Source organism: Prunus dulcis, chromosome 2 (genome assembly GCF_902201215.1).
Source record: "Prunus dulcis chromosome 2, ALMONDv2, whole genome shotgun sequence".
In the NCBI taxonomy this organism is placed as follows: domain Eukaryota; kingdom Viridiplantae; phylum Streptophyta; class Magnoliopsida; order Rosales; family Rosaceae; genus Prunus; species Prunus dulcis.
This window is the reverse complement of record NC_047651.1, coordinates 18962464-19014722: the sequence shown is the minus strand read 5'-3', so window position 1 is coordinate 19014722 and position 52259 is coordinate 18962464. Positions and strand designations below refer to the sequence as shown.

Genomic DNA, 52259 nt, shown 5'->3' with positions numbered 1-52259 from the left:
GCAATAAAGTTTTTACTTTTATGTTTGCAAAGGTCAAAAAGATTCAATTTCCCAAAAGGAACTTTTGTATATTAACAACAATGAATTAAAGAAGGGTTAAAGAAGAGAAGGACAAAAGCACAAGGTAAAAACAAAAAACATGAGTGCCCACAACTTCCAATTTAAACAAGGAAATTAGATTTAATTACCACATTAGTGAAAACATCAAAGCACAAAGGGGAAGAGTTTGATTGCTAGCAAATGGGATTTCTTCCTTGATTCCAAACCAGCTGCTTTTCATACATTGACTTTTCTTGCAATCAGGGTTATGTGACATGGAAAATAATAGTGTGAAAAAACTAGAAAGAGACAAGAAGACCACTTGCATGTATATAATAGCAAGCAATATCTGAAGATGAATGTGCTGATCTAAATGTGTGTGTGTGTGGGCTTGAGAGAGACAGAAAGAGAGCTTACATGAATTAGAATAAGGAATGTTAATTACTATAAGTTCTTAGAGGCCAAGACAACACATGTTCCAAAACCTTGTTATCAAAACTAAGAAGGAAATTAAAGAATGTAGATAACAAAAAACACTAGAATAATTAAGAAGAAATTGAACTCTGGGATTAATCAGTAGCCTTGAAGAATACATGTATAGTTTCTAAAGAAGGGAGATAACGCCAATGGGTTCCCACTATAGTGGTGGTGGCATGATGGCACCCAGTTCGAACTCCAATGTAACCAAAATAAGTAAATAAATAAGGGAGACAACAAAACACTGGATTACATTGACCAACAAAACACTAGATTACATTGACTTCAAGAAGAAATTGAACTCTGGGATTGTACAAAGGGAATTCTTAAACTCTTAAGCTTAAGAAAGTTCTAAGAAGAACTTGATCAAATTAGTAGTTTGTAATTTGTTTGGGGCATCTAGATTACCTCCACAGTGCTCCTTGTTCTTGTCTAGCATATGCATTTTCAATACCTTTAGTTTTCAGCAATGGCTGTATTCTAAGCCCCTTGACTCTGAGTTAGCTAGCACAGTCAGTCAAATAAAACCATAATGAAAGACAAAAAGTCAGGAGGGGAAAAGACAATGTGAGTGACTAAAAGCTTTGAGAATCACAAAGCTTTTCACTGCAAATCCAAGATGAACAAGATTAGGGTTTCAATAGGTATATCCACTAAGAAGATACTAAAGGAAAGGCAAGTGACCAGGCTTTCTTTTGGACTTGCTTTCTTTTGGACAACCAGACACACACACACTTACCCAAAGTTATAGTTGTCCTTTGTGCTGCAATGTACATGTCATATGCTCATCACATTTTGAAAGAAGCAAAGTTCAAGTTATAAAGAGATGTCCAGCAAGGACATTATCATCAAGACCAAAAGAAAGATAGCTCTGAAGCATCATGGCATATAAATAAAAGTAACAAGAATATAATTAACTGATCTGCAAAATGATGAAATACAGCAATCATATATATATATATATATATATATATATGTATCTTTAAACATTATTATTAATCAACACTCTGAGAAAAGGATAAATGACTGAGAGCAATAGAAAACTGTTGACAAATGAAAATAGGCATTTCAAACAATGTCAGAAAGGGTGTCACTTCCTTGCTTGCTCTCCTAAGCAAAGGCTTATGCTATTTTCTAAAAGATTCATTTAGATAATAGCCTAAATCTAGACCTACGAAACCCTAAGAGAGAGAGAGAGAGAGAGAGAGAGAGAGAGAGAGAGAGAGAGAGAGAGAGTTAGAACGTGAGAAAGAAGAGAGAATGTTTACCAAAGTTTAAATAGAAAGCCAAAAAAGCCAGATCTGAAAAATGGCAGAAACAGACAGATCAGATACTGGAAGGCATCATGAGGTAAATCTGGATAATGATGAAGCGGAAAAAGCGCTTAGAGCCTTAGACTGACAAAAACAACATCATCATAATTTTATGATCATGAACAACGAAACAAATAAATGAAAAGGGAGAGCAATGATGAAACTTTTTATGCAGTCTATGAAACTGAAAAAGGAGCAATAGTAGTCAAATACTCCATCATTACTCCAATCTGCATAAAACTAACAACCTTAATTGATCTAAAAACAAAAACCCATGATTTTAAACTGCCAATAAATAACCCCAGAAAAGAAACAAAACAAAACAAAAAAAAGAACCCAAAATAGCAAATCATCTGAAACATAAAAAGAAAACAGAAGGCAAACCTCTAAGACTGAAGAATTAAGCCCTCTGCCGTGGAAAAAGAACAGGTCAATGGAAGCCATAAATTGGGGGGAATGAAGCCTGGTCCGACGACACTAATTCACCAAAAGCCATATATATGTATACCTAGATATAAATATACAGGTTGATCTATAAGAAATACAGATCAAGGAAAAGTGTCCTCGAGCCAGACAACATTCCCCTCAAAAGCTAAAGCTTCACATATCTATCTATCCTCTTCTTCAAAATCCATGATTTTGACGATCATGTGTGTCTCTATATATATGTGGACTATGTGTGCTTTCTCTGATCTCTTTTATCTCTCTGTCCCCCAAGAGTCTCGCCTATCTTCAAGGGGGGTTAGAGAGAGAGAGAGAGAAAGAGAGAGAGAGAGAGAGAGAGAGAGAGGAGGAGGATGAGAATGAAGAATGAGAAAGAATAATGATCATGGGGGGTGTATGGTAACTATGGTATGGGGTTGAGGGGTGAGAGAGTTATAAACTTATAAATTTATAATAGCAAGAGTCATAAAGGCGATATAAAAAGACAAAAACATTGGTGCAGACTCGACCCTACCAGCTGTGTTCTCTCTCACTTCCAGAAATGACCACGACCCCATGCACCCTCTCTCTCTCTCTCTCTGTCTTTACTGTGTCTAGCCAGAGTCACACACAGTCACAAATATTTAATTACATGAAAAAGAAAACATATATATATATATATATTTGAGTATATATTATTAGGGTTAGATTAGATGGATGAAACTGATATCATGTATATCGACCGTCGGATTTGGCAGATGACCGTTGATCGATGTAAACACCTCGTACAACCCTTGACCATAAGAATTAGTACCCCAAAAAGTAAAAAACTCTCTCACACCATTTGATTTTGAGCATGATGCTTTGATTGTGTCATCGAACATAATAATAGTGAATAGTCTACTTAGACTTATAACAATTCTGTGTGTACCCTAGAGATCAAAGACCCATCTTGGACCGTAGGATCCTATCATTGCACAATGATCAAAAAGTACACCAAAATAATAATAAAATAATTTATTTATTTATATATAGGAAAAAAGGAATCAAAACAAAGAGAGGGGCTATGAAGGGAGTCAGAGGAGTGGTTGAGTGATTGAGCTGCCCGATAATGGAAACCCCATTTAATACTTTGGTCACTTTTATGTGAAATCCATTAAATCTTTTATTTTGATGAAGTGAAAAATAAAGAAATATGAGGGGCCCTCGGCTGGCGTGTCACTTTAGAGCTCAGGCTCAGGGCGAGGAATTCGAGGCGATGACCGACAGATGGGGCAGAGGCGTCCCCTTCTCTCATTTTCACTTTGCCTTTCGGGCATTTTTAGCCTTTTACCTTCCCAACCCCCAATTCCTCGGCGACTTTTCTGGGTCCCTTCTATTCTCTTTCCCTTCCCCTTTCCCTTGCGCGTCAAAATGTAAACGATCCCGTTTCAGCTTTCACCCCATCTGTCTAGCTAACATTTTTTTACCTTTCTACTGTCACAATCAAAACCATTCAAACATTCAAGAGGAATTGAGAAGAGGGGTAATTAACAAGTTGTCAAACGAGTATATTTTTACCTAGGGTTTTGAGGGGGTGGTAAATCAGAAGCATATATATATATATATATGTATTTGTATTGATGAGATGGAATGATGGGTAGCTAGGTTAATTTATGAACCTTTTCTTCTGTCTTACTTGAGGCTGCCAAAAAGTACTGCGTGTTTGCAGCCAATAGACCATACACTGTGGCACATTTGACATTGCTGCTAGCTATGGGAAAAGAAAACAAAAACTTGGGTTTGCAGAAGTAAGACTTGTAATAAAAACAAGTAAATTTTCATGTCACAAATAGTTGAAGAGCTTTGTGTTGTAATAATTGCATTAATAATATGTAATTGGGGGACAACTACTTGACTCACAGGATGAGTTTTCAACAGTAAAATGCAGCCTTGTTGGGGTAAAAGTTTTGAATTAAACACACGTGTTCATCTTCAAGCCATGTATTATGGCTTTTTCTCATAATTTTAGGTGGACAATTACTTTCAATCATAAACCTATAGCTAAAGAAACAATTGCATATAATATAAGGAGGCTTTTAATGTAAGTCAATGGAAACCCTACCTACCCCATTAGTGTATTAGATTAGGTCATAGGTCTATGCCCAAATTTCAGTTTTATTATTCTTGCAAGTTTCAAGTGATAATGTCATTCGCAAAATAATTCAATGGTAAAAACACAAGTACAGGACATTGCTTTCAGCTTTGTTAATCAATTACATTATTTTTATGTAGTTAATTAGTAAAATCGAGAATTGGAATCCTGATGATCTCCTTGTTTTATCTAAAAGAGGGTGCCCGGAAGATGTGCTGCCATGCCTACTATGCACAACTTCACCACCAAATTAAGCTCAACCGTAAACCCTAAGCCTCCTTTATTTTCTAGCTCTTATTCTTATTTGGATCTCTCTCTCCTCTCTCTCTCTCTCCTCTCTCTCTCTCTCTATTTGTTTCAATGTTGAATGTGGTTGTGTATTTGTTGTACATACATATCTATATCAGAGTGACAAACGGAGAGGACGATACTGGCTCCAGATTTCAACGCTCTTACAAGCCTTGAAAGTTGTGTAAATTAAGAAGCAGCTGTGACTGTGAGAGAGAGAGAGAAGAAAAGGCTCAGCAAGAAAGAAACAACACGTAAATGTCAAATCCCCCTATCTCAAGCCAGGTTGTCCATTTCCATTTCAAAATTCTATATAAAACCCTAAACCCTATACTAATACTAATATTCCCCCTCACCATATTGTTAATTTCGATTATAATATAAAAACTTGAACATGTACATATTTTGTATATGTATATGTAAAAAGGACAGGTGATCACACAACCCACCTGGAGCTGGGTTTACTACGCTCACTTCCCTCCATAGACAAGCCATATGCTTGTCACGTGCTGTGTCTGTGGCACACTGTAACTCTGTGTGGCTCTGTGCGACTCAGTGTGACTGTGTGAAAGAGCAAAGGTAGGGGGGGAAGTAGGAGTGGTTGAAAAGGAGGAAAAGGTTGAGAGAACTTTTGAGAAAGCTTTTTGGCACTTAAGTCAATTTGGTGGCTGGATCGAGAAAAAATTTTTATATATATATATACTCGTACTTTGTACTAATCACTAATATATATATATATATATATTAATAAATCGCTAAAGACTAGAGATCAAACAACAAACTGACTGCATGCTCTTCATCTTTTGAATTCCTTTGGCATGCAAAAAAAAAAAAGTAAATTAAGATTTTGAATTCCTTGAATTAATGGCCACAGAGCTATCACTGTGGACCATGATGGTGACTGCAGAGAGTAGCTGGTAGCCTGGTATTGATGTTGAAGAGAGTCAATGAAAAATTCATATCCAAAACTACATTTACCATAATTTAATTTGATGGTGGAAAACCTTCTCAGTGCATGCAAGGATGTATTTGGGCTTGGTTCCATTTTGTATAAAAGTTTATGGGCTTGGTGGTTCATACAAGTCTTCATGCCCAACTATCATCTTCAGGTCTTCAGGCCCAGTAGTTCATTTTGGGGCTTTTCAACATTGACTTGGGAAGAACTTCCATGTTCTGGGTACAAACAATCACTACTAGAAATCTGTGAAGTGAATTTTGAAGCATATTGTCACACCGAGTTGTGTTTGGAATCTCGTTCAGGTTTGGCACTTATAACAAAGAATGAAGCTCGGCTTTGGACTGATGGTCGCTACTTTCTGCAGGAGACACATCAACTTAGCGAGCAGCGGCAGATTATGCGAATGGAGGAAGACCCTGCTGTATATAACTGGATGGCAGATGTGAGTCACTAGTTCTTTGAGGAACCCTTGTAATTATTTTCAATGTTGTAGATTCACTAATCATTATATTTTCTCATATATAGCTTTCAACCCTTTCTGATCTGCACAACAGTGATTTGTTTCCTTTAGTCACCCCCATCATGTATCTGTCCTAGTGCTACTTCATGAGTTGCTTCTAAATGATGATTCTCGTTATTTTTATTTACAACTTCTTTGTTTCCTTTAGTGGGTCTAAGTATTGTAATGGGTATGATACTATGGGGCATCTGAATAGATATGAATGTGTATTAAATAAAAGGAATGATCATTAGGGACTGATATACCTTCAGTTCCTAGGGAATACATTAGGCATGGATGTAGTTCTTTAATAGAATACATGAACGTGTATTGGGTATTACAAAAATGTGGGATTCATTACAAATATTAGGCACTGATTTTTATATTCAGTGACATATTATCAAAAGAGGACTGCCTTAAAAGACACTGATATATAACAGTCTCTAATAATAGGCTTATTATCATAAAACGTCCCTAAGGTTTACGAAACTATCAGATTGCATCCTTAATGTTTTTTTTTGTCATTCGTGGTCCTCAAAGTTAGCATGCATGATCACAAATGGTCCCTGTCGTTAGATTCCGTTAAAAACTCCGTTAGTTTGCTGACGTGGCATATATGTATATCACAAAACATCCTTGAGGTTCACACACCTATCACAAATGGTCCTTACGAAATTTTTTAATTTTTTTAATTTTTAATTTTCGTTTTCTTTTTAAAATTTTATGAATTATAATTATTTTAAAATATATATTAAATTTTAAATACATGAGACACTATATTATTGTAGATGTGGGCTTCATATATATGCCACATCAACAAACTAATGAAGTTTTTAAAAAATAATTTAAAATTCATAAAATTTAAAAATAAAAAAAAAACTAAAGGTTTAGGGTTCATAAATGGTCCTCAAGATTAAAATCCTTCTATAAATTGTTTTTTCATTTATAAATAATTTTAAAAAGAAAAACAAAATTTTATGAATTTTATATTTAAAAAAAAATAAATTCGTAAGGACCATTTGTGATAAGTGTGTAAACCTCAGGGATGTTTTGTAATATACATGTATGCCACGTCAGCAAACTAACAGAGTTTTTGACAGAACCTAACGTCAGGGACCATTTGTGATTGCATATACTAACCTTGAGGACCATAAGTGACACAAAAAAACATTAAGAATGCAATCTGATAGTTTCGTAAACCTTAGGGACGTTTTGTGATAATAAACCCTAATAATACTACAATAGGCATCTGTTTTCAGTCCCTAAAGAAGGCAAAAGAGACTGATACCACTCAGTGCCTTTTGAGCTCTTTTTTAATAATTAATGAATGCACATTTGTACACTTACATGAAAAGTGAAATAGACACAAGAATTCCTTGACACGGGTGCAATGCACTTTGTGACTATCTTACTCCTCTCGTATGACCAACCATGTAAAGAGAGAGAGAGAGAGAGAGAGAGAGAGAGAGAGAGAGAGAGAGAGAGAGAGAAATTGCGTGACACCGAAATTCCTCTCCGAATTGAAACTTCCATGTCAATGAGTATAGTGCACCATTATCTCCAATTATGCAAACAACAGAGTTGTGCATCAAAAGTTACTTGACCTAATGAGAATCACCGATGTCTTTTAGTCTCAAACTATCTCCTGACTCTACTTATATTTTGATTCCATTCCTTCATGTTACTTTAGATCAATGTTTAGTTCAAAGTTCCAGAGAGCCAAATTACTTTCCAAGGTCATATCCAATGCTAATAACAACTTTGCCCCTAACTTACATATATATATGGTCTACTATATATTCGTCTTTCCGTTGGCTACAAATTGTCATAAAACAGAACCACTCATTTCTAGGTCCATTTAATTTCATGGCTTCCAGAAATTAACCAACTCCATCCGCCTTCTTTGGAATTTGACATGCATTCACAGTACTGTTCCACCAACCTTCGTTCCCATATGCGACAGACACAATGACTGTGACTGCAATTCAATCCCTTCATGCTCCAACCTCTTGATGCCAACATACCAAAATAAAATAGACCTGCTTGATCCAACAAGCTGCACCGTGTTGCGCTCTTTTGACGCCACGTTGCTTTGCAAGTACTGGATCATTATTCTGCTAATGTGGCATGAAGAAAAAGTCCTAGCTTCTTCACACCATTGTCCTTTCGTATAACATGAGGACCAGCTAAATGTCTTGGTCTCCTCTGCTCGTATTCCTTTGCTCTAAACTTACCCAAGGGAAAGAATGCTACGTGTTGAGAGCATTAATCCGCATCAGAAAATACAAGCATTGCATTATTGGTTTAAACGATGATCATGAATCTTTCCATTCATTGTTAATTAATTTGAGTTGGACATTCACATTCTAGTATAATATCACAACATACTCTCAATACGAGAGTATTATATATTACACATGAGAAATAAAAATTAATCATCACCATTCGTTATCAGTCGATTTTTAAGTAAAATGCTCACATTCTAATGCTAAGCAAGCAACAAGGACCATGAGTATGCCTAATACAAATAAAACAACAACGTGCGTCATTTTCACACACTATCTTCATCACTTACCATCTCTCTTTTTCTTTCCGATTAATTTCATGACTTCATGGTGACGAGTCTCTGTCTTTGCACAAAGTAAAGTGTTCATACTTTTCTTTCCTCTGATATGATAAGGAGTAAGATCCTCCTGCCTAGCTATGACAATATTGTAATTTAAAAAATTCAGCATCCAATCTCCGTCCTCCAATTGTTGCCTAAACACAATTCAATAAGGGAAAACATAGTCAACAAAACATTTTAAATATTAAAAATAATAATAACTCTAAAGATAAACAACACCATGGAAGAAACGTGGGGACATTCCCTTTACCCTACATCAAGGCAAGGCCCACACAGTATTTTAATGAATTCCTCCAACTTATACAATTTTGTAATTATCGGTATGAATTTCGAAGTCTCCACCATGTACAAATGAATTATTTAACATAAAAAAATAATACAAACGATATTATATTATGTTGTTAAATTGTCGATTTCATTCATATATCAAAATAAGCACCGACATCATCACATAAAATGCTAGAACATTTGTAAGAAATTATTTTCATAGTATTCTCTCTTAAGAAATCTTAATAATCTTGTTAAAAAAGGAACCAAGATTTCTTTTGCTAATTAAAAAGGACCAATATTATGTTGTGGTCTTGGAAGAGTTACTAGGAGGAAGGGCAAAATGACCACGTGGCAAGCCAGACTGCACGACAGACACGACAGACAACCTGAAATAGTTGTCCCCACATACACGACTCTAAGTTGGCTTGAAATCAGTACAAAGACAAGGGCACGTGTCGATTTTAACAATTGAGCTTTCTGCATACAACCGTCAGATCTCTGCCACGTCAACGAGCCATCACCGAAACTCCAGAGAAAATGGGATACCGAAGTTTTGACCGGGAGCAGGTGGCGAGAGATGATTGGGTCACGGAAGACAGGTGACAGGTACCTGTCGAGATGCAACTAAGTTCATTGGTTTAAAATAATATCCTCTGCCATTTTTTTAATGTTAAGATGGGGTCTGTAAATTGATCGTATGGGAAGGAGAATCAAAATTGGACACGTTCCGAAAGTGACTTTATCAAAACATTTTCATGGCTTGAGTCGAATTTGTTAATGGCTTTGCTCTTGCTTGAGCCGAAGCCTTGGAGCAATTAGGGTTTATTGAATCATTAAGTAGGAACTTGGTTTTAATGATGGAGACCCTATTGCTCATTAATTTTTTGATCGCATAAACTTGGCGTGATAAACGTGATGACGGTATTTTTTTTTTTTATAAGGCGGCTTAATAATTTATATGGTTTGATAGTAAACAAAATCGTAAATTAAGTGCATAATTGAATCTAATCTTATTGATAGTCTAATAATATAATAATATATTAAAATGTCCAATTAAAGTAGGCATTACTACCACTATATTTTCCGTGTTTTTTTTTTCTTTCTCCCTAAGAGATTTGAGCACAAGTTGAAGTTGTGTATGAAAATGTTGGTGTCCCTACTCTTTAGAAATTAAGTAGCCGATGTTATAAGAACTTGTGTCTAGCCACTAATACATACACTAGAGTGAGGCGCATATACAAATTACACCAACCCAATATTATTGTTACAATTAAATTGCCAAATGCTCTTTTATGTTTTTATTTATTTATCATGAACGTCACATGGGCAAGATGTTCAATAAAATACCTAAAAGAGACCGAAACAAAATACAAAGTCAAAAATAACCTACTAAGGTGACGTGCAGACTTCATCTTACCTGAAGAAGAAGAAAAACACATGAATTCACTATTGTGTCCCACACCTCATAGTATTGGTATATCTCCATGTACATATAAGCTATCGATTACTCCTAGGACTAGAAGTATAAGACACCAAAACCAACACATGGAAGAATTTATGTAACATCATAAAATCAACAAAGAAGGATGGTTCAATGAATTAGAACGTGATTCACGTTCATATTGCCGACGGTCTACATAGCTAATAAGGAGAAGACTCAAGATGTATGATAGTTTACACAATGACAAAGACGTAGGCATTTTAAAATTATATCTTAAAAGAATATACAAATCACCAAAAAATGTGCTGCATTAAACCACACAAGATGAAGATAATAAATAAACAAGTTAGCTCGGCTATAATCCTAAGCTAGCTAGAGCCTAATTCACAAATAATATATGGATTATGAATAAGTTAAAAGAAGAAGAAAAAAAAGGGTAAAATTATTTAATTATTAATGCACTGAGAAAAATCACTATACGCTATGAGAAGGCCCATAGATTTTGGATATAAAGAAGCAATCAGAAGTCACACACAGAGACCAAAAACCATGACATAAACACACATAAGCTAAGCTTTTGAGCCAAATCCGTTCATGCATATCAAGAAGAAGGCACACACTCCCAAAACATTCCCTCCCCGAACAACCATCACCAAATTTGCAGACCCAATTAGTACTTATGCTGATTAATCTTTGAAGATCCTATCAAAGATGATGTTAGACCAAATTGAATATTCTAGCCCCACAGCAGAAGATGATCATGAGGGTTTTAGCTGCATGAGCTCACTTGAAGCTGCTGGCAGTGTGAAGAGGAAGAACAGCAAAAACAAGAAGAGATTCAGTGATGAACAGATTAGATCATTGGAGTCTTTATTTGAGTCTGAGTCAAGGCTTGAGCCAAGGAAGAAGATGCAATTGGCCAAGGAGCTGGGTTTGCAGCCAAGACAGGTTGCAATTTGGTTTCAGAACAAGAGAGCTAGGTGGAAGTCCAAGCAGCTTGAAAGAGACTACAGCATACTCAGAGCCAATTACAACAACTTGGCATCAAAGTTTGAAGCTTTGAAGAAAGAAAAGCAGGCCTTGGTTATTCAGGTAATTAATTAACCAATTGATTGTTCATTCTGTTTTGTTAATAGGGTTAAATACAATATTAGTATTAATTAACAGAACCAATATATCTGATTAGATATGTCTTGTGTTTTTGTCACAGTTGCAGAAGCTGAATGATCTGATGAGGGAAAGGCCAGAGGAGGAGAGGCAGAGCTGTGGTGAATCAGACAATGGAGATGCAGCTAGGTCTGAATCTGATCAGGTAAAGCTTAATCATCTGTCACTTGAAAAATCAGAGCAAGGAGGTCGTGGGGTTTTGTCAGATGATGACAGCAGCATAAAGGCAGAGTATTTTGGTCTTGAAGATGAACCAAACCTTGTGAGCTTGGTTGAATCTGCAGATGGGTCCTTGACATCAACTGAGGACTGGGGTAGATTGAATTCTGAGGGTTTCTTTGATGAGTCAATTAGCAGTGATTATCAGTGGTGGGACTTCTGGTCTTGAAAAACAGAAAAATTAATGTGTTCATCTTAACTGGAGTCAAGAGAGCGAGAGAGAGAGAGAGAGGGCATGCGTGTCAATTCATCACCAATCACATTAGATTTTGAGAAACCCTACAAATGCATCTGAATGAGGACTGAGACCAAAAAAATTATGGGGATCATGTGGGAGAGGTAGAGCCACAGCAGCAAAGGCAAGGCTTTCTAGGATTTGAATGAGCAATGTGTGCCTATGTATAGGCCCAAAAGCCAAACACACACGGACATATTTATGCATTCAAATCTCAACTAGAGTTTTGTAGGTGTTGGTATATATGCTAGCTGCTCGACATTGAACCCTGAACACTTTGATGTAGCCTCTAACATATGTGAATTTGTTCTATTTCTGTTGCCAATTTGCCCATTTACACACACACTCACAAGTTTTACACTCCACTTGAGCAAACATCAACTTCTAATGTTAATTAACTGTTAAAGCCAATTGGCAAAATCAAATAAATAAATACATTAACATATAATTTAACTTATTGAGGGGTGGCATCAAAGTATCCAAAGTGCAACACAATCAAGAATTGCATAAATCATGATACTTTATACTACTTTTTTCTCATACCATAACGACATAATTAAAGACTATATTGAAACAAAGCAAAACCCAAAATTGATCTCAAAATTTTCCGGACAGATGAAACCAATTTAAGTTGGGATACCCAAAATCTCGAGTGCAAAATTTAAATGCTTTTAAACAGTCGAGTTAGAGAAACCCCTAATTCTTATTACCCCTTTTTGGCTTGTTAGAAACACGACATCCGAACACGTACCAGGAGGCGTCGTTCCGCGTGAAAGTCATTTAAGTCAACACAGGACTGGCCAATAGGCTCTTCGATCTGAAACGGCACCGTACGCGTGCGAAGTGTCCAAACGGCATTGCGTTTCAACGCTCAGGCACTTGGCCACACTCACTCCTTCCCCATCACGCTCCGTGCTGTTGTTGCTGCTACTGGTTCAGTAAAGGTGGGTGCTTTAGCGAAAGAGCACACGCCATAGCAGGCAGCCCATAGTCGTAATGAACGACCTCTCAAATGCAGCTCTGAGAGACCACCAAAGCAGCGCCTTCAAGCCCATACCTTCTCTGGTCCTCTACATTCTTGCACCCATCTTCTTCTTGGGCCTCTCGGTCTCCATCTTCATCCTCATTGTGGTCCGCAACGCCCTCTTCTTCGTCTCCTTCCTCGTGCTCTCTGCTCTTGTTTTTGCTTTCGTTGTCTGGAACAAGCGTCACTGGGCGAAGAAAGCTGCATTCTTTTTGTTCCTCGACTCTCTTCCTGAGTCTGACCTTCGTCTCGCTCAGCACGGGCAGCTTGTTAAGATCACTGGGGTACTGTTTTTCTAGCTCTTTTAGCTATTTTTATGTTCTGGGTTTGTTTTGATTTGTATTTTTGTTTATTTTTGTTTTTGGGTATTTGGAAGTGATTTGTTTTCGTGTGGGAATGTGTTATTGGAGTGTTATGTAGATTTAGTTTGGGCTATTTATGTTTGGTTGCTGAGAAATTGGAGGAAAACGAAGGAAATTTTGGGAGCCTTGTTGTTTTTACCTTTTTTCTGTCATCTGATTCTTTGTGCAACTAAGCAGGGCACTGAAAAATGATAGCTTGAGTATTTCTGTTTCAGTGCTATGATGTACTATTTACTTCAATTGGTTTAATATCAATGCATATACGGTAGATTATGTGAAATTTAAAAATTAAGCCCTGTGTTGGGTTTCTGGCATTGGTAAACAAAGAGAATATCAATAGCAGTTATTGTTCTGAAATTCAAATGAAGCCCATTAACTTACTTCAGAATACTTTATAGCGGTGGAAATCAGAAAACGTGTTTGGTCTCATTGAACTAAATTCAAGGCTTGGCAAGCAATCAAAAAGCTTAGATTATTCAAACTTCGTGCAATTATATGTTAATAACGGATGGCGCAATTTCATCTTTTAGTTTCTACATGTGAACTAATTGAGAATGTTGTGTGAAATCTTGAATGACATTAATAATGCATATGAACTAATTCCGCAACGTTCTAACAAGCTGATAATGCATGTGATACACGGTGGTCTCTAAACTTGTAGACTACTGCATTATGGTTAACCTTTCCTGTTTTTTCTTGCTTATTTCCTCCAGTTTCTCATCCATCAGTCAATATGTGATTTATTCTGTTGGTAGGTTATAATTTCCATCAACATGTTGGGGGGCTGATCCTAATTTATTATTCTGATGATTTCAGATTGCTTCATGTGAGAGTCTCTCCCTGGAATCTTCATATGAAAAGGCTACTGGATGTATCTATGCGTCTACTCTTTTATATGAATATAGGGGATTAACTCGACAGCCAGTGAATATCAATAGATCATGCTTCCAGTGGCATTTAGCATATTGTGAGGTATTATGTTCTTCTGTAGCCTTTCAAACAAATGTTCTTCAGTAGCCGTGTAGATCAGTGAAAAGACTGTTTCTTGTCCTTCTAACTAGATGAAATATGTTGGTTGCATTCACGAGATAGATAGATGATGTTCTGTTTCCATATTTATTCGTACTTTGAGTCCATTTTGTGCATTTAATTAACTTTAGTAGGATTGGAATGCTTTCTTGGTACTCAAAATGATGATCCAATTTTTTGCTTTGTTGATGGTTTTGTTTTCTGCCACATCCTTCTGATTATCTTGAACTTCAACTCTGGACTTCCTTTTGCCCTTGTAGCACGTACAACTTTATCCAAATTACTTCTTTTCGCTGTGCATTTAGCTCTTCTCATAGCCCCTGTGGCTAAAGATCTTAGCTCATAGTTGCTCATTGTTCTCAAGTAGAGCTGCCTATCATCTATCTAGTAGCTTTGTCTGATTTTCATTTGTCCTGTCTCGTGGTTCTTTTATATGGACATGCTTAATATTTTTGTTTGTGCTCTAAAACATTCTGTGGTTAGAAGGCCTCAGGCTCTGCTCCTTTTGTTAGCTTGGATTTGCTTTTCCTGTTTTTTTTTTTTTTAGCATCACCTGGTACCTGCAATAGTCTGATAATTGGAAAAACAAAAATGAGGATGGTAGAAAAAGTTGAAAGATAGAAGTGTGTGGCTTATAATTACTTCAGGCTTCTTATCAGTTTCAATATTTAATTTCTAAGTAGTATCAATAATACACATTTTGCTATCAAACTTTTCATGTATATTATGCTTTTAGATATCTCAACTAAACTAGCCAAATGCATCTTACTACTTTTTTCTTTCACCAGATATATACTATTGTCTGTGCAGATCTCTTTCCCCAGAAATCTGGTTTTTTGCTTCTCAATGCTATTATTTGAACCATGAAAAATAGAAAATATCTGTCTATTTGGAATTATAATTTTTTTTCTTCTGCTTCGGCCTTCCACCTGACAGAGATTCTCCACAGACTTTTACTTAACCGATCAGAAGTCTGGTCTTAGAGCTAATGTCAAAGCTGGTTCTGGTTGTAAAGTTATTCCACTGGTCGTTGAGAGCAAACTTGTCAACACTAAAAGATGTAGACTCCTCTCCCCTCACTTGAGGAAATGGTTAAGTGAGAGAAATCTCTCGTCTGAATCCCGTCTACTACGTCTGGAGGAAGGGTAACCTAATTATACATTAGAATGTTAAATTTCTTTGTTTCTTAGCCCTGAGCTTCTTAAGAGCTTATGTACTGCAGATTTGCATGAGTTTTGGCAGGTATGTACAAGAAGGCAGCTCTGTGACAGTATTTGGAATGTTGCATAGAAACAATGAGATAACTACGATTGTTCAACCACCAGAAGTAATCTCCACTGGGTGTCTATGGCGAAAACTGCTTCTCCCAGTCGACATTGATGGGCTGATCCTAAGGGTCTCTCATCTGGCTCAGCATTCTGCCAACCCAAATTCTATACAATAGCCAGAAAGATAGTAGGTAGGACAAGATTTTTGGATGATAACCCTTTTTTCATTTCAAAACAAAACAGTCTGTTTTACTCTGAATCTTGATGTCTCACTAACCATTATGTACACCTTCAGCTGTAAAACATTAATTTGCTCTTGATGTCTCTTTTCTATAGCACTTTGATTGCTTCTGTATGTGGGGATGTCCTTATCTTCTTAGTGCAAGAAACCATCTGGCAATAGTGACATTAAAAAATATTCCAGAGGGCCAACGGCAAAACCAGGAAGACAATGAAAAGCCCATTAGCATGAAGAGAACAGAAAGAAGAGCATCATTTTAAAATGGGCCTTTGCATTTTGTCCCTCTCAACAATTGACTAAGAAAAACAAAAACAATGTATCAACTTTCTTTTCAGGGTTTTCCTCTCTGTTTCTTAAGCCAAAAAAAAAAAAATCAAATAATAACTGGTTCAATCTTCTAACATTACAGCACCTTTGAAGGTATATACTGAACTCCTCTTGATTAAAAAATATATATATATAATCTATTATGACAGGTGTTTGGGGGATGATTTACTAAATATAAGGTCAAGGGTTGACAAGTTGAAACTGGCAAAGGATATGCTCTCACCATACAATTTTGATTTATGATTAAAAAAGTGTCAATCACTTGCCTAATTGCAGATTAGTACACTTCGCTTTCACTTTGTATGATTTTAATGGGGTAGTGTAAGTAGAAGATGTGACTGCCCTTTTAGCAAAAGGCTTTTACCTACCTCCTAGGCTTGAACGTGCTAACAAACTTTCATTACCAAAGTTAAGCACAAATGACATTCGATATTGACCTTGTTTGTTTTTATTTGGATTTGACTTCGTAGTCAACTCAGCTCTTTCTAGCTAATTTCCAGCTAATAAAGGTTTAAACTTGTTTAATTATAATCCAATTGGTGTACACTTTTCATTGTGGACGGCATGAAGGTATTCTCTGAATAGTAAAATAGACTAGCGCACCACCTGGGCCACAAACTAGTTTAGTGCTAATTTAAGACAAAAAACTGGATCTTAGAGGTCTCTTCTCTTTTATTTATTTTATAAAAATATAATAATAAGGATGATTCGAACATCTTGCAATATTGGGAAGTGAAGTACCACTAAATTTAGACGTCTTTGTGATAAAATTTTAAATAAAAAAAATCACTTATGTTCGTAATGTATATGTTTCCAAGGAGGGTCGTCTTGGTTCATTTTGATATTGATACAAATTATCTACAAGCTAGAAATTTGTATATTTTGTGTGTGGAAATTGATGGGAAATTTCATTGGATTATACTGCCAGTGGGTGTTTTTTAAACAGCAGCAAGATGCCAAGAAGGTTGGTGAATCGTCGTATCATATTCGTATGAACTCTACAAATGGAAGACTGGATTTTCTTTCTTTATTTGTTCAGGCCATAGTCTAAGAATAGATAGAAATCTTAAAACCTATCTTCAATATATAAATCAAGATTCCACTAGGCGTGGTCTTTACTCTTTACCCCTTCATCTAGTCCACCCCTACCTCCACAACCAGAAATTGGTGTTTTTAAGCACCAGATATTACACCTAATTATTTGTGTCATCAAGCATCATAAACAAACAAAAAAAGCTTTGCGCTGCCAAAGGGCACCTTACAAAGTCGTTGGGGAATGTTATTTGATAAAATAATATAAAAATTATTGTTTACAAATGAAATCATTAATCTTTAAAAAAATAAATTACAGTTTTTGTCATTGACATGCATAAACGACTAATCTGTTATCGACATGCATAAACGACTGACAACTCTTATTTAGTGTAAACCTCGTAATTGGCGCTTTGTGAAACAATGATTTACAATCACCACACAAGACAAAACTGTTGAACCTATAATTCACCTTTCATTGCATGGTTGGCCTCCACTTCAACTAAGATTCATGATCAGAAAAATCTTGGGTATTTTCTTCTTTTCTGGGGGGTGGGGGCTGAAAATGAGATTTCATTTCATAGTAACCTCAAAAGGAGAGGAAGAGGAGAAGAAAGTAAATACAAATGTTTGGGTTTAGTTGTTAAACAATAAGCATCATTACACATGTTGGACAATGTTGATCTGGGTATCTTAGTAAAAAAACAAAAAAAAAGCATAATATCCCCTTCATGATTAGTTTTGATAATCCAAGCCAAGATATGATTCTAATGCAGCCAAACACAACTCCTGTAATCATCATCTATGATGATCATGATATATATATAAAAATCCAAACCCTCAAATCGTTCCTGTTGATTCATGCAATGTCTCGATTAAAGTTGATATGCCATATATTTTTTTTTGTAAGTATGCGTACGTGGGCGGCATATGCATGCAGTTTGGTGTTAGATATTTGAGACTGCACTTTTCGGTTGTGTGGCACCAACCAGACTTTAAGAAGTGAAAAAAATTGGAAAAGGAAACAGTAGAGAGAAGGACTACTATTGGATTTTGGAAAATAAAGTTTGTGAATATTGAGTGTGTGCAAGTTGTGTAAGCCTATGAGGTGCTTGAAATTATAAACAAGTATTTGCACATCACGAATCTAATCTGGACAAAGGAAATCGAGAATATGAGGTCAAGATTATGCTTTGTTGTTTATCTGATTAGTTGCACTTTGGTTATGCCTTAGAATTTCATAAAGTTGGTCCTCCATTAAAGTAAGCATCCTCCATAAACATTTCTCTGTGTTGCCTGCTGGGCTAAGCTATCTGTATTGATCATTTTAATCCTAAGAAATTGTGTTAATTAGTGTGTTTTGTTTAATTAAATAAATATAACATTCCAATATTTCCAATCCCATCGTTTGGTCCACTCTCTCCCTCGTTTTACTTATTTATTCAACAAGTGTCGTGTGTGTGAAATTTGAAGTCAAGATATTATGTTGTTTACATATCGCTCGTTATCAACTCTAGGGGACACCAAACAAATGAATTTGTGCAACATAGGCAATTCTCATTGATCCATCGTGCAAAAAACTTTGGCATGCATGTTGAAGTTCAAATTTATGGCCTGAAAACATAAATATGGTTCGTTTATGGGAAGTATAATTGACATTTGGCAACATAATTTTTGCCATCTTTGTAGACAAATTCAAAAGAGGATATATAGATCAATGAAGATAGGCAACACAAGCACAGTGAGTCAGTGAGTTGGAATATTTTCATGTGATATTTGATGAGAACAAGCAAATCTACATGTAGGACCCAACTCAACTTCTCAGTTACCTCTGTTCAACTTTTTGCAGTCAAAAGAAAGTGGAGTTTGCAAGAGTCATATATCATCAATTTATGCCTCAAGAGAACCCCACGAGAAAGAAGGGCTCCTTGAAGGACCACGGATCAAAGTTGAACATATTCTCCATTATTCAAAGATTCAAGTTTCTGAAAGGAAAAAAATAATAATGAAAATATAAAAGTCAAGAATCTTGAGACCTCCCCCACCCCACCCAAGCCGGTCAAAATGGAGCTTCACCCAGTTAGATTATAGCATCGAATCCAATCGTCGTGGGAGTTGTTTAAAACCAAGTGGGTTAGGTCCTCACCATCGCAGCTAGCCCACTAACTTACTTCTTTGTTCATTTGACCTTGCTTTCTAAGATTAGGGTAATCAAATCATCCAAATCCTAAAACTGAGGTTTTTTTCTTCACTCTTTAATGATTTGTTTTTAAGGAATAGAAAGTAATTTTCATTTGTCAACAACTTTTAAGATTTTCAAAAGCAAAGTTGGAGTGTCTAAGCCTCAACTACCCTTGATGCGAATGAATTATACTGGACTGAAAATAACGGAACACCTGACAACATATTTTTACATACCAAGAATTACGAGATCACTCTTTTTATTCTGGGTTGACGGAGGGATCATACCATTTGAGCTTTTTTTTAAATCGGTTACAAAGTTTCAAACACAGTATTTGTTATGTTAGAATATTGTATATGTCTCTCTTACACTTGATTAGCGATTGATAACGTATTATTGGAAGATGATTTTTCTTTTTCTTTCTAAATGAAGCATGGGTCATTATGGTACGTAATATATTGCACGACTTGTGAAACTGATTCAGCCAAAGTATAAACTCCATGTGCTCAAACTTCCATGTAGGTTCGTGCAGAAAGGTTAAATGAAGAGAAGACTTCCAACAAAGTTGGACTCAGCTAATTGCTTTTGGATATATTAACACACAAGTTAATGTAAAACACTAACATATGTGCTCAATCCTTAACCATATTCTCGTGACGACCTAAGATAAAGGCATATATAGGTTTCATCGAAATGCCATGGATTTGCATTTGCTTCAAATATAAAACCATGCAATAGGGTTGTACAAATTCCCAGCATATATATATCTTAATCACTTAGCAATCTCCGCTTGATTAGACCACTACCAATTCCTTTCTCTAGCTACAAATTTGTTTTAGTCGACTACGTAAATAATCATATGGTATGAACTTGTTTAAGAAAAATAATGCGATTATAGTATTATATTGTCAAATTCTTTCTTCTTTGCATATGGCGTTCAATTAATTTCGTGTCCGTCTCTCGTTTTCGAAACATAAAAATATGTACAAGTTGCAAGTTGCATGGGATATCTTGATTACATAGTAATCATCGGCATCCGACCGGAACATTAAGAAAATATTAAGTGTTTGTATTATGAGCTGGTTTGCTCTACAAATAGTAATCCCCATTAATATTGTATTCTTTCACTGCAATTTCGTCTCTGGTCATTGCATGCCACGTCAGCTTCTGGTTATATTATCAAATTCAAACATATATATATATATATATATATATATATATATATATATAGATGGTAAGGTTTGAATGCCATGGGAAATTTCCTTGAAGTTTGCCGGTGACATACACAAGATGCGTATACGCATATTTGATTTGCTGTTATAGTCTTCACACTTTTTAATATTCAAACCCTAATTATAGTCACGCTTAGATTACATATCCCCTTTTCGAAATTAAAATATTATTTTGCAATTTTTAAGGTTTTTTTTGTCCTTGTTTTCTTCTTGCTTAACTCCCAAGAATTGTGGTGTAGTGTTTGACAGAGATCAACCAACTCCCCGATAAGCTTACCTAAGCACATTCATTAAGTATGGAGATTAAAATAAAAATTATCCAGCCAGTATTTGAATGTTATTAAAAAAATTATGAAATCTTTTCTTTCTTTTTATTTTTTATTTTTTTTATTTTAAAGATTAGCTTAGTGGGTGAGTGAGTCCATGGCTTTACTTTAGTGGCACACGTGCAAATCTTTAAATTGTAATGATGGTCTTGGATTCAGGGTGAGTCCATCGTATCATCACCAAACCATGGGCAAATTTACATTAAACTAATTGATGTCTCCATATACCAGTTAACCAAAAATAAAATAAAATAAAAAATAACGACAAAAGGAAAATACGCTACCTATTGTGTATTGACTTGAATCTAGTCAGGGTCTGCGTCCCTCGCAAGTCTTTCTTTTGACTGCATGCTTGCTTACAATTTTTAACTTTCGAGACAAAAGGAAATCACATTGTTGGTCCCTACAATACATAATCAACTCGTATTCAATACAAACATTTGAAAATCACATTGTTGGTCCCTACAATACATAAGCAACTCGTATTCAATACAAACATTTGAAGATGTAATTTTCTTCTCTTTTATTTTGTTTATATATACATATCAAAGAAACATATATCAATATTATGTCTTTTTTTGTTGTGCGTAGCGATTTCCAAGTTCCAAAATACGCAGAGGAGCTTTGGAACGTGGGTAGGAGCTGTCGTCGTCAAGGTGATTCATGGATATCGCATGCAACAGCCACGTGTCAATAAAAACAGCTGAGAACCATAACTCGAGGAACCTCTGAGATATCAACAGGCCATTCTCTTTTTGCATACACGCCTAAAGACAGTGCATCGGATCAGATCCCACCAGTTTCGCTGCATGCGCCCGTCGCACCAAAAGATTTTCCCTCCTATGCATGCATGGGCCTTCATGTGCATCCAAACGCCCTCGCCGAACAACGTACCGCCAAAAGCCGCCACGTGTCCGACCGCGCAACCTGAAAATAACGGCTGCCATGCTTCCCTTGTCGAGGCCTCCCGGCCAAAGTGTCTGCCTCACCTGCGCTGCTGCGCATGTCATGTCTAGTTCTTATCACGCTCTATTTATTTGCCTTTTTTATTTCAGTTTTCTAAATCTATACAATTGACGCCAATATGTAATTTGAATTCTTTTTACAATTCTGTTACATTTGTTTAATTATTTACAAGCGGAGGGGTCAAAATATTAAACCGCCAAAAATGGGATGAAAAGGGTTGACGTGGGAGCGTAGAGCACACGAATATTTTAATTAAAACACATTTTAAAACATTTTAAATGGTAAAATATAATCGTAATTAGTGAAAAAATTTGATAACCGGGTAAAATTAGATCGAAGTCTCAAAACGAGGAATATCTAGACAAAGGCTATCACCAATTGCATCCATTGAATTGAACAACAATTTTACTTGCAATGGTACAGTTCAATAACTTTAATTTATTGTAATTGTATTGCATAGAGTACCGTATATAAATTCTATTACGTAGTTTTTCATTCCCATGTTTGTACTTGTACTGCCCGAAGAAATTGAAAGGGACAAAAACAAGGAAATGAGTGCATAATGAAAACATGGAAGTTCTTATAATATCAAATTGGCCGTTTAAAACACCATTATGGATGAATTTTCAAATAAATCAAAATTATATTGTGAGAGGATAATGATATGTTACTAATTTATGGTGAAATGGGTTTTAAAACAGTGGTTAGGGTCGACTTTAGCACATAACTACTTGGTACATTCGGACACATCTCTTCCCAACCCAATCAATCTAGGATTCCTGTACATTTTTAAACATTTTCAATTTATTTTCAATTTAGCATATAGTTAAATTTACTCCGAAGACCCACTTCAATTTGCAAATTCTGCCAATCGTATTCCACTATACAGAACTAAAATGACAATCATACCCGCGCCCCCACCCCCAATCCACACTTCGTGCACATCTGGCGGCGCATCTATAAAAAAATTATAAAAAAAAGGTTAAAAGAAAATGAAAAATACAAAGTTGTTTCAGTTATACGCCCCAACCATTGAGAGTCTTGAGTATAACGGTTTTCTTTTCCAATTTTCCCAATTTCTTTTGTATTTTTCTTTTTCTTTTTTATATATATTTTTTGTTTGGGTTTGTTTTGTAGCGCAAGCTGCCAAAAATCTATGCACCGTATCTCATATCTTCCCCTATATATTGCCCCATTCTTCAGCTTATTTTTGGTTCAAACTCAAAACCCACCCCTCTCTCTCTCTCTCACTCTCATTTCCAAACCAAAACCCACTCTCTCTCTCTACTCTCCACCATGAAAACAGACATTGAAAACCTCTGGGTTTTTGCCCTAGCCTCCAAATCATTCCGAGCCTTCTCTGCAGAAAGCATTGCATGCACGCTTCTGCTCGTAGCTCTGACATGCCTTGCCATGACCTTCATCTACTGGTCTCACCCTGGCGGCCCAGCTTGGGGTCGCAACTTCAAAAACATCATTCCATTGCTGCTAAAATCTTCAAAAACCAAGCCCGTAATTCCCGGCCCCAGAGGCCTGCCTCTCATCGGCAGCATGGCCCTCATGACCTCCCTGGCCCACCGCAAAATCGCCGCCATGGCCCGCTCCTGCAACGCCAAACGCCTCATGGCCTTCTCCCTCGGCCAAACCAGAGTAGTCGTCACGTGCCAGCCCGACGTGGCACGTGAGATTCTCAACAGCTCCGTCTTCGCCGACCGCCCTGTCAAAGAGTCCGCCTACAGCCTGATGTTCAACCGGGCCATCGGGTTCGCTCCGTACGGCGTCTACTGGCGCACCCTGCGTCGAATCTCCGCCGCCCATCTCTTCTCCCCTAAGCAAATCAAGAACTCTGAGGTCCAGCGGCGCGAGATAGCTTCTCAAATGGTGGCAATGTTTGGGACCCACAAGGAGAAACTGGCCATTCGTGAAGTGGTCAAGAGGGCTTCGCTCAACAACATGATGTGCTCTGTTTTTGGGCGAAAATACGAGCTTGAATTTGGGGCCTCCATGAACAATGAGGTCGAAGAGCTCAAAGGGTTGGTCGATGAAGGGTACGATTTGTTGGGTATGTTAAATTGGTCCGATCATCTTCCTTGGTTGGCTGATTTTGATGCCCAAAAAATCCGGTTCAGATGCTCCAATCTCGTCCCCAGAGTGAACCGGTTCGTCTCCCGAATCATTTCTGAACACCGAACCGGCGTCGAAGCCGGAAAAGACGAAAAGGCCCCTGACTTTGTTGACGTCTTGCTTTCGCTCCAAGGACCCGATAAATTGTCCGACTCCGATATGATTGCCGTCCTCTGGGTAAGCATTTAAATCAGTCTCTTGCTGCTGTTACTCAGATTTTTTATTAAAATCTTCTTCTTGTTAGCAATCAAAAGGCTGTCGTTTTATATGTGCAGGAAATGATATTTAGAGGGACGGACACCGTGGCGGTTCTGATCGAGTGGATCATGGCGAGGATGGTGCTTCATCCTGATGTTCAATCGACGGTCCACGACGAGCTTGACAAAGTGGTGGGAAGGTCGCGAGCCGTCAACGAGTCTGATATCTCTGAGTTGGTGTATCTGACGGCTGTGGTGAAAGAGGTCCTGAGGCTACACCCTCCTGGCCCACTTTTATCCTGGTCTCGCCTCGCCATCACTGATACAACAATTGATGGGTATCATGTGCCTATAGGGACCACAGCCATGGTAAACATGTGGGCCATCTCAAGGGACCCGGAGGTCTGGGTGGACCCACTAGAGTTCAAGCCCGACAGATTCGTGGCCCGTGATGGGGAGCTGGAGTTTTCGGTTTTCGGGTCGGATCTGAGGCTCGCGCCGTTCGGTTCTGGTAGGCGGACTTGCCCGGGGAAGGCTCTGGGGTTGACAACTGTCACGTACTGGGTGGCTTCGCTTTTACACGAGTATGAATGGCTACCGTTGGATGAGAATGCCGTGGACTTGTCTGAGGTGCTAAGGCTGTCGTGTGAGATGGCAAAGCCATTGGTTGCTAAAGTGCTCCCGAGGCGCAGTGGGGTTAAGCCCAGCTCAGCTCAGTGAAGTTTAATAGTAGTAGGGATAAAAAAAAACAAGAAAAGGTTCGTGCAGGGGTTGGTTAATGGTTTAGTAAAAAAAGCGTATACCCTTTTACTTTGTTGGTCATGTAATCTTGCTCTGTCACTGTATCTTGTATGTCAAGGTATGGTTCAAAGTGTCTTTTATTAATGTATGTATATGGTTAAAATTAATACAAGTTTTATTTTCCTTAAACCTGCATTTTCATGCATGCATTTATGGACCTTAATTTGCAACCAAGAAGATGTCATAGGAGTTGATTAATTAACTAATTTTGTGGTGTAATTCCATAAGCGCCCCAAATTCAAACCAAACTAGCAATAATGGATCATGGATATGTGAGGTATCTTCCAACGTTATAAGCCGGTCTCGTATTATGTGAGAGAGTTCGAAGCGAATTAAAAATATTTTTCTTTTTAAATTGTTGTGGCAAATTAAAAATATTTTAAACAACAACTAATACCAAAACTTGGTATCTAGGAGGGAACCATTTGTACGTAAATGATATTTCTCAAAGATAGGACGTTAAATTTTGACATTAATTCATTATCCGATTCATTAAAAAGATAATAGATTTAACTCTACACTTGTATATTCTAAGCAACTTAAAACCATATGGTTAGAGGTTGAGGTCCTCCCCCCCCCCCCCCCCCCACAAAATGGCACCCGTTTGAACCCCATGATGGTAATTGAGCCCCCCTCTTATCCTATAATGTAGATAGTTGAATTTTCAAAATTAAAAAAAATCATATAGTTAGAATATCGTTTATATATATATATAATTATATGATTTTCTTTCAACCATCATTGGCGGCTACAATTTGGTGTTAGATCTCCACTTGCGTTTCAGTGTCGGATCTTCACCACCATCATTTTTGCAGTTTCTTTATGTTCGAAATAAGTCACTGAGACTCTTTGGGTTCTCTGTCTAGTTTTCACCTGTAATAACCCAAACCAAAATATCTAAAAATTAGGATTTCTTTATTCTACCCAAAAGACGATTTTGCCCTCGCATATTTTAATAGGGAAAAAATTGACTTTTTGATCGAGAAAGAATTTGGCAATTCCACTTACGCCGTTGCGTAGAGCACAGCGAAACGAGTCCGTAGACACAGAGTAGACTCGAATCGGAGTTGTAACGAAGAAAATACGATCAAAATACAGCGAAGGGCAAAATGATAATTTGGACAAAAAGTCAGATTTTATCCCATTCCTCTCTTCTCTCTCGTCATTTCTCTCTCCTCTCTCTCTTTCCTCCCGATTCGCACCAGCAGCCGACCTCCCTCCCTTCTCGACGTCGCCCCGGTCGCCACAGGTCGAACCGATCTCCGTCGTTAGTACCAAACTGACCACCACTCACCCGCCGTCCTTCCCCGACCCATCGCCGCCCTTGCCGTGGCCGGAGTTCGCCGGAATCCGCCATTTTCTGCCGTTTTCCAGTTTGAACTTCCAGCTCTTCGTTCTCCCTCAATTCTCCACAAATCGTTCGAGTAAGGTATGGTTTCTCAGCTATTTTTCGTGTTCTAACTGATGGATGTATGGGTTCGGATCGATTTTGGCTCTAGAACACTCGATTTTCAACTTGAAAATCGATCGAAACTTCGGCCGTCGTGATCGGCCATTTCCGGCCACTTTTTGGGGTATGCCCAAGAACAAAAGTGACTCCAAATGGGGTGTTTTACCTAGGATAGAAGTTTGGAGTCTTGATTACGAGATTTTCCTGCAACCCATAATCGCTTTGGACGCCCAATCTGCCCGCGCGTGTGGCGGCGCGTGGGCGAGGGTGGTGAAGTGACTCTATGTAGTTTTGTGATCCTCGTGCTGTCATGAGCGCGTAGGATTTTGCGGATCTCGATTCGGAGTCCGTTTGAGCCCCGAACGGATTTTCCATATTGCACGACCCTTGGGTGCAGTGTCGTCGAATCTTTGGATCGCACTCAATTTTGGATATGTCGTACTACATGATTTCAGGATCATGTAGGATTCGACGGATTGCGAATCGAAGTCCCGAATACTCCGAAATCGCGAACCCTGGGGCTAGGGTTTGGATTTTAAGCGATAACGCGATTTTGGCTAATCCGACCGTCCGTTTCAGACCAAACTCGTGGAACATGGTTCCTTCTCTATGAGGAACCTTCAAAGAAGTCCAGATTGGCCATCGGAGATTGTGGACCCCACGGGTTCCAGATCGGCCGATCTGGCAGCTTATCGCTTAGTTAAGCGTCGGGTCTTCCAAGACCGTTCTATTTTTCTGAAAGGCTAATGTGGGCGTAGGAGTGACTTGAAATAAGTGCACGCACTTCTAGGAGCCAGGGACAGGGTGTTTAATTTAATTCTTTTATTCAGCAGTTTATTAATTTATTATTTATGGTTTATCAGGCACTAGAGGTCCGGTCGACCCACAGGAAGGACCTTCGAAGGGCCCATCTAACTCGGACCATCAGTGAGTGGACCTTTCTTTTCTAAAAGATTTTATAATTATATTTTATATTTGATCTTGAATAAGTGTTATAGCATGAATGATATTGTGAAATATCTTTATTTTTATAAAACTTAGCCGAGCAATAGATTTGAGATTTTTAATATAGAAATAGTAACTTAGCTCAGATTTACCAGAATACAGAGGATTATCAGATTTTATCAAAGACAGTTATTTCAGAACCACCGTGTACCCATTTATTTTGGTGATTACCCACAGTCGGACCGATGTCTACGGACATCCAGTCTGATTTCAGTTACGTCAGTGCACTTGACTTTGCCTCACGAGTTTCGGGGACGCTCGGACCGTGAGTGCCAGGATTTGCGGCTCGGCAGACTTGGTGTCCCGAGACTTGCCAGGATTTGCGGCTCGGCTGACTCTGTGTCCCCGAGACCTGCCAGGATTGCGGATCAGGCTGACTACGGTCCCCTGTATCCTGCTAGAGCGGCTCGAGTCGACTTGGTGTCATCGGGACCTGCCGGCGGATCAGGCTGGCCATAGTCCCCTTATTCCGCCAGTTTGCGGCTCGGTTAGACTTTGTGTCGCCGAGACCTGCCAGGGGATTTGACGGATGTTACAGGGTATAATTAGGTGGTAGTTTTTAAAGGATTTTGAGCACTTTTATACAGCTGTTTCTTTCAGTTATTTTATACCAGTTTCCTCAATATTCATGCATTTATATCTCTATATATTTGTTCAGTGATACGAGTATATTCATCAATATATTTCTCTAAGTTTATTTGAATATCTTGTATTGAAATATAGTCAAACCATAGATTTACATCCCTATTTATTTTAAACGGGGGTTATTATATTTCTAAATTGTTTTAAGAACATTATCTTTTGTCCACTCACAACTTTAAACTTGTTTTTCGCCCCCAGGCCGTAGAAGTACGAAGGAAACCACTCGGCCCATCCTCCCAGCTTCCGCACCACCATAAAGTGTAGGATTTCATTATAAATTTCTTAAAGTTCTGTAAAGTTGTAGAAAAAGGCTCTGATATCTGGTTGAAACTGAAAACCGGAGTTGAGATCTGTTTATTTGAGATATTCTGGCAGTTGGTGTGGTATTTGTGCTTGTTTGACAGGTGGAAGGTTTTGGGTTTGGTCAGAATACATGGGAAACTCTGCCGAATTTTCGGCAGAAGTTTAAGGGAAATTTTAAAAGAATTTGAAACGAGAAGGGTAAAAAGGTCATTTGTGCCCGACATTTGCCAGGTGTCTGACACGCACAGGACTTGGCTCGAATTCCAAAGCGAAATTTGGTTCGGGTCCTGTCATCACCTCTCCGTTATTGTAATGGCAATTTGTGGCTAGTTTGTATTGATCTTTTTTTGTTGACTTATAAATGCAATCCTAGAATTTCTATAAATAAATAAAAACTTAATTATTATATTTAAAAAAGAATTTGAATTTTTGTGGCTAATTACTTTTTAAACTGAATTATGAATGTAATGCATAGAGGACTGGCTTGTTGAATATGTTGTAGTCATATTAGGATTGATGACTTCTTCTCGTTAATGAGTCAATAGACTTAATACCATAATTAAATCACACAGTATTATTATTCAATGAATGATAATAACCCTTAATTTAATTTCTTTTCAATGTAAAAAAAAAATGTGAGAGATGGGCACTCCCCTAGGCTATATGAATTTGTGTCCTTAATTGATGTTGATTTTGTCCACCAGGAACACAACCCTTTAAGCGATTTTGACCCCTTACAAATTGTCGATATGTATTTCAATGGATGGACATTTATACACACATATATGTATGAATGATATTCTAAATTATATGTATTTTAAAGATCATTTCTACAAAAAAAATCACTTAAATTCGATATCATTTTATCACTAAATTAAATTATTAAAATTTTAGTACTTTCTTGAATAATCGTGTTCATTGATTTTATAAAACACAATTAGATGTCTAAATGGTTTTCGATTTGTCTAATTTTTTGCAAAGATGATCTATGAATAAAGACCTAAAAAATAAATTGTTTGGATCATTGAAAAAAAATTCGTAGCATACCCTAAATGGCGTCCCTCAAATAAAATTATTTAAAAAATCCATCATATATATAGATTACATTTTGGTTTTCTTCCACATGCATGTGGAACTGTGACCTATTAATTAGTGTGACATGTTAGGACTCTCATGGGGTTAGAAATTATTCAGACCATGTAATCTATAAAGACCAGATCGTACAGAGTACCAGACCTTGCTCTATCTCTACCACAAGCAGCAAGCTTTACCCGTTATGAGCAAACAATTTCTCTCCCTGGCCTGAAATTATGTGTGCCCCTTGAAAATTAATGCATTTCGTGATCTCATAAATGAGATTTGCTTTCGATCATAAACACAATCTTCAGCCCTCTATTGGAAGGAGACAAGTTGATTGTTCGCCTTTGTCCAAACCAGCATGTTCATCAAAATCGTGGTGTGTGGAATAGGGCCCACCCATGGTTGCTACACTCACACAAGACTCCGAACCTCCCTTGAATCTAATTGTTCCCACTTATTTGGAAAAAACCCATCAACACTTATTGGACTAAGGATAGTGAATGATGATCTATTATTGTGGAGATAAATTGTTAAGTGAGACCGCCTTAAGCTGTGACTGAAAGTGAGATTCACATACGAATTCCAACGTCGATTAAAGACAATCCTACACAAAACTCTCTCGAATTATATGATAATTTAATGACTGATTTAATAAGAATATAGTAGTTGAATTGAATCCAACTATCGTAATTTGCCGGGCACATCGATGGTGAACAAATATCACTCCCTTGAATAATATCATACATGCATTTTCACACTTGACCTAGACCTTTAGACCTATCAATTTGGCATAATTTGAGCAACATAGTCCGGTTCATCACATATTAACATTTTAAATTTTAATAACAAGGTATTGACCTTGAGATTACTACCCTAATGTTATATTGAAATCAATCATGGACCGGAGACTAATCAAAAGCCGTGGCCTAATGTGAAACGGACAAGTTTATTGATCACGTCAACTATGTGTCAAATTGATTTAATAAAGTCTGATTAATTAGTATTATTATTGAAAATGTGGCTAAACTAGTAGATTATTTATTCACATAGAGCATCTGCTGCTGGACAGTCATAGGTTAAGTAGGCGTCACTATTAAATTGACTGCAAATTAATGTTGATAACTTGATATGCAAAATGAAACTGGTCACTTTCCGACATTGTTACGCTGAAATTTCTTTGAAAAGAGAATCTTAATAAAATAATTATTTTAATATAGCGAATTAGTTAGTTTTCCTGCGTCAAACCATTCTACAGTCTTTACACACACACACAATATGTTGCTTGATGCTTAAAATATCCCCATTAAAAAAGTTTTTAAGTTAATTAATTCACACATATCACAATTGCTAGCACTCAACCACATAGCTAAAAAGGTATATGCGCCGATAAATTTTTGTACGTGCTGGTTATATACGATAAATTTTTCTCGTTAGGTGCATGTATATTCTACCGATTATATATGACTCATTATATAACGATGAGATCATACATATTGTGAGAGAGCGAGGATATATGATCGGAGCGTCAAAAAGTTTTGAGTATTTGATTATATTAGGGATTTTAAAGGATTCAAAGTAAATTATAATGTTCAAATTATTATAGCATTGATCCAAAAAGTGGGCGTCATGATATATGCTAGACAAATGGAGCAAGATCTACCCCATATATAAAAAGATATCAATCACGCAGCTGTATGCTTTGATGCCAAAGATATGCTATCAACAGTTTGGGAAGCAATTCGCCTTTGCCTAATCAACCTAAATTTTAAAGCTGGTTGGGGCCTTAAACCCAGGAAAATGTCGAGAGCAAAAGAAAATTAAACAGTGACACCTTACGTTTGCGATGATGATGAGTTGTTGTCGTTCATTTGGCTCGTGCAATTAAGACAGTTGATGAGAACATATAGAGCCAACGACAATGATCTATCAAACAGTGTTTGAAGCCTTTCTTTTCCACATAAATTGATAAGGACCACCCTAACCACTGCATTAACTAATTATAATCAACAGATAATTAGGCTAATTAATTGGTTTAAGCATAGCCGCAAGAATCGCCCACTAATGTTTGCTTTGAATTCCCAGACAGAGATATTGACTGGAAAAGAAAGATAAACATATGAAACAAAATGGCTTGGATTGCGCGAAAAAAAAAAACAAACACAAAACAACTTGGATGCCTTCTAAGTTTGGATGAGGAAGAACAATCATATGTGCAAATTAAATAAAATGCGTGTGATGTGTTTTCTTGGCTTAATGCATGTTTTAATCCAATCACTGTTTTGGATGGGATGGGATGGAAGGATGCTTGTTTGACTTGTCACTTCTCCTGGGTACTTATAAATTACCATTCCTTAATTAATAATTAATGCCCCACTTGCCAATAATTGAGAGATAAAACAGAAAAAAATGTAGGTTTATGTGCACATTATTATGTCCAAATTTTAATTTATAAGTTAACGAGTCGGGTTTAAATTAATCATCGTTGTTAATTAGTTTTGAGTTTTTAGGGTTTTTAGGGTGGGTATGGACCACATTTAGGTAGATGAGAATATGTGTGTTCCAACCCGACTGAGATGTTTGTGATATAATCTCGCAAGTACTTTTTGGTGTGTCACTTTATACCATACTCAAATAGAAAGCTTATATCAAAAGGAAGGAGAAAACTTGTGTCACGAGGATTTTCCAAATAATTTAAACTTTGCTTTCTGTTAAAATCAAATCAACTCATAATGCACATGATTAGTTGCATGAGGTTCAAAACATTGGATAATAAATATGTGATGGTCCTCCTCATGTGCTTTGCAAAGCAATGCGTAAGACAAATGTAAAGGGTAGTACTAGTACTAGCATGCATGTGATTAATTTGATCTATGAGCTGAATTATGATTAGGACTTGTGATCAGTACCTAAATCAATCGATAATCTGTACGAACTAATATAATTGTGAGTTCAACTTCTATGTTTTCTTGCTTAATTATTGAGTAGGGCACCGTTTTGGATTTAGGGTTGAGAGGCTTTAGTCACTAACCGCCATGCTAATTAGGATGCAGGACAATGTTAGACGCGGTGATGAATAATTTGTTGGCTAAATGCTCAGTTGGTGAACTTGCTTATTCATGATATCAAATCCACCCTGATCATGAAGCATATCCCACAAATCTTGCATACAAATCATACGGAAAAGTGCTTGTAATTTTCCAGTGTTGGCATTGTACAATTTGAACAGAAAGATTCTTACTCCTTTTATCCATTGATTTGATAATATATGGCTGGGCTGTCTTATTGCGATGGTGAAGGTTGATAGATAGGCATGTTTTTTTTAGTTTTATGAATATAATCATTCAATTATGCTTTAGATTGTCTTTAAAAAAACAGTCAGCAGTAAAAAAAAAAATCTTTTCTGAGAAAAAAAATCTTTGTTCCCTGTTACTATACACACAAAATATCCCTGGCATTGTTAAAGTTAAAGGCATGATCTGCTGACCAACTAGCTCTGAGCTAGTGGTAATTCTGCTCTCAAGTTAATGCCTCTCCCACGAGTCGCGACTAATGAAAACTAAAAAGGCAGAATCTGTGAAACTTATTTGAACAAGAACTTCCCATATAAGAGGCATCCAAGCCACCTATGCCAGACAAATGTGTAGTGAATGCGCACTATGTAATCTTTGAACTTTGATAAGCCCATTTTCAATTTATTTTTGTTCTTAATTGGTACACCAAGAGGGGCTGCTGAGGCCCAAAGCCCTAAAGAAAACTTAGGACTGGAAATTCCTAAACAGTCTGAAAGCCCATACATGTTCAGTTCATCAGTCTCTTTTCTTGGTGAGAAGCAAACAATTCCAAGATCCAAGGCCATTTAACATTCCAGATATAACTCAAATCTTGAGTTCTGATTTTATGGTTGTTTCCATATGGTTGCAAAGATCAGAGATGGAAGGCAAAAGGAGAGGTAAAATTAGAATTACCAAGGCCATTTAACATTTTTATTAGTACTTTGGCTATTTTACCATAGCCTTGCTATCTAAGAATAGCTAAAAAAAATTTGAGGGAAAAAAAGTATCAGAAATTTAAACTGTGGACACAAGAACAAGAATGAGGCAAATTATTCCATTGATCCAAATGACCATACCTAAGATCTATTTGTTTAATCAAAGTATAGGAAACAACAACTAAATTAAAGGTGAAGAGGTAAATGCTTTGACAAAGGTCACTGCAATAGGATGAAGCAATGCTTTGGCAAGTCAATAAATTCCAAGCACACACAAGAAATACAGATACGTAAAAAGGGTAGTACAACATATTCAAAAAAGCAAAGTAATAACTTAAATTCCATTATTACCACTTGAGTGATAGAATGTCTAGGTCTCAGTTTAAAGTTCCATACGTATGGATGATTGAACTACTTCTTCTTCCCGTAGTATTGCAGAGCAAATGCAGCCCCCAAGATCAACAAGGGCAGCAGAAACTGTAACAGCTTTACCACAAATCCAGAAGATTGCCCGGATGGAGGAGTTGTTTGAGCAGGAAGCTTGTAACTTGGCTGTTCTGGTATGGTGGATGTGTCAACCTTGCCTACATAAAATTTTTCCATCTGCTCCTTCGCAGAATCACTGTGGCCCACATCATTAAAATCATCTGTTGCATCTTTCTCTGCAAGATGTTCAACCAAAGTTCTATTCACCGCACATAATGTTCTCGTACTCTAGAACCAGTAACAATCACAAAGATACCAGATAGATTGCTAAGCTGAAGTGCACAATCTTACCGACTGCTAATAGCAACACTTCGTCGCCCCCAGGGTGATCCTCCAAAAAAGGGGTGACATCGTAAACCTGTGGAAAATTGTTCAAGATGCATTAGTCAGCAATGCTGCTAAATAAATGTGGTAGATGAATGGATCTGAGTAAAAAAGGAACCATTTAAGTTACCAGATAGAAGACTTTACTAAAATATCTGTCGAATTTGTGTAGGACCAACAGAGCAATAAAGAGAGGGGCCTTCTAGGTAGGAAGCAAATTAATAGGCTTATATAACATAGGTCAGTAGATTCACTACCAGGAACAGGTTTCCTTATCCTTTTATAATCTTTTTTGGTGTAAAACAAATTTAGGAAAGAGAACAGAGAAATTCAACAGAAATCCCAATGACCTGCGGCCTGGTTTACTGTTCTCTGAATACAGTTGTGATGGCACATACTATTTTATTTCATTGTTCTGCAGTCGTGAAAGTTGCTTTGTAGTGTTAACAATTATTTATATACCATTGGAGATTACAATTGTCTGCTTTAATTAGCGAGTCAATGGTTATTTCAAATAGAAAAAAACCTTCATAATTAAACGCCTTAAGCCCAACTACTTTCCCCAATGGCACATTGAGCACCATGCTAAAGTAAACAACATATTTAAACACTTGCTTAGTCTCCACTACCTTAGGACCAGCAGACATAGAGAAACCCCAATTAACAAACTTAAGCACTTTTCAAAATGTTTCGTGTTCATAAGTCGAAGAAACTAATTGATTCTGCATTTATCTGTGGTCAGGCATTGAACATGTCTATCACATACAACACTTAATCGGTACAAATTAATATTGTAGCCCTTCTCCTCCATTCCATCATACTTATGTTGCCGATGATTAAATTATATTAACACCAAAAAATAGAGCAACAATCATACACACACAAACTACACAGAAAACGCAAGGTGCAACTCAATCCTTCAAACAACATTACCATTTAACAACCTATGATTAAAGTTAAACCTATCAAACATAACAGCATATTGCAAGTGTTCAGCAGCAGGCATCCTTTGCACTGATATGTTAATTCACTGTAGCTTTTAAAGATATGTCTGCCCTTTTCCTCCCTCCTTTTTGTTTCAATTCCCCTTTATACTTTGAATTAGATCTATAAACTCCTCTACTCAATGCTAAAGTAACTCTCACACATAGCAAAACGGGTGGCAGCAAAAGACTTTGCCTTTAACCAACAGATAAATCATAAATCATATATCACAAATCAACCCAGAAACTGAATTAATTCAGATACATACACAGGTATTAATACATTTACAATAAAACGAGAATCAAAGGGGAAAAGAAAACAAAGAAAAAGACTACAAATCTGACCTTTCCAGAGATTATGATCCAGCAATCTTTCTTGTGGTTGTGCTTGGCCACCTCATCGAAATGATAAACTTGAGAATCTGAAGCCATTCCTGCAGCTGCCTCTGTTCATCACGAAGTCAACCCCATCAACACCAAACCAAAAAATGGAGAAAACCCAACAAAAATAATTTAAAAGACAGAAACTTTAAAGCTAGATTTGATCCATAAGTTACCAAAGTAAAAAGCTTGATGAGGAAATCAACAAAAAAGTGATATAGAAGTCATGCTTCTTTTCTTACATAGGAGAGAAGAAGAAGAAGAGGTTGGGCTTTGAAGCACAGCTCCTCTTTGAGTAACTTGTCTTACTCTTTACCTGTCCTCAATATGCTGACCTTTTATTTTATGAGTAACTAGTTGAGTAACTATATATAATATTTTCTGTACCTAAAAAAAAAAAAAACTATATATAATATTTTGCCTCAACCCAGATTCATACATAGTATTAAATTGACCCACCAACCAAGTTCTTTAATTGACTCTCTAATTCCCTATGTTGTTGTATTGCTATTGTCAAACTTTCACACCCCTCTCTCTCTCTCTCTGTGGTCCAAGTTGGCTCCTAATTTTAAAATGTTTTTTTCCCCAAACTTTTTCATATCATTCATAAAAATACACTCATGGAATTATATTTCCTTGCAATATAGATTAATCAGCTGTTTGTCCACCACAGGCATAATTCTTTGATTTTAGTATAAATCTAGTGTGAGCCTGCCAATTTTTCTGCTTTTTTTTTTTTTTTGGGGTCAAAGAGCTTGCCTTTATGATTGGGGGCTGCTATGCTATATATGCAGCTAAAATCAATTGATCAAAAGAGTAATTTTTTGTTTTTTGTTTGTTTGAAAATTGGTGTATTAATTAGTCAATCTTTGGATGCACTTTAATTCAAACCCCCATCCCCATATTCTTGGAGGAAAAAGAAGGCTCCCCCCCTCATATTATTTTTGGATTCACTATTTTCTTAAAAGGATTGTCAGTTGAACAGAATCTAATGGTTACTTTTCTTTTAATTTAAACTGCTTGTTTTCTCCAAAAAAAAAAAAAAAAAATCCTTGATGAAGCAGTAGAAAATGATAGCTGATAGTGGGGTTTTTCTAAATTTTCTAGGACTACGAGCTTTCGGTGGAATTAATCCCTTGGGATGGGCCAAACTGGTCTGCCTCATCCTAGATCCAACTAGAGGGTGCTTAGAGTGAAAATTAATGCTGATTTTGTAGGTACTCAGATATGAAAATTAATCCTTTCAATTATCCACATCAAAGCGTTTGATGTGAAACAAAACCAAACCATTAATTCATGCCGCGAAAGGAGGAAAAAAAATTGGGAAAGTAGATAATCAGATATGATTGATGAGACAAGAAATTAAAAAAAAATTAAAATTAAAAAAGAGAAAAAAACATAACATGATTATTAATAATTGTTACAACAACAAAAAAAGTGGTTTATTCTAAACAAATTGAGCCAAAGTTTATTGTTGCAAAGTACGTGCTAATGTTGGGATAATTTTGGTAATTAAATAGATAATGCATCAAAATGCCAAGACACAATCATAGCCTATATATCCGACAAAATAACTTTGCATCATATTGATTAAAACTAAAGCCAAAAACAATTAACAAAATTACAGATGATCAAAGCCAGAATCACATGGTTCAACAACAGTTACATACACGTAAAAAGACCCTAATTAATCAACATATTGTCCTTGAAATAGTTATTTTTATAGCAATCACAAAAACCCTTTAATTCCCAGGAGACCTCCAGGCCATAATTCAGTGCACACAAGGGGCACCTGCAAAAAGATGAGAGCAAACAAATACTTGTGAGGTTGTGTTCACATTCCCATACATGAGAAAACCCAAGACATATGGTTTTGACTTGATCGAACTACAACCGTTGGATGACCACCTTATGAAAAAAAGTGATCGGGAACATGTGATGTAAAATGAACACTTTCCTAATTGGACTTATCCTTGATGTAATTTTGCACAAGAGGACCCATTACCAGTACGAAATGATTACATGGAAAGTGCATGACACTGGGTGTAGCTTACTTGCTGTGTGCGAAACCTGACCGGACCATGCACATCTCGGAGTAAAGTTCTCTTATGAGACCTTTGTTGTTTTCATATATATGTTTATATTATCAGACTGTGAATTCAGATTACGAATTTAAGCAACCTAATCAATAGTTCATATTCAAAATTTAGCAACGTATGATCTTGATAGAGTGTTCCTTTTCTTTCTTGGGCAATGAAGCTTTCAAAATGCACAAATCCAAGTTTAGTAAGTGCATCTAGGAGTGTATATCTCTAAAATATATCTCATATGGCATTGCAGGTATGCACATAAAAAAAACACAGGTGGGGCACATGAAGAGAACTTGACATACTACTGTTAAGTGCATTATTTGGCCATGCACAGTTTGTTATGAGGTCGCACATCAAAGGACATGCAATATGTAGTGCTGGAAGATCAAAGTACTATTGGGTCCAAAATGTTAAAGCACTCTGAAACAATATTTTACATGCATGGTCATGCCGATGGGTTAGGATAATTGCCCAATGATTGGATCAAGATTTGACAAATTAGCTCCACTATGGCATTTGAGCTTTATAATGAAAAAGATAATTAGACCCTTTTATAGTATCCACTATTCCTTCTCTTTTCAATATTCCACTCTCTTAACATCTCTTGTGCTTTTCGACTTTGATATTAATTCAAATTATAAGATAAAAGGTTAAAACATAAAATTTAACCCACAAAAAAGTATATATCTTTACTAGTTTTAGTATTAATGCTGGATTTTATTAGTGTGGAAACATATGCTGTCTTTGAATGATAAATAGTGGTATGTACCTTGAATTGGAAGCAAAGAAACCGATTCATAAGCATCATTTTCGACATTGGAGATGAGCTCTACCGCACTGGGCTGCTTCTGGCCATCTGATTTGTGAATCTTGACTTCAAGCTCAGCTGGATGGATCTTCCTCTTCAACATCCTCCTCATCAGCTATGACATTAGAGATTAGGTATTCATTCAGTGAACTATGAAAAACAAGACCATGACAGTGATATGACTCTCTCCACAGTAATTATACCTCGCTAAAACTACAAAAATGTACCGTTACTAAATTACTAGCTAATAAGTGCGCTTCCTTCCTAAATTGAGTAGGAAAAGAAATGTGCATCACACGCGATATCAACCCTAATCACATATGAATACTGTAAATTTAGACCCATTCAGACAATAATTAGAATTCATAGTGTTCTTATGTTGCTAGTTTGATAACGTAACATGTTCCAATATGATATGTTTATGGAAGAAGGTGACTTGGGCATCAATAAAAGATAGAAAATAAAGCATTTAACTACTCACTCGTTGCATATTTTTGATTGGACTTGAATCATCTTTGACGCGAGGGATGAGTTTCTTGGCAAATGCTAGGCCACTCCTTGTTCTGGCATTCATTTTTTTCTCCATTTCTGGCTCGACCTTGCCAGAGTCAAGCTTCAGTTGACCAACATCAGGAACATCAGCCTGGAACAAGTCAGCCAGTGTAATTCTCTGACCTTTCTTATTCTTGCTCTGATCATTAGCACTCTGATCAGGTTTAGTACTGATTTCACTGGACCCCTCAAATGGAGTAAGAGGGACACCATCAACGGTCAGGATCACATCAGCTGGTTTCTCAACAATGGCATCAAAATTTGACCCAATATCCTCAAAGCTGTGTTCAAATGTTGTAAACATTAAAGGGTTCAGTTCTTCATCTTCAACACTATGATCATAATGTTCATCATCATCATCATCATCATCATCATCATCATTACCACTGTGTGAAAATCCATGGCTTTCCTGATCGTCCTCTTCGCTCTCCAGAACGACATATTCGTTTTGGTGGGTAGAGGGTTTTAGGGGGTCGAAACCAAAGGTGCCTATAGTTAAAATGCCATCCCTCCAACCATCAAGCCCATCCACATTAACAAGGCCAACTTGTTTGAGAAATGCTTGTGTGTCCTTGTCATTGGTTTCCAGTTCACTCTTTTTCGCATTCCCAGCAAACCCATCTGAGGAAACCAATAAAAAAATAAATTAAAGAAATTCATGAATAAAAAAGTGACAAATAATTGGTACATTCAACTTGGAATAAATAATCAAAATAATCTCAAATTAAAAGGTGAAAAATTTATAATTTGGTATATAAAGAGAGAGAGAGTTCAGAAAATAAGACCCTTGACGACCCTTTGATGAAGCCTCTTATGAACCCAGTTGAAGATCTATGTGGAGAATGAAATAAGATCAATTAGTGACTACAATAATATTTTTTTTTTTTTTTAAACCCTAAATATAATGTGCATGGTTCTAACCTTCATATTTTGTGAGCAATTGCGAATTATCAAAGAACTGGTGGTACAAGTAGAAAGCAATGAGGAATAGCAAAGCTAGCCCCAGTGAGTGAAACACTGAAACTGAAGGGGATGATCATGGAGTTGAAGACACTAAAAGGAGGGGGCCAAGTGGGTTGGAGAATCAGATCATGACATGTGTCCAGGGTAGGGCCCTAACATATAGCTATGTTTTTGGGTGCGGGGCATGTTTGACGAGCCACGGTGTTGGGTCTTTGTGGCATGATCGATGTGCCGAAATTCTTGATATGATGTTTTTACCCTCCCAGCTCTGCCAGCTCCCATGTTGCTTTAGGTAAAAACACAAAGATACTTGGGGCGTCTTTGGTATCTTATTTCAATCTAATTTTATCAATTCAAAAACAAATTTTATGTTCAAACCACAAAAATCCGTTTAATAGACCCATTTTCAAAAACTCAAACCCAAGAAAAACTCCAAAACACCCCATTATTAAAAACAAAAAATGTGAGAGTTATAGTTTTTTTTCCCTCTCTCTCTCTCTCTCTCTCTCTCTCTCTTTCTCTCTCTCTCTCGTCTCTTTCTCACTCCTTCCACTATCGTCGCTCCCTCCTCCCTCTCTCGCCTCTATCTCTCCGCACTCTCCTGTCTCTCCCGTCTCTCTCTTCCTCTCTCCTATCTCTCTCCTTTTCTTGTTCATTTCAATTTGGGAATTTAGGTCTTTTGATTTTTTGATTTTAATTTCAATTTTTTTAGATCATTAAAATACAATACCAAACAAGTTTTTAGATTTTAAAATAACTATTTGAAAACTCATGTTTTAAAAACAAATCATAGTTTTTGAATTTGCCTTTTTGAGTAGGATACCAAACATAGCCTTATTTGTCTTCTGATAATAAAAGGAAAAAAAAAAACACATGTGTTTTCATCTATACTATATTTATATCTATCTATAATATATATTTCCATGAGCTTCGATTATTAAATGGGTGATATGGGTTGCGTTGTTGTTATTAAAATGTCTTTGTGTTTAGGATTTCAACACAATTAATTAAACGGGTCATGTTCGTGTCGGCCCTCTTAATGTAATATCCATAACTCAACATGACACGATCCACCAACATAAATTAGCACTCCTATACATATAATACAAGTCATGAAAGATACTAGGAAAAGAGGAAGAGGAGATGTGGAAGAGCCAAAAGTGAAATTGTATAATTTTTTCTTCAAAGATATATGATAGACAAAAATGCTAGAGTGAATGAGATAACACTTGTAACTACCAATGGGGTGTTAGTTGAATTGGCTTAGGTCTTTGATGTGCTCCCAGGTGGTCATAAGTTCCCTTTCTAACTTCGGCCAAAAAAACAGAAGATAACACAGGAAACTAAATTGGATGATGAGGAACTAGGATAAGGTGCTTGCATCACATAATTAGCAACCTATTCATGTGTAGTTATTCATTTTTGTCATATAAAAGTTCTCAATTTTGTTATTCATTACTTTAATTTAAAAAACTAAAGAACCATTTCCCAGCATTAATGGTTCCATATAGTTACTATGTATCTCTTCTTTTCTCACATAATATTTTTCGGCTTCAATTTTTTCTGGTCTCGCCATGCATCAAGAGAAAAGTACCATTAATGCTATAAATAAAAAAGAGAGAAAAGAACCACGACAGTTATGTGATTAATATATTTATCAGAAGCTTTCCATTAAACCAGAATCAATTAATTAAAGTTTCAATTAAATAATGTGATCAGATCGATTATAATCAAGTTCAAGGTACCAAACACTAGCCAGCACATTGCTAGGAAAACGACCTATGCATGCATATGGCAGGACATTCTAATACTAAAGCCATATAATTTGGGCTTTGGTTGGGATAGAGGAACATTAATTAAGCTCTCAGAGATGAAAGACGTACGCCAAGCCAAGCTTTTTTCTCTTTCTTCAGTCTCATGATCGATCATATCATCTCGTAGGAGACTTTTGTGGTATGGCCGGCATTGGCAACTAAAAACTATCCCTATGACCATGTGAGACTTGTATGATTGGTGGGGTGCTAGCTACCATTATTCGTTTTTTCTTTTTCTTTTTTCTGACCTTTCTTTTTCTGACCAAATTTCTTGGAGAAAGTCACTTCCCTCCCATCCCACCACCTTGGACAAAGGAAGAAGGTGAATATATCCTCAGGTTGGTTCAGGTGTGTTGCTTTTGCCAATACATGTTCCACCATGAGGCTAACTTTTCAGGTGGGTTACTTTCTGTAGTGCCTGCCTGCCTTCATGTTTGCCTTTGTGGCTTGAAAGTTCCCTTTGTTTTTGCATTATTTTAGACTTTTGAGAACTCCAGTTGATGGGACTGCCTAGCCATTTTGGATTTGACCAACTGTGCCCTTTATTTGCTCTAACATCAAGTATAATCCCTGCCTTAATCAAAGTTAAATTAAGATTAGGGTTAAAGTTAACTTGTAAAAACTACCTCTGGATCATATAATTAATGAAACTCATGGTTATTATTGAATTTGTGGTATCTTGCTCATGTGGAAGGAAATGCATATGGAAATTTGCAAGTTGGCCAGCTAACTCATTCTCTGGACAAATCAGACATTCAAAATTGGAATGTTCTATGAGAGTGAAAGCTAATTAGCTGGAACATAACAGGTCTGGTCTGGTTGTACACCAAAAGGGTCTAGCCAAAGGGAAACAGAGACATAGAAGAACTAGATAAGTTCTACTGATAGCAGTCTTTTTTGGGGCTTAGCAACTTGTCTGGTTGCACCAAAGGCTACAAGCCTAAAACCATTTTCGGATGGTAGCAAAGAGTAGCGTTGGCTTTCTTGGTCTTTGAGTGCTCCTCAAAGCCACTTAAATTGCTTCGGATTCTTCCTCAAGCAAGCCCGTGATTTTTTCTTTCAAATGTGGGGTTGGGACAGCTTTGGTCCTACTCTTTCTACCTGATTACAACATGACATCTTTTCTCATAACAAGGGAAACTGAAAAATATGTGGCTCATCTTCAGATTGTATATACATCCATTAATGCATGACCAGGCACATCCATTAATTGCATACATGGCCAAATTGGCTCGAGTAGATGTGCTCCCCACTCTGCACTCTAGTTTGAATCTCCCTCTCCATATTTTAAATTAGTTTAAATTAGAATATTGACGGTTAAAAAAAAACATTTATGTTGAGGGGGATTAATTATAAGTCATCCTATTAAAAATATAATTGACTTACCAGCTCATGAATATTTAAGATGATACTGGGGGACTTCATATCACAGATGATTAGCCCCCATGCTCTTCTGGTCACATGGTTAATTTGAACAACCATGTTAATCCATGCATGACTGGCCAAACCCATCACTACTTTAACTTATTTGGGACAACATGGGCATCCATTTTAGGCGTCCTATTTCTAGCCTCTAGTGTGCCTCTTAGAAGGTCCCTTTCTGATCGATAGAACATTTAGAGGAGGAAAAAGCCAGTGGGTGTTTACCTCAGTGGTTGAGGTCTTTGTTTGCAAACAGGGCCGGTCTGGTTGTTTTTGTTATATTTACTTGTATATATTGATTTTCTTTCCAAGCCAGTGGGTGTTAAAAAAGAGTAAAAATGTAACTATTGAATGACACAATTCATACTCTGAACACGAGCTATTTACTTAAATTGAGGTGCTGAAAACCAACTCAACTAAATACACTTTTGTGTTTTTATTTTGCACTCTCAAGTATATATATAATATACACATTAAAAAATTTCGGAGTACTTAAAAATTGAGGGCCCTGTGCGGTGGCATCACTTGCACACCCTTAGGGCCGCTCTTGTTTGCAAACTCCATGGCACCAGTTCAAATCCCCTTGTGGGTGGCCCCCTCCCCTTAGAATAGAATATCGATGGAATATAAAAATTAAAAAAATAAATAAAGAGGAGGAAAAAATCTGCTTAATTTTAATACTTCTCTTTTTCACGGTGCTCTCTCAAAAGTGCTTTTCCATGATTAATATTTAAGTTGGACCATGAATGGTCAAAAAGATTGTGTATCATATTCTCATTATTGCAGTTCGGCGTTTGGGGTTGGCGTTATTTGGCAAATCCTGCCCCTGTTTATCTCCAAGATGATTTTTGCTTTACAGAAGAGGAATAGGACATGGCCACTAGCCTGGCCAGAACTGAAAAACTGTTTCAGAACCAGAAATTGTGGTTAGCTAGGCCCATCAAATGATGCCTCATATCTGTCATCCAATGCCACATGCAAGCATGCAAGGCTTTACACAGCACACAGAGACAGACCCACTGAACTGAAAGAACTTTGGAGACTATAGTTTAGTTTGCAGGCTAAATACATGAATGTATAGAGCAAGTATACAAACATATTGGCTTATTTATGTTGGCTTATCTATGCATGGAGAATTTAGTGGGATCCATGCAAGTATATAATGAAAAAGGAAATATAGATTTGCAGGATCAATGTTCTGTACAATTATACTTCATACATGTAGGTGGTGCCTTGGTGGTCTCCTTATCACCTCATATGTACTCTCATCTCATTTTAATATGATAACATGATAAAGTAAATTCAACAAATATCTACTTATTTGAACTGGCGTTGAATGACAAAAAAACTTGTGTGAAACGTGAATAATAATAGTGCTATTCTCAGCAATCATGATATGTTAAGTGGAAAAGTTATCACCCGTGACTTAGTGTGATTGGTTAGAAATAGCAAAACAGTGTTATTTCCGTTCCATACATTCTCGAGGACAAACATAAATATATGGCCCAAATATTCACTTAGATTGATGGGAGCATTTATAATGAGTGGTAACAGTGAGGGGTTATAATGAAAGGGTTCAATCCACTAGTCCAATAATAACTATACACTAGATCGGACGGCTATTAAGGACCCCTCATTATAAGTCCTTACTTTTACCTCTTATTCTAGCCTCCCTTAAATTCAGAATACCTAACATGAACACAAGAAGAATGCCCAAGATGAAGCCCAACAATTTTGCCAACAGGGCTTTTTAAGTTACAACGCTAAGCTAGGCTGTGCAATGTCCAATCTCAGCTACAACTTTGGTTTGGGATGCAAGTCTTCGGCTTCTCAACCCTTGCTGTCAAGAATCCAGTCTTTCCTTTCCTTTGGGATGATGTTGTAGGGTCACTAGACCACTTTGCTTGTTGTGCCTTTGTTTTGAGCCTTGGCCCCATTGGAGCCCAAAACGTAAATAACTTTTGAATTCTCAATCCACTAGCATGGTAGTTTAAGCCCAATTCATATGTTTTTTTTTTCCCTTCTTCTGGGTTTCTTGTTCTCCTCCCTTGAACACCAAGATCAAATCAAGCAACCATATTGCCACTCAAAACATGTTCACAAAATTGCATTTACCTAAATAATACTGAAATCTCATCAAATAATCAATGATAGAAGATGGTTAAAATTTGTACTACTGCAATTAAAAAACTGATTGATAGGAAATGATGGAATGCATAGAAAGTGAATGTGATAGGAAATGATACAAATTTCTTTTACACTGGTAGTAATAGGGCCACAGCCCCTTTTATTATCAAACAAAGGCATTAACAATCTTCAGTCACACCCCTACAAAGAGTGGAAGCTGACCATGAAGAATCAGAACCCAATGCCCTCTTTTCCAACACTCACATTCACCACTCCCATTTTATTTTTATGATCACAAATTATATAGTATGCCTAATATATTCAAAACACAACAAAAGTAATGTCTTGACACTTGAATTTTAGTTTCCTTTTTATCTCTGATCATTTCTCTGCCTAACTGTGGCGGCCATTGACAAGGCTCTTGGCCTCAAATCCATCCCCACTGGGCTTCCTAGAGAAAGCAAGGTGGACCCCAGGATCATGGTGAGTGAGGGAAGTGTTGTAGACAATGGAGTTGTTGATGCCTTGAACATTGCTGTTCATGAATGCCCTTGTAGGCTGTGCTGATGCTGATTTCCCTGCAGCCTTCCCTGCTTTGAGACTTTTGTCCTTACTTTTGCTCTTGCCTTTGCCTTCCTCACCACTGCTGCTGCTGCTGCTGCTATTGTTCTGATCAGATTGAGTCCCAGTCACCGTTTTTCCATTGCCTTTCTTGCAAAGATACTGAGATTGCTCCCCAAGTCCATGTTTCTGAGGAGATTGTTTGAGTTCCATGAAAGCTCCTCTGTTTTCCCCTGCAATGGTTATGACCCTCATGCCTCCTGCCTCATGATCAGAGGTGTCTGATGCAGGCTTCTTGCGAGTTATAGCTCTCTCTTTGGTTTCTCCTTCATGCTTTGAACCGTGGGCATTGATGCTTGGCTTGAGAGACTCGCGTAAGTCTCTGGGTTTTGGATGATCAATGGTCTTTTGTTGGACCAGCACTGTTTTCTGCTCTGCCTCCATGGGAATCCTGGGTTGCTCAGTTTGGTCTGAAGTGCTGGGCTTTAGCTGAGAGGGTGGGAGAGTGAAAGGAGAGGGTGGTGGGGCAATTGGTTTGATCTTTGGCGACTGAGGTGGGGTCTTAGTGGCAGCTGGCCTAATGGTTCTGGGAGATGGGGCATTATAAGGCTCCCTAGCAGTGGCTGAAATGGTGGTGGCTGTCGGTTTTGGTGGAGAATAAGTTTGTGGTGGCTGTGGTTTAGATTCTGGAGGAGACTTTGCAGGGGCTGAAAAGATGGTGGGTTTTGGTGGAGAAGTAGTAGTAGTTTGTGGTTTATAGGATGGAGAACTTGGCACTGAATCAGTAGTAGGAGTTGAAGCTTTAGTGACCTTGTTCCTATCAGGAGATGGTGCCACTGAAGAAGATGGGGCTATACCAACCCTGATTCCAGGAGATGATGGCACTGAAGAAGATGCTGCTTTTGAAATTGGTGATGGTGGAACTGATGCAGTAGTACTAGTCGCAGGAGGAGGTGGTGCTGGAGTTGCCGCAGGTGGTGGTGGCCGACGCATAAGAACGGCAGTAGGAGGCGGTGGAGCAGCAGCGGCAGGAGGTGGTGGTGGCTGAGCAGCGACGGCCGGAGGTGGTGGCGGCTGAGCAGCGACGGCCGGAGGTGGTGGTGGCGGAGCAGCGACGGCAGGAGGTGGTGGTGGCGGAGCAGTGACAGCAGGAGGTGGTGGTGGCTGAGCAGCGGCTGCAGGAGGTGGTGGCGGAGCTGTGGTGGTGGGTGCTGGAGTTGGGGTTGGAGCTGGTGGTGGAGTTGGGGTTGGTTCAGGTGCAGGAGTCAATGGCCTGAATGCAGGTCTAACCACGGGTGCCGGGGCAGGGGTTGGTGCAGGGGCAGGGGTGGTGGCCGGACGGACCATGGAGCCTAGCCGAAACCATGGACGGGCAGGTTGGGTTGCCATAGGTAATCACAAGGAAAATAAAGTTGGAGAGGGTTTTTAGCTCTAGTATGGTATGCGACACAACCAAAATTAGAACTAGAGGTAATGAAGAAACATAGAAAGTGGACAATGAGAATGAGGTGAAGTGTGGATTGTTATTTATAGGTGTGACAAGTTTATGCACAAGCAACTTAAGATTTGACAGAAAAATTAGGGGGGACATTAAAAAGAGAAAGAAAAACAATGAGAAACACGCTGAGAGAAGAAAGATGTAGAGAAGAAAGAAAGGCATCAGATGCAGCGGAGCACTTGAAGTTGAGCTCTTTAGAGAATGAAAAAAGCACGCAAAAATTAATTTGACGATGCAAGATTGGTATCAAATGGAGTCATATTGAAGAGTTGTGTGTTGCTGAGCCTATGATGGGATGACCTTGTTTTGTCATTTGGGGTATTCTTTGAACCAAAGACAATATCTGCAACATTGGCATTTGCATGCAGTAGTAACTTTCACTTTTTAGAGCACCAATCGTTTACAATATTTGAAAAATATTGGACGGCTAATTGGGAAGAATAGCATCCCTCTTTGCAGTGAATCATTATTTTTCAACCCACTAAAAAAATTGAGTACTTTTAACTCTTGCAAGGATACCATTTCTATAGCAGTCTGTAAATTTGGAATTATGATATTCAACATTCAAATTTTTTTATTTCCCAAATGGCTCGTGAACTACTCTAGGAGAGTGCATATATAATTAGCATTTATGAAGTAGCTTCCTAATTTGTATAACAAGGGTTTCACTACAGACAGTCGCCGGCGCGTAATCCTCAGCTTTCCTCTTAACATCTAAACATCTAAGCTCTTGATGTCACGTTCACCTGTCATTTTCATAATTTTCTTAGATGCAGTTTGTCGAGTGTGCAAATGGCGGTTGTCTTGGAACATTTCACAGTGCCCATCAGAGTTGTTTACAAGGTTAAATGGGCTGGCTAGCAATACCAATAGAGAAAGCATATGCGTACTCATGCTTTAAGGATCACAAAACAAACTACATGTAAACTAATTACTAGTCACTGTAATGGGATTCTTCAAATCTTCTAAGGATTTCAATCCCACTAATTAATGTCTGTCTGCGTCTTCCTCTTGACTTTGCTTGTGATACGCTAGCTGCTGCTGCTACTGCTGCTTTCACTTTTCCCCTTTCATGTCACTCTGAGATTCTTACTTTGTTCTTCTGAGTTCATCAAGGGCCTTCCATCAACGTACGGATGGTCATTTCTTGGATGATTTCCTAAAACCAAAACGCAAGGGCATCTTATTTTTCTCAATTATACGAACTGTGGAGTATGGGGGACAGATGAAGAACGAAACAGACTTCTTCTATTTGCTTGAAAAGCAAAAAATCAATGTACTGATGGCTGATTCCCAAGAGACCCATAAGCCACTATTGAAAAAGAAGGCAGGAAACAAAATCAAAAAAGAAAAGTTGAGATGGGGGTCCTCAGAATATCTGCCTTTTTCTTTCCCTTTTCTTTTTAACGGTTTAAGGAGGAAGGTTGAGATTTTGTTCATCATTAATGGTACTTTGGCAGACAATTTTTTCAAACTTGGCGGGACCCTTTGATAACATGAGAAAAACTCCTATGAGACAGTCACAATGCACCAGGCTTTCATAGAGATGGTGGCTAAAATTTGATCATATTTTGGCATTCTAAAGCCTTCTATATGGGCAGCTGCAGGATAAATTATTTCTGAGGACTATACAGAAGTGGTAATAGAATTAGGCAAGTTATTAGAGACTTTTAAAGTGACATTCTTTACGAACTTCTCCCATACTACATTATTCAGGAATGAAACCTAATATCCTTGTCTTTGATCTGAAGGAAAGCAAACTGCATCTGCATGCTAGGAATACCTTATACGTTATATCTCCGAGAACACCTTTAGCCTTCTCATTTGTGTATCCTGTAACCCTGCTTGAAGAAACGTCGTAGTTCAGATCTCATCATCCATCTCTCTAGCTAGTTGTTCTTGCATTGTGAGATGATAAACTTTCATTTATAAAATTTATGTACCACTGTCATGTTATACGAACTGACAGTAAGGCGAGGAAAGAGCATTTGAAATTGAAAAAGATAACTTAAAGCAACCAAAGTGAAAATGAGTAGACTTTCAAAGCATGTGTCTATGTCTATGCTCTTGGTTATGACATGAGAATGATAGTGCACTCATTAGATGAGCAGATTCAACTGTACTAAGTATTTGTGACTCTTGTTTGGATTGGCGTACGTTGATATTTTCTTATGTGATTCAACTAAAACAAGAAGCGTGTCCGGACGGATGCAATGCAGTGAGGTGTGAACATCAATACAGAAAAAGTCATTGGTTCCGCAGTTTCTCTGGAGAAGGGAAACAAGCTAAGCAGTTGCAATACAAAGATCAGAATTTAAGCCTTGCCCAATGATGCAGTATCAGGGGAAACTGCACCTTTATTTGATTGTTGTTGATTTAGCATACGAGTTGAACATAAGGGTAATAGTAGGAAAAGAAGAAAAATGTCATTACGGCAATCGATAAAGACTCTGCTGTCAAACATAAATTGCTACTATACCTAGGGAAAGGAAATATATCTTATTATCTATGTTGTGGCACTGTACAGCATAGAGTGAAATGCTTTTTATTTTTATACAAAACATTCTAACTGGAATAGACAACAGCATCCAATGCTTAAAAGTAACTCTTAGCACCCTACTGAAGATTTTTTGTGGTACAAGGCTATGAAAATTAGCAGGGGAAAAGGGGGAAAGAACATAAGTTTGACATTATAGATGTTAGCTGAACTGATGAACTCACCCTTTGGAATTCTTTTAATTCAAGGCCATTTAGTGAATTCAAACACTTTCAAAACTATCTCCCATCCAGTAGGTATTTGCGACACGAAAAGCAGAACATTTATCACATTCAACGTAATATGTAGGTTTCTGGCTGTCTCACTACCTTTTTGCATTGCAGGTGTAAGAGCCGCCGCCGCTGCCCATAGCACCGTGATAGCTGTTGACAAGAAGAAAAACCAACTCAGTTCAATTAAGCTTTTACTACTCAGATTTGGCAAATGATTTCTTTTATGTTATTTTATTTTGATTTTCCTAACAGATATCCAAATTTTACCTGCTCCTGCAAACAAATGGGGACCTGGAAATAGCTTTCCTGTCCTAAACCATGTGTTAACTCCTCCACCAATGGACTCGAAAACTCCGAAAGCCAACAATATTGAACCGGCATTGAAGTGTCTATCCCGGTAAGACCCCTTCACCAACTCCTTCCTTTCCTGATAAGGAAATGCCAACACATCATACACTCTCATGAAGTAAACATTCAAGAGATAAAACACTAGTTTATGCAGAAATGCCAATTTTTGCTTAACAGCAGAAAAAACATTGCACAAAATTTAATGTCAAATACATAAATGAAACTAATTTACAATGATACTATAGTTACTTTGGCCAACCCTTCCATCTATTTTTTTTTTCAAATTTAGCACATCAAATTCATCCTATGAAGGGTTTATATATACAAGACCAAAACATGAAGTGCATTGTTTCTCAACCCACCAGAAGGAAGTTAATTCCATGGAAATAAAAATGCATACTTGGCATTAAGCATGCATTCAATTGTTATACATTGCATTCAGCATAAAATAATCCTGACCGTCAAATGCCTACCTCACTGAGCTGCTGAATTTTGAGTGCAAAAGGAGATGGTGGTTCTTCAACTGGTGTCCCCTCTGGTGTAACTGGGGTAGGCTTAACTTGCTTCTTGAGCTCATTAATTTCATTCTGGATTGTCCTGACTCTCCTCCATTGCCAACCCAAGTACCCTGTCCACAATGTGAATACAAACAGACCACCCATCGCAATGGGGTGTATCAAAGCAAATGTCCTTCCCTCCAATATTCCAAACTCCCCACCAACAGCAAGTGCATCCTAATCCACACCCACAAATTGAAAAAATAAAAAAATAAAAAACCCAAATTTGAAATGGAAGAAGAACATATGAACATGGGTAAAGTTCTGATTTTGAAATGCATGCAGAAACTAGAAAATGAGAGTGAAATGAATTACTAAATTTGTACTTGCCTTGGTGTCCAGTAAAAATGGCAATGTGGCAGCTGTGAGTGGGAGAGAAGTTGACTTCAGGTGGTGAATAGTAGTTGTGATGAGCTTTTGAGGACTAGCTGAGTCCTTGGCAATACTGGGTTTTTTTGGGATCGAAGAATGTTGAAGTTTTGAGAGACATTGCTTGGGTTTTGGGGGAAGAATAGGGAGTTTGAGGAGGCTGAGTGTGGCTGACATGCTCTCTTCCTCTGTTCGCGGGGTAGAGAGGGAGACAGCAGATTTCTAAGTGTAGAGGGAAAAGATAAGGAAAGGGAGATTGAAAGATGAGATTTGTGTCCATTTGGTTTGCTGTGGTTTGTTGATGTGGGCATATAATCTTTCACTGTTACGGAAGGAACGAGGCTGATCCACAGCCTCAGGATTAAAATTTAACTGGGATGTGTTCTTGGCTTCATTAACTCTCAAGTTCTGTTGTCGGTTTTTATTTTTTACTCTCAGGTTAGAGTTTACTCTCGTATTTATTTCGTCTTCTAAATAAAAAAAAACTTTAAATTTGCTAACGGGTAATTTAGTAAAAAAGAGTATTGACACTCATATTA

General features: G+C 37.5%; 7 protein-coding genes across 9 annotated transcripts; 3 read left to right on the top strand and 4 right to left on the bottom strand.

Moving 5' to 3' along the window:
- The first annotated feature begins 10938 nt into the window (after positions 1-10938).
- Positions 10939-12432, top strand: LOC117617100 (homeobox-leucine zipper protein ATHB-12-like). Its single transcript, XM_034346357.1, has 2 exons — positions 10939-11560; positions 11679-12432. Exons 1-2 carry the CDS (start codon positions 11180-11182, stop codon positions 12021-12023), a joined length of 726 nt encoding a protein of 241 aa, XP_034202248.1. The 5' UTR covers positions 10939-11179; the 3' UTR covers positions 12024-12432.
- Positions 12433-12546: 114 nt separating this feature from the next.
- LOC117617099 (uncharacterized membrane protein At1g16860-like) lies at positions 12547-16127 on the top strand. Of its 2 annotated transcripts, none has more exons than XM_034346355.1 (4): positions 12547-13397; positions 14292-14447; positions 15441-15649; positions 15747-16127. In XM_034346355.1, the coding sequence occupies exons 1-4, from the start codon at positions 13086-13088 to the stop codon at positions 15946-15948; spliced, it is 879 nt and encodes a 292-aa protein (XP_034202246.1). In that variant the 5' UTR covers positions 12547-13085; the 3' UTR covers positions 15949-16127. The 2 variants fall into 2 exon arrangements, with proteins under 2 accessions (XP_034202246.1, XP_034202247.1); XM_034346356.1 differs by having other exon boundaries at positions 15727-16127.
- Positions 16128-23311: 7184 nt separating this feature from the next.
- LOC117618712 (cytochrome P450 78A9-like) lies at positions 23312-25329 on the top strand. The gene is made up of 2 exons (XM_034348416.1): positions 23312-24379; positions 24478-25329. The coding sequence occupies exons 1-2, from the start codon at positions 23375-23377 to the stop codon at positions 25117-25119; spliced, it is 1647 nt and encodes a 548-aa protein (XP_034204307.1). The 5' UTR covers positions 23312-23374; the 3' UTR covers positions 25120-25329.
- Positions 25330-33773: 8444 nt separating this feature from the next.
- LOC117619547 (cytochrome b5) lies at positions 33774-36326 on the bottom strand. 2 transcript variants are annotated; one of them, XM_034349528.1, is made up of 4 exons: positions 36085-36326; positions 35807-35907; positions 34446-34512; positions 33774-34330 (listed from the first exon to the last, which is right to left on the bottom strand). In XM_034349528.1, exons 2-4 carry the CDS (start codon positions 35891-35893, stop codon positions 34080-34082), a joined length of 405 nt encoding a protein of 134 aa, XP_034205419.1. In that variant the 5' UTR covers positions 35894-35907; positions 36085-36326; the 3' UTR covers positions 33774-34079. The 2 variants fall into 2 exon arrangements, with proteins under 2 accessions (XP_034205419.1, XP_034205420.1); XM_034349529.1 differs by having other exon boundaries at positions 36019-36187.
- Positions 36327-37399: 1073 nt separating this feature from the next.
- On the bottom strand, positions 37400-40317 carry LOC117619335. Its single transcript, XM_034349261.1, has 5 exons — positions 40214-40317; positions 40078-40123; positions 39222-39913; positions 38702-38855; positions 37400-37634 (listed from the first exon to the last, which is right to left on the bottom strand). The coding sequence occupies exons 1-5, from the start codon at positions 40217-40219 to the stop codon at positions 37615-37617; spliced, it is 918 nt and encodes a 305-aa protein (XP_034205152.1). The 5' UTR covers positions 40220-40317; the 3' UTR covers positions 37400-37614.
- A 5402-nt stretch (positions 40318-45719) lies between these two features.
- Positions 45720-47705, bottom strand: LOC117618826 (leucine-rich repeat extensin-like protein 3). Its single transcript, XM_034348562.1, has one exon. It carries the CDS (start codon positions 47566-47568, stop codon positions 46012-46014), a length of 1557 nt encoding a protein of 518 aa, XP_034204453.1. The 5' UTR covers positions 47569-47705; the 3' UTR covers positions 45720-46011.
- Positions 47706-50157: 2452 nt separating this feature from the next.
- On the bottom strand, positions 50158-52002 carry LOC117618788. The gene is made up of 4 exons (XM_034348516.1): positions 51682-52002; positions 51268-51528; positions 50714-50873; positions 50158-50596 (listed from the first exon to the last, which is right to left on the bottom strand). Exons 1-4 carry the CDS (start codon positions 51895-51897, stop codon positions 50418-50420), a joined length of 816 nt encoding a protein of 271 aa, XP_034204407.1. The 5' UTR covers positions 51898-52002; the 3' UTR covers positions 50158-50417.
- Between the last annotated feature and the right edge of the window lie 257 nt (positions 52003-52259).

Coding starts and splice junctions, on each gene's coding strand:
- LOC117617100 (XM_034346357.1), top strand. CDS start 11,180: ATGATGTTAGACCAAATTGAATATTCTAGCCCCACAGCAGAAGATGAT. Junction 11,561..11,678: donor AGCAGGCCTTGGTTATTCAG/GTAATTAATTAA, acceptor TTTTTGTCACAG/TTGCAGAAGCTGAATGATCT.
- LOC117617099 (XM_034346355.1), top strand. CDS start 13,086: ATGAACGACCTCTCAAATGCAGCTCTGAGAGACCACCAAAGCAGCGCC. Junction 13,398..14,291: donor AGCTTGTTAAGATCACTGGG/GTACTGTTTTTC, acceptor TGATGATTTCAG/ATTGCTTCATGTGAGAGTCT. Junction 14,448..15,440: donor GGCATTTAGCATATTGTGAG/GTATTATGTTCT, acceptor TCCACCTGACAG/AGATTCTCCACAGACTTTTA.
- LOC117618712 (XM_034348416.1), top strand. CDS start 23,375: ATGAAAACAGACATTGAAAACCTCTGGGTTTTTGCCCTAGCCTCCAAA. Junction 24,380..24,477: donor ATATGATTGCCGTCCTCTGG/GTAAGCATTTAA, acceptor TTATATGTGCAG/GAAATGATATTTAGAGGGAC.
- LOC117619547 (XM_034349528.1), bottom strand. CDS start 35,893: ATGGCTTCAGATTCTCAAGTTTATCATTTCGATGAGGTGGCCAAGCAC. Junction 34,513..35,806: donor GGATCATAATCTCTGGAAAG/GTCAGATTTGTA, acceptor AATTTTCCACAG/GTTTACGATGTCACCCCTTT. Junction 34,331..34,445: donor AGTGTTGCTATTAGCAGTCG/GTAAGATTGTGC, acceptor AACATCTTGCAG/AGAAAGATGCAACAGATGAT.
- LOC117619335 (XM_034349261.1), bottom strand. Junction 38,856..39,221: donor CAATCAAAAATATGCAACGA/GTGAGTAGTTAA, acceptor CTAATGTCATAG/CTGATGAGGAGGATGTTGAA. Junction 37,635..38,701: donor TTCTTTGCTTCCAATTCAAG/GTACATACCACT, acceptor ATCTTTTTGCAG/GTGCCCCTTGTGTGCACTGA.
- LOC117618826 (XM_034348562.1), bottom strand. CDS start 47,568: ATGGCAACCCAACCTGCCCGTCCATGGTTTCGGCTAGGCTCCATGGTC.
- LOC117618788 (XM_034348516.1), bottom strand. CDS start 51,897: ATGTCAGCCACACTCAGCCTCCTCAAACTCCCTATTCTTCCCCCAAAA. Junction 51,529..51,681: donor CATTTTTACTGGACACCAAG/GCAAGTACAAAT, acceptor GGTGTGGATTAG/GATGCACTTGCTGTTGGTGG. Junction 50,874..51,267: donor AAATTCAGCAGCTCAGTGAG/GTAGGCATTTGA, acceptor TTTCCTTATCAG/GAAAGGAAGGAGTTGGTGAA.